At 40.8% G+C, this 70134-nt stretch overlaps 2 protein-coding genes across 3 annotated transcripts in view; one reads left to right on the top strand and one right to left on the bottom strand.

The window, feature by feature from the left end:
- Window positions 1–27156: 27156 nt before the first annotated feature.
- quob (quattro b) lies at window positions 27157–55621 on the top strand. 2 transcript variants are annotated; one of them, XM_076883881.1, is made up of 25 exons: window positions 27157–27555; window positions 36662–36859; window positions 37300–38848; window positions 39750–39920; window positions 40356–40479; window positions 41358–41451; window positions 41703–41789; window positions 41872–41988; window positions 42906–43004; window positions 43094–43242; window positions 44846–44984; window positions 45129–45251; window positions 45391–45588; window positions 45698–46396; window positions 46484–46635; window positions 46820–47069; window positions 50921–51010; window positions 51773–51997; window positions 52631–52801; window positions 53363–53540; window positions 53707–53823; window positions 53891–54145; window positions 54625–54863; window positions 55069–55126; window positions 55277–55621. In XM_076883881.1, the coding sequence occupies exons 1-24, from the start codon at window positions 27553–27555 to the stop codon at window positions 55105–55107; spliced, it is 5466 nt and encodes a 1821-aa protein (XP_076739996.1). In that variant the 5' UTR covers window positions 27157–27552; the 3' UTR covers window positions 55108–55126; window positions 55277–55621. The 2 variants fall into 2 exon arrangements, with proteins under 2 accessions (XP_076739996.1, XP_004545218.1); XM_004545161.3 differs by having other exon boundaries at window positions 27158–27555; window positions 45698–46635.
- An 8652-nt stretch (window positions 55622–64273) lies between these two features.
- LOC143418712 (uncharacterized) overlaps window positions 64274–70134 on the bottom strand; it is a 9289-nt gene continuing 3428 nt past the window's right edge. The window contains exons 3-6 of the mRNA XM_076884431.1: window positions 67306–68343; window positions 67057–67212; window positions 65605–65694; window positions 64274–64988 (exon numbers count right to left, since the gene is read on the bottom strand). Of these exons, the coding sequence (XP_076740546.1) occupies window positions 64668–64988; window positions 65605–65694; window positions 67057–67212; window positions 67306–68328 (1590 nt within the window). The 5' untranslated portion in view covers window positions 68329–68343 and the 3' untranslated portion in view covers window positions 64274–64667. The remainder of the gene's footprint in view (window positions 64989–65604; window positions 65695–67056; window positions 67213–67305; window positions 68344–70134) is intronic.

Raw genomic sequence — 70134 nt, forward strand, 5'->3', positions numbered from 1 at the left:
AAATAGCGGAGCGTGCTCATTTAATTGTGGGGACCCAAAACCATGATTGAGTTTAAACTTTGATTAATCGCGCAGCCTTGTCCTTCATATGCACTACTCAACTATGAGGTAGAGGCTGCCTGATGAATGTATTGCTTCTATTGCTGACACTGGTAAATGCTGCATTTATGCCAGATTGTCATGTAGTAAAAAATATGCAGAGAATCTGAGAGCAATTTTAGGGCATGCTGCTTTGGTCCTCTGCACACGTACTCACTCAGTTCATGTTGATTAAATGGTTTTTAGGAAAAATAGTTATGTATGAGAATTTCTTAGCGCATCTAATGAGGACTCACTGCCTGCAATGAACACATTATACAGTTTTACAGAATGTGTAAAGTACAACTCTATACTACATGTGAGATTTCTGCAGACTCAGAATTATGTGCTACATATTGATGCCATGTCAACATGATACAAACGCGATCTAACTGACTACCACCTTGGGTGCTTACAGATGAGGATAAATGTGTATATTCTGGGTGTAGCTTCTCCAGTCAGTAATGTATGCGCATGTGTAGAATTTAGTTCATTTCACTATGTTTAAGACCGAGCTAAACATTTTAAGTCTAAATGTTGATAAAAATGCATGTTGTTATGAAGGGTCATCAAATCTTAAATAATAGTAGGTTATCTTTGTTGTTGGTTTTGTGTCTGTTATTCAGTTCAATTCAGTTTTATTTATATAGCGCCAAATCACAACAACAGTTGCCTCAAGGCGCTTTATATTGTAAGGTAGACTCTACAATAATACATCCAGAGAAAAACCCAACAACCATATGACGCCCTATGAGGAAGGACTTTGGCGACAGTGGGAAGGAAAAACTCCCTTTTAACAGGAAGTAACCAGTAACCTCCGGCAGAACCAGGCTCAGGGAGGGCGGGGCCATCTGATGTGTGTCGTAGTTTAAGTTCCTCCAAATTGACAAGACTAAGAACACAATAGAGATTTTATGTGGCTATATACATGCACAGCAATGTTTCTACTAATACTAACATGAAGGCAGAAGGAAATCTATTCCTCCTCTCTATCATGTGTGAGCATGGGTGTGGTTAACTCTGCTCCAGAATTAGACATGGCTGCCAGCTACAGTTGGTGCACATTTTTCTCACTGACACCCACTTCTTGTGCTTGTCTTGTTATTTGATTCTTCTGCTCTTAGGCTTAGTTACTGCGTCTTTCTGGAAGTTCTAAAAGTTCCCATTTGCATCTCTACTCTCGGTTTTTGTCCTTCGGTGTCTCCTGTGTCAAGTTGATCTTGTTACATTTAGTTGTGTCTGTGTACTTGTTTTATTTTTGTACCAATTGTTTTCTATGTCTTGCATTAATTTCACCTTTCCCATTTCTGGTATGTTGTCTTCAGCCGTGTTCTCCACTTATTTCCGCTTTCCATGTCTCTCATGTGGGTCTACAAGATAATTCCACATAGCTAACAGTAACATTTACACTGAAATCTATACCATATCTGATTAAAAATCATCATCAGAGTGGCCATAATTCATCCTTATAAAGCATCCATATTCAATTCATCCTAATTCAACCTATTTGAGAGGTATCTGGACTTCAGTCGTGGGCTTACTACTGACACACGGACCATCAGACTGGGATTGCAAGTCAGGAACACACACTGCTGCTCTTCTCAAGAGCACAAGTCCCTCCTTTAAATACTAGAAATCTTTTTGTGCCATTCATATGATGAGAGCTGTTCCTTTGTACATTTCCCTTTTTTAACCTGTGCCAACAATTGGAGTTGTTCACATCTCCCCCGTCACATCAACAGCAATTTTGACAGCAAACACCTGAAATATAGCAGAATAAATGCAATCAGCATTAATTATACAGATGATTAAGATTCAACATTTTCCAAAGCTCAATGGATAAGCCTTTCAGGGCTCACAGTTTTAACAGTAGGTCACAGGGGGACCGTGCAGAGCTTGTTTTTGGTTTTAGGCAGGTTTCCTTCCATAACTCTGATCCTTGAAGTGAATGCTGAAAAATGAGACTTAAATTCGGAGGCAGGAACAAAGGCGCATTTATGGGGCACTGGGAGAAGCTGTTGGTTGATTATGCCAGCAGAGGTTGCTGCCTTGGCTTTTAGCAATCAGGACTGCATTGTAGCTCGGGATTTTTTTTTTTTACTTTGTCAGTGGAAGGAGAACTTTTATCTTTGTGCAATCAGAAGAAAGTGCTCTGAGAATTATTATCGCATCCCATTAAAAGTAACCTGTTTAGGGTAAGGATAATGGTAACGATGCCCTACATCATTATAATGGACCGTGAGCTGTATTCTTTATCCCACACTGAGTGAAAATGAAATGTATTTATCTCTGTCTCTCCGAAGTAGTCAGAGTAAGCTATTTTCTTTTTGATTAAAAATAAATGGAAACAAACAGCAGATGATATATTGTTTGATATATTTATATATACAGTATTTTTTATTGCACTCTTCTCTAGACCAGTTTCCCCCCCAATGATTATACAAATAAAGTTTCACACCCTCTTTAATATAACTCATTTTGTTTGTTCTCAAATGTCACTTCTAGCTCTTTTTCTATTTTCTTACAGAATTTTATTACACAATTCATCTTCCAGCAGTATCTGTGCATCTGTAGAACATGCATTCATTCTTTCTGAAACAAAACCAAAGATCTGTTGTGTTTACAGAGACATTGTTCTATTCAAAATATATTGGTGTAAAAATTGTAATTCCTTTGTCAATTTCACCTAGTGCCCAGACGCCCTGCCTCGCCGTCTTCCACCGAATGAGTACCTGCTCAATTAGCTGCCTCTCTGACCTTTTCCCCTGTCAGGCTGCAGCAGGACCGCTCTGACACAAAAAACACACATAATCGATCTATGCTGGATTCCCACAGGTCACACCAATTATTTCCCGTGTGAAAGCGGAGCAAAGCAAGACCAGCTACCTAAGCCCATTGTGAGACGAGCAGCCAAATTGCTACATTGTGTTGTTTTTACATTTCTTTGTCTCTTTATTCCCTTTCCTCGCGGTCGGACTGGAAATGTCATCACAAGAAATGTCAGAAAAAATGTGCCGTCTCTCACTCACCAGAAGAAGTGGGCTTATTTCTCTGAACTCTTTCACACATGCACACAAACCGTTCAGTTCATGGCGTATAAAGAGGTTTTTACATTTGCTAAATGACTCCTGTGTGCTAAAGTCCTTTTCACCAAACGACGATCAGGTAATACAGAATAAATTTAAGAGCAGCTGGGAGAAGAAATAAAGTAGTGCGACCCTGCAGTCTTCTGGACACAGTTTGCATGTTCTCTCTGTGGTTTTATGGGCTCTGAAATGTCTTCCCCAGGGTGCAAAGACAAACTGCAATTAAAAAGGCAGTAAGTAATGTTAGGAGGTCTCAAGGTCCCAGTCCACCTTTTCTGTATATGAAAATACTGTACTTGTGTTTGGTTTAAGCCTGACATGACCTGACCTGCTGTAAAAGAAGCTCTCCCAATTCACAGCTCATCCTCTTTTCTCTTTGCTGATGCTTAGTGTGTATTCATTTAAAATATGTTTATCCTGTAATGCATGCAAACATTCATGCTTATATATCCACAAATATTACCAAAGCCTAACGATGCTCCATTTAGGGCTAAGTCTTCCTTTGCTTCTATTTAAAAATCAGAGCCTTGAGCCAGTGTCCAATGAAACACAGCCACAGATGGTTCCTTAATGCTAGCATGGACATTTAGAGATGTGTGTGGGGGGTGGGGGGGCATGAAATCAGCCAAATGGGAGCAGAAGCTGTTTTCCAACAAAGGCGGAAAAGAGACTGGAGGATTAGGATGAGTGCTTGAGTGCAAAGCGATCAAAGCTCAAATGTTTGTGCCTTTTAAATAATAGTAACATGGAATTCCTCTTCTTGAGTGCTCCTGTCGTCATTGTTTGTCAACTGCAGCTGGGCATGTGGAAGATTAGCTGTGGTTTAGGCAAAGATTATTGGAAGGATTTATGAGCAGATGAGAACGATTCTGTCCAGCATGGTGGCCATTATCTAACGCTGCCAATGGTATGTCTGAAAATGAAGATCATAAGTGAAGAGCTTAAGTATCCACACTAGGGTGGGGACTTCATAGGTGTAGGGTAATTTCCAATAAACCAAGTTCAAAAAGGGAGTCTATGGTTGACGCGTGTTCCTGGTTTCCAAAAGAAATGCTTCCAGTTGCATTATGATTTGAAGACTGTTTATTTATTACAAACTTAAGATGTAACAATGAAGTCCTTCCTAAATAAGCATGAAAGTTCCAAAAAATAGCAGTTATCCAGAACTACCTGTGCACACGGTCAGAAAACCGTGAGACTCCTAACCTGTCTGTCCATGCTCCACCCCTTCTCTCTCACACAGGGTTTCATGCTACTATTGCACTTACACACTTAAAGTGAGAGGTACCCCCTTTTAGGTTCCAATCCCAAAACAGTGACTTAAAATTACTTTATGTAAACACATATATTTTCACATTTATTAATCCTGAAAAGATGACTTATGTAATGAATCTATGAATTATAAAACAAACACGAACTCAATCGTAAATAAAAATATAAAGCAGACGTCTGGCGCTTACAATAGGCGTGCATTGATGTCATAAAAATTCTTATCCACAGAGTGACATGTTTTGGAAGATAATATATTCAGTGTATTTCAGATTCTTAGCAGCTCGGCTTAGAGAGCAAAAACTTTGTGTAAGCCTTTCAGCAAATTTGGAACTAGTCACAAAAGAACATATGGAATACATAATACTTCTTTGAGTACAAAGTGCAGAAAATCCTCATGAATGTAAAATGACAAGTCATGATTCTTCTGGGAAAAATAAGCAACAGCTGCTCGTTCATTCTCTGAACTGTCTGTCAGGCATTATAAATATGTAGGATACTTTGTATTTATTCTGCACCACTGCACTGATGTATTAGTCAGCCTACTAAACATTTGGTGCAATCATGGAAAGTGTTTCTTTTCCTTTGTGGAATACTGTATTAGACACTAACGGAGTAGCGACACTGCTGATTGTTAACTTTACAGCAAACGCACAGACGAGGAGGTGAACGGGACAGTTCTCAGACTGTAAACGCTGCCTCTTTCAACTGTGTCACCTTAAAAGTTATCTCTAAAACATTCTCCAGTGTTAAGTATGACATGACATGTTAACTGTTGTTTCATAGGCATAACACTGTGTGTTAAGAAGTTTACACATAACACGTTTTCACATACATGCATACTGCAGACAGACACAGTATTCACTACTTCCCAGAACACCAAGGACATTATTTATAAAAACTTAATGGCATTAATCAAACGGTGCACTCATGTCCATCCTGTTCCCTGCTCCCTCCTGACTTCTTTAGCTGTCCAGATCCATCTGTGGATTTTCCTTCCCTCCAAATTCTCAATCTTGTGGACTGCCTTTTACCTTAATTACAATACACTGTTTGATTGGGACTTTGGAGCTGTGTTGGTGACTAATAGCCTTACCCTCATGTCACTGCAGCTAATTCTATTGCTTGTCTTGCCTACAAGCAGGAAGTGGGCTTTATTATTTTTACCGTAGGATGGTGCTTGTGTCATAACTGTGCTTTGTAAGCTTCTCTGTTTATGTGTATGCTTTGACCTATAATAATATTAATAATAATGGTGATAATAATACAATTTATTTATAGGCACCTTTCAAAACACCCAAGGACATTGTACAATAAATGGACAAAAGGTTTTAATTTAACTGGAAGACAGTCAAGCTGTTGCAGAACAGGAGTGATGTGGTCAGTAGAACGGGTTCTCGTGATAATATGGCAGCTGAATTCTGGACTCGCTGAAGCTTAAGAAGGCATTTGTGAGGAAGGCCAAAGAAGAGGGAGTCACAGTAATCCAGGAGAGAAGTAAGAAGGCTATGAACAAAGATAGCAGCGGTATGGGGAGTGAGGATGTGGCGAATAAGGTTTGATGTTACATATGGAAAATACAATCACGGGGTAATATTATTAATAACGGAAAGGAAGGACAGAGAACTATAGACACGCAGACTCTGTGAGGATGGGGAGACAGATTAACTGTCAATGACAAAGGAAAAACTGTCACTTTTGTTGACTTTGTACCAATGACGACCTATATATCTACAGTGGGGCAAAAAAGTATTTAGTCAGCCACCGATTGTGCAAGTTCCCCCACCTAAAATGATGACAGAGGTCAGTAATTTGCACCAGAGGTACACTTCAACTGTGAGAGACAGAATGTGAAAAAAAAATCCATGAATCCACATGGTAGGATTTGTAAAGAATTTATTCGTAAATCAGGGTGGAAAATAAGTATTTGGTCAATAACAAAAATACAACTCAATACTTTGTAACATAACCTTTGTTGGCAATAACAGAGGTCAAACGTTTACTATAGGTCTTTACCAGGTTTGCACACACAGTAGCTGGTATTTTGGCCCATTCCTCCATGCAGATCTTCTCGAGAGCAGTGATGTTTTGGGGCTGTCGCCGAGCAACACGGACTTTCAACTCCCGCCACAGATTTTCTATGGGGTTGAGGTCTGGAGACTGGCTAGGCCACTCCAGGACTTTCAAATGCTTCTTACGGAGCCACTCCTTTGTTGCCCGGGCGGTGTGTTTTGGATCATTGTCATGTTGGAAGACCCAGCCTCGTTTCATCTTCAAAGTTCTCACTGATGGAAGGAGGTTTTGGCTCAAAATCTCACGATACATGGCCCCATTCATTCTGTCCTTAACACGGATCAGTCGTCCTGTCCCCTTGGCAGAAAAACAGCCCCATAGCATGATGTTTCCACCCCCATGCTTCACAGTAGGTATGGTGTTCTTGGGATGCAACTCAGTATTCTTCTTCCTCCAAACACGACGAGTTGAGTTTATACCAAAAAGTTCTACTTTGGTTTCATCTGACCACATGACATTCTCCCAATCCTCTGCTGTATCATCCATGTGCTCTCTGGCAAACTTCAGACGGGCCTGGACATGCACCGGCTTCAGCAGCGGAACACGTCTGGCACTGCGGGATTTGATTCCCTGCCGTTGTAGTGTGTTACTGATGGTGACCTTTGTTACTTTGGTCCCAGCTCTCTGCAGGTCATTCACCAGGTCCCCCCGTGTGGTTCTGGGATCTTTGCTCACCGTTCTCATGATCATTTTGACCCCACGGGATGAGATCTTGCGTGGAGCCCCAGATCGAGGGAGATTATCAGTGGTCTTGTATGTCTTCCATTTTCTGATGATTGCTCCCACAGTTGATTTTTTCACACCAAGCTGCTTGCCTATTGTAGATTCACTCTTCCCAGTCTGGTGCAGGTCTACAATACTTTTCCTGGTGTCCTTCGAAAGCTCTTTGGTCTTGGCCATGGCGGAGTTTGGAGTCTGACTGTTTGAGGCTGTGGACAGGTGTCTTTTATACAGATGATGAGTTCAAACAGGTGCCATTCATACAGGTAACGAGTGGGGGACAGAAAAGCTTCTTACAGAAGACGTTACAGGTCTGTGAGAGCCAGAGATTTTCCTTGTTTGAGGTGACCAAATACTTATTTTCCACCCTAATTTACGAATAAATTCTTTACAAATCCTACCATGTGGATTCATGGATTTTTTTTTCACATTCTGTCTCTCACAGTTGAAGTGTACCTCTGGTGCAAATTACTGACCTCTGTCATCATTTTAAGTGGGGGAACTTGCACAATCGGTAGCTGACTAAATACTTTTTTGCCCCACTGTATGGGCCCATGTTTAGCCTCATGGGCAATGATTGGCCTTGCTTTGCTTTTATCTTATCATTATGGGGGATTGCTTTTCTTATACTGCATTGTTTAAACAGTTCGAAAAAAAAAATTGTCCTTGGGATCAAATACACTGGGATCCACTAAGGGTTAAGTGGGTCCTGTTGGATCTGGCAATTACCTGTTGGGCCGCAGGTGTACAGCTTGCACTTATTAGTCTTTTCTCTTTATCCAAAATTGGGAATGCTTCACAGTGCCAGGCAGCTCACTTCATCTCCTCTGACTTTGAGTTAAAAGAATAGTTGTCTTATTAAATCAGCATCTATGCAGTCCACAGGATGTAAAAACCTTGATCCAGATATGCAAGAAGTTTTGTTGTTCTGGAAGCAGAAGTGTGATCTTACGATCCTAGAAACAAATGCTTGGCGATTGCGTCATGCTGGAAGCTTCTTGAAATGGACTGGAGAGTATTTTAATGATGAAATTTTTTTTCAGCAAGTACTCAATAGCTGTACCCACCTGTGATCAGTGTGCCTCTGCCTTGGCTCAGGTTTTGATGGTGGAATAGCTTTGAAAGTTTGATGTCTCACTCTATATCCATTCTGATCAGAGGTGCCCTGTTAAACCACCGGTTTGCAACCTCTATAACAATGAGGAGTCTCAAGAAGGATGCTAATAGGAAAAATAGCATACCATGTTGCACAGGAAGCTGCAGGGAGCCAGGTGTCACTGATTGTGAAGCTCATACCTGACAATTAGCTACCTATAATGTCTGGTTTTGTTCAATTATGAAGCCCAGGTGTTAATGACTTTAGTGTCTTTATTTAGCCTCATGTGAAGCAGGAATTCAATTATTCATACTTTTCTATCTGTTTTTTCTCCTCATTAGGTCATCCTCGGTTCTTCATTTTAAACTGACATATGGTCATTATATCCAACTGAAGTAAAATTACACGCTCCATCATGAATCTGTATCACCTTTAATCACATGTAAGTTAAGCCTGGCAGTGTGTGCGATGCTAAAAAATGATTAGAATCTTCTTACTTTATTCGAGTGTAACCAGTTGTTTAAGAATTTTGTAACTGTGCTGGAAACTAAGCTAGTAAACCAAACTGTATTTTCAGGTGTGAACCCTTAACAAAAAGTTATTTGTATCAATAGCACAATGTCACCATAAGACCTTAGGGTGAAGGAGTTCATTGAAATTCTTCATGTGCCCTAACACATAAATATGTTCAGTATTTTATCAGAAAGAAACTCAGACGTGTTCATTTGCATTTAAAAAGAAACCGTTCTTTTATCGGGCTTAAGATTAGATACTGTTTACTGCTTCTGTATGTGCCTGCAGGGTCGATGTAGACTTCTGCACTGTCTTAGGTGTGGGTGGGTGCTGTTTTTCTTGTTCACCCACCCTTTTTTTTGACGTATCATCTCATCTATAATGCTGTCTGCTTTGCATGTTCCTTTTTTGCTTCGTGCCTTTGAATATAAAGAATAGATTTACTTATAATAATATGCGCCATATACTTTAAAATTGCCTTGCCTGGCACCTATTTTTGTTTTTTATCTCCTTCTATAGATTCCCTGAGAAAGATTGGCTAAAAAGATGAAAAGGGGGAAGCAGCGGCATCTGATTGAAGTGAAATTTCCAGGCATCATTCATGCCTTCACATGGCATCACAGCTGGCAGTCTCTGTAGATGAGTGCATTCAGCTCTCATCAGTCTGTGCTGCAGAGGTGCGATGATCAAACACGCACACATATATGACAGTGCATTTGCATGGCAGAGGACTTTAACATGTTGAATCTGCCTGTTCCTAGAATCTCACACCTGCAGATGTCAATGGCAGCTCTGTTCTGATGTTGTGTGGGTATCAACAGGCTAGTTTTTCATTAACAGTGCGCAACTGCGGCTCAGTGCTGCATGTTGCCGTCATTAAACAACATCCTCTCGTTAATGAGAGCAACTGGAAATTAAATAGAAATTTCACACACACAGCAAGACAGCAATAACCGCACTTTGAGCCAACACACACACACACAGACACACACAGACAGACACACGGACACAGAGACTTAGCTTGCAGCTACATTTCTGTGTTAACAACTTCCTGAGCTCTGCAGGCGCACACCCACACTTTTACAGTATCTGCAGACGTTACACTGTTGATGTATGCTCACCCCGTCAACCCCCTTTACTTACTCATTTGTCTCACGCCCACAGACACACAGACGCAAACTCACCGCAGCCAAGGCAGTCTCTCAATCAGTGTTCCCACCAAGCGGACACCCTACACCAAGATGTCGTGATCCACTAGAGGTTGCTATTGCTCATGCACGCCTTTGTAGGACGGCAACGTTTTAGTGGGTCACCTGTGAATGATGGCAAACATTTAGCATTTTTTGAAAAGCAAAGTATTCAACTAGGCATCTGAAATTTCTGTTGTTGAAATGAAGGCATTGTAGTTACACTAACAGATGATTTATTTGCATAGTGGGGGGAGGGGGGTGTTACCGTGTGTTTAAAATTAGTTATCAGGTTGCAACGTTTAATTTAAAATGACGTTCATATTAAGGAAAGCATGCTATTGAGCTATTAGGCTTGTTTTCGCTCTGATAATTTCTATTCTAGTTTGGCATCATGAGAGCAGTGCTGATTGCTTAGCTGTTCATATGCAGTTTAAATTACTCTGCAAGCAGCTGCACAGCAGGACTGTCTCTTTTGATTGGGCCTATGGTGAGGCTTTTTAATGACATCCAAGTTGGAGGCAAGATCGCCCTCAATGAAAACACTAAAATCTATCATGAAATGCTGTCTTAAGACCAGATGAAGATTTGTAAGCAAGTTATAGCATCCTTTCAAGTTTTTTTTTAAAAACATAATCAACTGTGATCATGATCAAGAGAATATCGTCAACCAGAATTTTTCTTATATATTTTTTTAACCTCAGCAAGTTAAGGCCTACAGTTCATCTTTCACTGATACAGTGCATACAAATATCTGCGCTTCCAACAACATGTCTGTTTAAATGTATGCTCGGGTCTTGACAGGAGGAAATGAGTCATATTTGCCAAAAATACATATCTTTGAAGTCTGAGTTAACCTAAGGACGTGCAGTATTCCTGCAAGTGTAGTCATGTTTGGGTAAGCAATCACCACGTATATCATTGATAAGATCTGAAAGGCAGCACAAACAAATGCTGAATTTCAAATATTTTACTTTGGTCTCAGACCTGCAACTCCTACAACAGATCAAAACCCAACTCATTAGTGTTTCTGTTTGTGTTACAAGCTGTTTTTTGAAGCAGCACACGCACTTTCGGCATTGCATATCAAGTGCTTTCATTAGTAGTTTTGCTGCATAGATCTGGATTGCCTGGAGCGAGATCTTTTCTATCTGTGAGCAAGAGGTAGCGAGGGTAAATTTAGCTGTGAACACTGAAATGTAAGCTTAACAGAGAACCACCAGCTGATTGCAACTAAATTTTACGCAGTGAAACCTAGCATCAGTGAACTGGAAGCAAAGCTTGAAATATAGAGAAAAGGCAGCTTACTATTGGGTATTCAATCAAATGTGTGTGGCAAAAGAGAGCCATTAAAAACAGCCGTGCCGGAAAACAGGAAGAAAAAGTAACAAGATTTGCCTTGTTGTAATCAAACAACTCAGTTGGTTTTGTGTATCTTGACACCTATTGCATGCTTCTGTGTCCCATAAGAGCCCTCTGTTAAACTTCCTGAGGGCTTTGACCAAAGTCAGGATCTGTGGATTAACGATGCCATGCATGGTGAAGCCCTGTGGGACATGAGACGTAGCGCTGGACATGTACAGCATTTTTCTCTGTTTTATTAAACAGCTGTGCTGTATATGTTTTAATTCTGCAGCATGAAACATTTTCCTCCTTCTGAAGATATTTCCTAATATTAGTCTGTGTAATCCTCTAACAGATTTTTTATTTTGGTGCCAAATTTTAAATTCTCACCCTGAAAGCAGTTTGTAATGTTGGTTTTTGCTATGATGACTCACCTCTCATTTTGGAAATATATATTTTTTGTTCTGGTGTATCTGAGCTTCAGTGCATCATCAACATGAAGGCATAGCATGTAGAGTAAAACGACATCATGTCTGTGCCCTGTCTCTGAACCATTGTCAATAATTAAAGACCTGAAGAAGGAAGGATTAGTGCTCAGACTTACACTGGCCTACATCTCTGCATGAACATCACAGCAAGAAGCTGGAGATAACATAGTTTCTATAGGAGGAGGTATGCTCACACTAAGGCAGTCTTATGAGTGGGAAGGCTCTGTATTCGGTATACTGCACCGTGACTGCAGTGGCTGTGCAGTTGAGCACACGAGGCAGCAGTCAGTAAATCCAGTTCATTGTCTAAAAGCATGCCATCTGTCTCTGACATCACACTATTTTCTCTGGACAAAGATTATATATGTACAAAGGCCCATTTCTGTCAGAAATGTCAGAGTGGAATTGCTAAACCCTAACCGTCAGAATACAACTAGGTGATGACAATAATAAATGTATCTGACACATTCCTGAGGCTGGTGGAAAGTCATTTCTGTAGAGTATGTTGAAGGCCGCAGCTCAGTGGTTTTATACAGTAGAGAACAGTCAACACATTTCAGTAGAGTGTGAGCAGGGAGCAAAATAATTATTGTAGATAGTGAGACAAAAAATGTTTAAAGAAGGGCAAAAATGTGAAATAGTGATATTTTAAAATGAAAAAAAAAAGTATACAGGGACTAATTCAAGTTTTATTTGCATGAATTGAACTGTGTCAGAATAATAAAATATTACCTAATGATTCATAGTTCTTTATTAGTGAAATAAGATACCAGATAAATGGTAATGGTAAATATTGCCAAGGCATTGAAATACAGTTATATTTATACATATTTCATCAATTCTTTTCGTTCATATATCTAGATGAGAGGATAGGATTCATTTCTAGTGAGACACGGCTTGTCATGTATCACAAAGAGATAAAATAATCTTTTACAGATTTTTTGGACCTGAAAGCAAGCAGCTCAGCAGAAAAGCACAGCATCTTGTTGACAGTGTAAAAGAAGCAATTGTGTATTGTATGTCATTGTTGGAACTGACACAATTCTTCATAGTTCTTCAAGAAACCAAAACACTGCCTTAGAAATGCAAAACATTTTGGTGGTTGTGCTTTATTTAAATTTATTTAATGTAGATGTCTCAGTCTGGTCTGTTCCCTCACTGTTCTAAGCCACAAATCCACTTTTGCATTTACACGCAACAGTTTTTAATGGTTTCGATTTCAGGGATGTTGCATAAAGGAAAAAAAGAAGCTTGTGATTATGATAAATGATGCAGACACACTATTTTACATGCAACGATGCTTCAATCGGAATAAGATGGCCTCTTGACTCCTGGGGCTGCTTGACCCACATTTTAAGCTCCATTTTCTGTGACGGGGGAGGAAAGCAGGCACACTGGGTACAGTACAGTGAGAACAGGGTTGGGCTCTCCATGTACACAGCTATATTTATTCAAAAGAGGTTACCTCCAGCAACCACCAGCTGAACTCTTATGAAGGCCACTGTGTTCTGTGTCTACAACAAGGACAGAATTTCTCTGTTTCGAGTGTTGCACTCATTAAAAACAGTGTTAAAAGGCCGGAAATGAAGTGTTAAAATGGATTTCTCGCTCAGCCAAACCCCCCCCAAACATGACAGCAGTGTTTGTAGAACCAGATCTCTTTACAAATACAGATACAGACAATCAGAGAGAGTGAACTAAATGATATCTGGGCTTGTTGTAGCACAGGGGTGTCAAACTCAAATACACAGTGGGCCAAAATTCAAAACTGGAACAAAGTCGTGGGCTAACGTTAATATTTATTGAAATATATTTATTCCTCCAGATATAAGAATGAATCTTTTCTTATGGACTCAAACAAGTTTTGCTGAAAAACTGAATATGGAACAAGCAAAGCTTTATACTAAACAATATATATATTAGCTGTATAATACCAGTAAGCCAGCTCTAATAGTAATTTGGTAGGGCCAGAGTTTGACACCTGTGTTGTAGCATGACCGCAGCATTTCATTCACCTGATAAAAACTACCATCGCTTTCTTGTTTAGGCCCTCCTCCTTTCCTTTTCTCCACCCTTCCTTGCAGGGTACACCTGTTGCATGGGTCAAGGCTGTTGTTAAGGCTTGCTCACCAATGCTTCCAGCCTCCAGCGCTGTTACACAGCACAGAGCACAAATGATTTTCCCGTGGTAGTTGGGCAAGTCACATAAAGGAGTCAAGGTATGTTCAAATCCCCCCTTTTCTCTCTATTTTCTTTCTTCAACTGTATCTTTCTTTTTGTATGCTTTTTAAAAAAAACAAAACGTGTGGCTCAAATAGAACAATCAAGCTTTTTTGATGCTTAAATTAGGAAATAATGAATGAGTAGTGATTTAAGATGCACGGCACCAGTTTAGAGGTTGATTTTGGCCTCCAGGTATGTAAATGTGCAAATGTATGAAACACTTTGCCTCAGGGTCTGTCTGCACACATGAAACTCGTGCTTTCTCGTTCTTTTAGGTTTTGAGGGAAGGAAAAAGAGTGATGTTTTTGTGGAAGGATGGTGGATGGTAACATACAGATAGAAATAAATAAAATCTCGGTACCACAGTGACATTTTCTGTGTAGCTTAGCATTTGTTTTAGTATATTTTATTTCGGTCACATTATAAAAAACAAAAAATACCCAAGTTATTATTACACATTCATACAAGCACCCACAGGGATTCACAGGGGGCAACTTGTGGTTTAGCCCAAGGATAGTTCTGCATGCAAGCTGGAGTAGCTGATGACGGGTTAGATGACCCGCTTCACCTCCTGAGCCTCACCCACCCCGAAAACCTGTTAGAAAGGTGATACAAGTATTCATTTTATAAGAATAATAGTGGGATAGACCACAGACCTGATTCTGATTGAGTTTTAGACAAAGGTCAGGTGAGCAAAGTAGGTCAATGCATTTTCTAGGTTATAAAAATCCATTCTTATGACACAGGAAGTCAAATTTCCAACCTGTAGGTCTTTCAAATACAAAGCTACTTTAAGGTGCTTCTTATTTCACATAGGATCGCCACAGCCTTTCAAGGAATACAGGAACAAAAAAGTTTCACTGACTATTCTGTTCAGGAATCCATCTCCCATCAAGAAATCCCACCTGTCTGTTGCAGATACTGACATGTGCATGTGTATCTGTTATTTTCTTTCTGGAATTGTGGGATGTGTCGAGGTCTGAAGACAGAAGGTCATAACCTAGTAGCTTCCCGTGGCCTTCTCCGGGGTCAGCTGCCTGTTGTTTGTAAAGATGCCTGGATCTTTATTTTTGTTACTTACTGGATCAAGTTGTCAACCTTGAGGAATGAAACTTATCTATTTTCTGCCTTCAAATAACAATTTTCTGAAAAAAAAAAGTCTATGGGAAATATCTTGATAAGGACTTGAAACTGATCTGCTTTATTCAAACAATAAATTGTGTTGAAAAAGGAGAAAAGTATCAGGATATAAGTGTCACAATTTAAGTATAAGAAAGAAAGTCACAAAATAAAGTTAAAGAAAACGACCAGCTGCTGAGGTTGTGTAGTCCAGCTTGTCTTGTTATTAATTTATTTAGTGCTATTATTAGGCTTCTTTTTTGCTGCTGCAGCAGCAGATGCACAACAATGCTTGACCTGAAGAAAAGAAAAGAAAAAAGAGTGAAAAAAGCTCAGAAACTTTATCGATTTCCTAAGATGGAAAGCCTTTCAATCCTGGACAAACACAGGCACAGACTGACAGGTGTGTCTGTGAAAAACACACATGCACACACAGATGCTCAAGCAGCAGCAGTAAAAAAAACATGAATAAATAAATAAATAAAAGTTTGAATAAATCAAGTGAGAACAGCAGTGAATGAGAAATAAGTTGTCCTTTAATTTTCCCAGTTTTAATGTCACCACTCATCCTGTCATTTGGTTACCACAGCTTTTGATTATGTTATGCTATTCTTATTATTGGTTTCAAATTATGTTGCCATGCGTTTACATGCACTTTGCTGCTCTGCACGCATAACATGTATGTTGTTCTGCACACAGCCTTTGTGTGTGTGGTGTGTATGCTGTGTGTAGGTGGATGCATTTAATGACCCGGCTCTTTGCTAATGTGAATGTCCGGTCAGTTGCTTACACAGCTGCACACTTGTAGATCCACATTCACTTCTCTCTCTCCCTCTCTCTCTCTCTCTCTCTCACACACACACACACACACTCACGCACAAAGAGATGTACACACTTTTTGTGCACAATGCTTTAGCCACACCCAATTTTGCGAAACTTGTGTCTGAGAGATGCTTTGTCTGCAGAACTTCATCTGTTTTCTCTTTTTTTCTGTTGTGCTGAACCAATGTGGAGTTCGCACATCGTGTCGTTGTGCTTCACTAGCTAATACATTCAGCTTCGCTTCACAACGAGCCCATCTTCATGCTCAGATGATTAACACCATGACATTCGCAGTTGCACTTTAGCCATCCAAGAAGTTTGACTGAACCCATATTTAAAGCCAGACAGCATCTTATCAAAGTAGGGAGATCTTTCTGGAGACAGATGTGCAACAGTGACCTTTGCTTGCTCTTCCAAGCAGATGTTTTCTGGTCTGCTGGTAATAATACCTTTCGTGGAGGTAGTTGAGGACAGGGTCGCAGTGCTGCTGGAGTTGAGTCCTCGTGCCATCTGGATCCGTTTATCCTGTTAGTGGAAATAACTACCTTCACCTGGCTGCAGGGGGGAAAACACTTATCATTAGTCCCCGTTCGGTTCAAGCTTATTTTAGTGAATCTTGTCCTTTTCTAGGAGAGGCTGCCACAGCGCTTAAACTGTATGGTCAGGCGCTTTGAAGTCAACGGATGATATGTGGACGAAAGATGCCAGAGAGAGTGCTAAGAGCAAAAACAACTCTTTTTTCCCCTTCTGATCTTGTTGAGAAACAAGAGACTTTTCCTTTTTCCATCTCAAATTACAGTCATTACACAACTGCGACAGTTGATGAGATATGACACCTAGTGGTATAACACTTACACTGCAGGCTTAGATACAGAAGAAAACCCAAACAAGTCAGGGAGGCAGGCTCTGCAAGTTGTTTGATCCAAGCACGCAGGGCCTTCCCCAGGGATGTCCTTTGATGGTTCCTCTTTGGTATATTAATATTTACTATGGTGTACAACAACCACAACATAGTAAATATTAATACATTAGCATCTAAGATAAATAGTCTGTACACATGCATCTTACAGGGGAAAAAAGGAGTGGGAAATTGAGCTACCCAAATGCCAGCAGACAATACCGCTCCCTTTTTCGACTGCCTCCCTCTGATAATAATTTTCATACACTCCCTTAGCTCGTGTTTGTTGATTGCAATCACCAGCACAGTAAATCTTGCTCCCGTCTTTCACTGGACGGCTCCGTTCAGCTCTGAACCCACTGCTTTGAGGTTTGACTCTATGGTTAGCCAAAACATCTGCTGCACCCACAACCACAAACAACCCAAACACACAGACAACAAAAAAGCAAGCGCAAACGAACTTAAATTGGACTTAAAAACTGTAAACACAGTTTTTAAGTAAGGAGACACGCCTGAGTGAAATTAAATCGGAGGAATAAAAAAGAAAGGAAATGTTGAAAGAATGCGATTGGAAAATGAAGCAGTAATAAATGGCTGGAAGTAAATTCAAGAGCATAAGTGACAAGTAAGCGAGAGAAAAACATGGGTGAGGTCGTTTGCTCATGCTCAGTCCCCAGTAGTGAATTAGTAACTCTGTCCAGTCAGAGTTCCAATTACAAAGTGATAAATCAGACAGATTAGCTGCACTCAGAGGCAGCCCACTCCCACTAGCTGCTTCTGGACTGCTTACTGTATAAAAAAAATATCTGCAGAGGGGGAGAGAGCTAAAAGCAAGCTAAAAAAAAAAGCAAGTTACGCTAATAGGGAAAAGAGAGTGACTGGAGAGATTAAGAAAAGAAAAAACAAGATGTTTAGTGGAATAAAGCAAAGGGCTGGCAGAAGAACGCTAAGAAATAAGAGAAGGTGAAGCTGTTAGAGGTGATCAGAGAGAGATGATCCCAGGAGACAAGGAGGAGACAGATACTGTGGAAGCCGGGGGAAAAGAGGGGCGGAGATAGTCTGCAGATTAGATTTACACAGACTTGTGGTGACTCATGTTTTTTTTTTTTTTAATAAACCTCACATATTGTCTTATTAGCTCTGTCTTTCCCAACATTGCTGTTTGCTCACATGTCAAGCTGTGTGAATCACACCATAAATCCAGAGCTGCAACACGTCTCTGTGCTTCCCACTTCATCTGAACAAAAAAACTTTAGCCCTCCTCTTAATGCCAATTGTTTTGCCTCTCCTTTTTGGCCCGCAGACATCGCAGTCTCGATGTAGGGGAGACCGGGGATAGTTGTAACGTGGGTCAGTTGTAACACTTCCAATTTCTCCAATCAGGGCTAAGTTTCAAATGATGTGACTCATCCTGTGCATGCCCAATTCAGTTCTGCTATCACATGTGAAAAATCAGCACATTTTGTCAAACACAGACAATTTAACACGAAAAAATGTAATTTGTATGCCAAAAAGTAAGTTTTTCTACTGTATTTCAATGTTTAATAGCATTATCTGCTTTACAGTTAAACTCATCAAATTTAAATTATGTTATTTGTATGTCTATGGGGATATATTCTGTGTAGGTCTTTAGTGCTAGTGTTTTAGCCGTTGGCTGTAATGTTAGCTAGTTCATGGCTATAGGAGTCTGGGTCAGTTGTAACAATAATGCAGATGTTACAACTTACCACACTATTACTTTAACTTATATTAAACAAGTTGGGGCAACGACATCAGCAGAGAGAGGTTCACTGGTCGCTTTTGTATATGCGGTTAATGCCATTGGCAACACAATTACTTCACTGTTTGTGTTCCCCACACATATATTATGCAGACCACTGTGTCAGAGATGGACCAGTAGGAAGTACTGGTAGTGGAAATAAATCAGGATGGGTGCAAGAAACAGATTTCCTCATCTTTCTGAGGCACTTTGCAAACCACACCAAGGTAAGCCATGATAAAAAGTAATGGAATTGCGATGCTGGTGAACAACTACATTTTTTCAGCTTCATTGTTATGTTTAAAATTGGTGCAAGAGTTGTAGGTTATAATGCCCACTGAGCCAATGAGGCCAAACTCAAGGAAGACCAACCAAAATTAATGAAATATTCAGTTGCAGAAAATTCCATAATTTGTCTTTTTTGGGGGGGTTGGAATATGTTCAAAAGCTAGATTTCTGCATTCTGCCACACACACACACATAGCTACATAAATGGATGTAAGTGCATTCATGTGTTGAATAAACAAAGATTACATGTTAATGTTTTGTTAGTACCCTTATTTCATTGTGTTACATTTCACCCCAGGATATGTTACAACTAACCCAGACTATGGGGTTAATTGTAACATTTCACTCTTTGTGTTTGAGACCATACCATGCAATGGGTAATTGTGCTGCAGAGAAAATAGCTGCACTATTTAATAGTCGAGACATGTAAATACTTTGCATTACATTTTGAATCCACTACCTTAAACGAGCTCCAATTTACAGACAGAAATGTCAAAAATGTTACAACTATCCCCAGTCTCCCCTACTTGCGTATGTTCACTCTTAACTGGTAATGTGTTTAGAGCAAAGGAGGAGAAGCATGAAGATATCAGCTCTTTTCTCACACACACGCAGACTCACACCTGTTGCCATGGTCTTCACCTGAAACAACAATGTGTGTGTTCGCAGCAGTGTGACTCAGCTGCATGTTTGGGTCTCTCTGTTTCCCATGGCCTGGCAGCAGGCAGTGTTTTCATATGCCGCTCTCCCAAAACACCATTGTGTCAACAGCTTTGCTTAGACACGCAAGAAGAGCTGAAATTTAACCATTAAATGCTGTCGTCATGTAGTCTTTATGAGCGTGCTAATGACTGCTTGTGTCCGGTGGCTTCCTCAGAAAGCTTTACTACTTGCTGATGTGAAAGACTTATTAAAGGGACTATAAAGGTAGAGTAAGTTATGGCTTAGCTTTTACACATACGGTAATGTTCCTGTTATGTGCACCTGGTTACTTCCCGGTGGTTCCCAAGCTTTTTTTATCTGATTTACCCCACAGGCCTGTGAAATGAGCCCAAGTCCCTAATAAGCCTTTAATTGTATAAAAATGGATGCTGTTAAAATAATTCTTCATCCAATCAGAAGGTCAACATTTAGGCCTTGTAGATTACAGGGATAAAAGAAAAAGGACAAAAATAGATGCTCAACATTTTTTAAGCTTTTCCTTCAGTTTATGCGTTGCTTTAAACAATTTTACCTCATTGAGCTTTTTATTTAAGTTCTGCCAACTTAAAACAACGTAACGTAAATGTTCAATTGAAAGCGCTTAGATGTTGAAAAAGTGCTCATATGAATGAGAATGTTGTATTTAGCGCTGCAGTGCAAAAGCCCTATAAGAACCTGTTTATTTACCATTAGGTGGGTATTTCAATTATTTAATACTTCTCTCTGTTTTAATGATTTGTGCATCCTGGCTGTCTTTATTCTTTACATGAAGTTTTAACATTTAAGCACTGAAATATATTATATAGTATGAAATAATAATATTAATATATTACATTACAGTACATTGTTTGTTTGAACACAACCATATAATTGTCTATTGGCCCAACAAAGTACATGGCTGGTATCAAATAGAGTGCAAAACAGGTTACCTAGAATATTTTTGCTAGGATACAAAAAGTACATAGCTTCACTTACCATGATTCACATTTGTGTATAAAGATGTGGAATCAAAGTAAAATTAGCAGTCTGATTAAAATAATAATTACAAACTACCTTCAACCTTCTAACATGCAGTTTGTTTATAAATGGCTGTATTAATAGCCTAACAGTATCCTGGTACTGAATACCCATTAGTATGCAGACATGCAGTTAAATGCAGGTTTGCATAGTATAGTATGCTACCTCAAAATACAGGTAAATATACGTGAGTGCAACCTGAGTTTTTGTCTACTTTAACGATGGGCTGCTCAGTTTAAAAAAAAAAAAAAGGAAAAGAAAAGAAAGTTAGTTTTTTGTTTTTGTTTTTTACATCCAGGTAGTTTTGATTCATGTCGGAGGAATTCTGGAATTTTGTTCACTTTTTGCTGCGAATACAAATAGATTTTAAAAGAAGCACATTTTAGCTGTAAAGCCCTTCGAATGAGCATTTCGTCTGCAGTTAGAATGCCGACCTTCAGCGACTCCAGATTTGAGAATAATGACGCTGTCCACAGTTATTTTCTGTCTAGCCATTTTGTTTTCTGCTGCAGAAAACGCATTCTAATCTCGCAGGGTGACATGTCTGAATAGGGTGGCTGTTAATATTGTTCTAGTCTGAATGGAAAAAGGGGGAGAAGAGGGGACTCGAGCCAAACTCTCAACCTTGCCACATTTTTCTCGGCTTGCCCTATTTTCTTTTTCCTCTGAATATTCTCCCCGTACTGTTGTGAATTTAACACCTGCTTCCTACGCTGGACTAGCACCCAGCAGTGGCCAGCTGAGGTTAAAGTCACTCGGCACTGTGGATCTCAGGAAAACACCAGGACAGAGAGAGATCAGCTAAAACATGTGGAACTGCTCTGTGGGTCTTCCGTGAGAATTTCACATATGATAACAGTCTGGGAACCAAAACCTTGAACACACTCCACAGTGATGGAAACATTTTGATTTAATTTTTTTAAAAAACACATCTGGAAAAACAATCACTTTGAAGAAGATCATTATACTGTCCTCAATTACTGCACCCGTGACATGATGTGATCATTAAAACACATAATTATATTCACTTGAACATCTTTTTAAGGCATATAGACAGAGTATGGACCAAATTTGGGCTTTCATTTTGAAAATGTTTCCACTTAGAGAAGTCTTTAATGTATCATTCTTCTCCTGCAGCACATGCACAGCCCATTATTCCCAGCATTTGATCTACTGAGCTCTCACACAGACATATCCAGGCTACATTGTAGATTGCAGCTGAGGGACATTCACTGCCAAAGCACATTGTTTTCCAAAAGGGATTCTAGCTCATATTGCGGATTTGCTATAAAAAGGATTTTGTGAAACTGACATGCAGACAGCATCATTTAGAAGTGGAGAGAACAAGAGAGCATCTGAGCTGATGCACTTTAAGCATTGCCACTGGGTTATAGTGAATGTACCGTGTATATAAATCACTTTTTAAAAGAAATGTCCCACCATTTACATTTGTTTTGTGTGTTAAGGCTATTGTCACATTGGCATTGCCTTGTCTGTCTGTAGGAAGCAGGAGAATGGATGTTTGCTACAAAAACGATGTATTTGTGTCCCATTGAGACCTTCTCATAATATTAAAAATGTGATGTCTCATTATAAAATCTCGGTGGGAACAAATCTATTAAAGTCGGACAGATGGAGAGCAATTTAAAGTGTTAGAGGCGCCTCTGTCCTGTCCTTTATTAGCCATAAAAATGGAGCGTGATATGTGGAACTCCACAGGCTGATGGATTTGCAGTATCGCAGGAGATGAACATTTGGGGACATATAATGTCAAAATCTATCATTAATGGCACCTGAACGAACAGTGAAAAACAAGCATACAGGTGCACAGATTCCCACGACAACTGGAGTGTCCTTGAATGCACAGCTTTGCTTCACAAGATGCTTATTTTGCCCTTAGCGCCACACGCTACTCAAAACATGCAATAAAACCACTCTTAGGGGACCCACAAATACCTACACAAAAACACGTCTGTGGTGCAGACAGATAGTGAGGGAGAAGTTCCTTCTTGCTTGCTGAGAGAACACAAGTGTCCAAATCAACCAACCAACCAACTCCCCCAAATCCCGACAAGGTGGGGTCGAGCAGGAAATTATGTCACAGACACAGCAGCAGATCTCCAGACACTGATAAGGTTGCTCCTCCTGGGAAAGTGAAACAAGTGAGAGACAGATTGCTTCTTTGTCTTTCTCCTTCCTCTTTTCATCTTGTCCCATCAAGACAGGAGCAATTACAAGAGGAGACTATTGAGACACTGTTTACTGAGACAGAACACTTATATTAATGTCGCTAAGACATGCTTTGGGTATTTGGGTGTGCTCCAAAAAGCAGGATGCAGTCTGCTGAAAAGAAGCTTTTCCCTTGTGTTAAATCAAAACAACATGTGACATAAAGTTAACGAATTTGGAGAGCAAATGAAGTCAGGTAATTGATTCAAGGACCGAGGCTTGGGGTAGATTGCTGAGGGGAGAGTGGCTGCTTTTCTATTCTTTAATGATGATATTAGTGGGTATACTCAGTGTGAGTCATGCTTTATAGACTGAAGACTGTGCTGCAGTGTCTGAGTGTTCATGGGAGGTTATGTGGGCAACTGCTGGTTTGAAGTAAATCACTGCTGGGGTTCTGCTCACTTGCCTCAGGGATCTCCAGCTCACTAGCAAGGAATTACACACACTGGGAAGAAGTGGTGAGGGAGCACTGAGAGCCTCGTCCTGCTGTGTTTGTGTATATAAATGTGTGTATGTCTATATTTAAGAAATTGCAGCACATGTGTATGTTTATACGGTTGCTTAATGAACCTGTGTGGGTGTGTGCTCCAGACTTCCCGACAGCATTATCTCAGGAAGTCTGACAGTCTATCTTTGTGTATCTTTGTGTTATTTCTCTGTCTAGTTTTGTCTGGTCCACTGTGTGTGTGTATATATATGTGTGTGTGATATGGATACGCTATGATGGCCGTCGTATTTGCTGACTCATAAAAGCACTGAGCAAACCCACCCCCACTCCACCACTGGTGTTTGGACAGCCCATCTGGTTTTCATGAAGGAAGAGGAGTACGAAATCAGCATCAATCTGCTGCGGTCTGCTTTCATCCTGATGAAGAAATGACTGATTTTTCTGATTTTGTTTTAAACAGCATTTCACTACTAACAAATCAACAATGACTGCATCAAAGTATTGACTTTGGTGACAATACAGTTGCTCTTAGCAGCATGGAGCATTTTAGCTTTAGCTCAGTGTTGCTTGCTTTATAGTCTGCAACTTTTCCCAGGTAGTCAGCTGAATCTGGCTGACTGAGACTCAGTGTTTGCATGCTCAGTGGCTCACCAAAATTAGGCTGACTCAAGCCAAGCAATGGTTGCCAGATTTGGATAGTTGTTGTGTTTAGACAAGTTTGGACTGACGGTTGGCACATTTAGCTGAATTTGGAGCTATTGTTGTTCTACTGTGGCAACCTAAAAGCAAGAAACATACAGACAGACTTCACTTTAAGCACACAGACTCTAACCAGTTTACTGAGGGCAATTTTGGGTCACCATTCATTCCACGCAAGTTTGTTTTCTTGCTCCCTGCTAGGTTTGGGCCTTTATGAGCCCAGAAAAGCATAACATTATATTTTGAAAGATTGAATGGTGATACAAATCTCACAAATCTTACAAATATTGAGCAATCTTAAGCTACCAGCTTGGATCATAGGTAGTATTATTTGACATTATTTAAATAAAGTTAAATAGTAGCATTATTTATAGATTATTTAACTATGTTATCTAAAACACAAAGTTGTAGTCAGATGTTTACTTACACTCATCATGGGCATGAATACCATGATAATATGGAGCATTTAAACATTTCTTTGAGCTGTTAGCAAACATCTTTAATGACTTTAAAAAACAAGAATTGGGTGCAGATTTTTATTTATTTATATTGGATTCTGTCTGATCTACACAGGGTCATAATTATACATAAAGGCTCAAATACATATGCCTACAGCCACTTGTTGTACTAAAGGTTTTAACATTTTACGACTAAACCCTATTAAGTATTTGTCAGTGATCATCACTGACTACAACTGGTAGTCTGTCTTTGCTGGCATAAAAAGGCAGCACTTATCGGATTGGGAAAGTCAAGGACCACAGTGAATATTTAAGGAGGATTGTAGATTTACGCAAGTTAGGAAGCCATTTCTAAATGACTTCAGATTCCAAAATCATTAGTTCAAACAACTGTGCGCAAGTGCACGGTATTCAGATGTGGCAGTACCTCGCTGAGGTCGGGAAGAAAACTCAAACTCTTATCCTCAGATAAAAGGAAACTGGTTAGGATGTTTAGAAACAACTCAGGAACCACCAAGGCTCAAGCCAGCCATCAACTAGAAAGTGTTGTGACACCAGCGTCACTTTCTATAGTGAAACAAGTTCTACGTAGGTATGTACTGAGACGTGTCGGCCAAGAAAGAAGCCCTTGCTTCGAAATGGACACCTTTGGGCTTGACTGAACTTTCCTCACGTGGACAAGCCAAATACCTTCTGGAAAAACGTTTTATGGTCAGATGAGACAAACACTGAGCTATTTGACCACAGTGACAAGAGATATCTTTGGAGGATTATAGGTGAGACTTTCAGTCCTAAGAGCACTGTACCATGGTAAATGGACTGGTTCTCTACACAACATGCCTCATACACCCATTCACACACGCACACAGCATCTTTGGTTTAGTGTCTTGCTCAAGGATATTTGGCATGCAGACTGGAGTAGACAGGGATCAAACCACCAACCTTTCAATTAGTAGGTGATCTGCTCTACACACCATCTGCCAAGCATGGTGGTGGTAGCATCATGGTCTGGGGCTGTTTTGTTACCACTGGTACTGGCACACTGCACAAAGTGGATAGTGAAGAAGGATACTACCTTCAAACTCCTCAACTTCACCTCAAACGAACTAGATAGTTGAATCTTGGACACAAATGAGTGTTACAGCAGGATGATGATCCCGAGCACACATCAAACCTGGTTTTGGAAACGATAAAGCAGGCTAACAAAAAGCTTCTGGAAAGGTCTATCCAAAGACTGAACCTCAACCCCTCTGAAATATATGGATTAAGCTTAAAAGCCAGGTTCATTTCAGGAAACCAACCATCCATTAATTGAGCTCTACCAATTCTGCCAAGAAGAGTGAGCAATTAAGAAAGAAAATTTAAAAAAGCATTATTGCCTACCAGCAAATTAATGACATGCTGTTTATAGAAAAGTTAGGAACTGATACTCACATTTAGTTCTTACAGTTCCAGACACACTTATCCTCCAGGTACTCGGATAGATGTCCTTGTTTCTTCTGAAAGATTCTGTTACACCATTTGCATATTGTTCTTGATCATTCAACTCAAAATCTCTGGGAAGAAAACAGGGAAGTGGAAGAGAACGTAGCAATGAGGCTAGAATGGAATCGTAAATGTTGCCAAGATAGTTTTTTGTGGTTTAGAGTGAAAGACAAATTAGCACGGCTTTCTCTTTATGAAAGAAAAACATGTGAGGAATGTTTAGGAGACTGCAGTTTCTACAGAGTGGAAAACCACACCACAGAGACAGCTGGAGAGAGCCTTTGCTTTCATAATTGCAGCTACAACTTCACCTGAACACTTGATTAAAGGAAATATATTCTACCCCTTCTTCATATGAAGCAGATATTCATGTAATGTCTGGAATCTCCATGGATAAACAGACAGTGGTCAAGGCCAGCTGTGAGGTACTTGCACAAAGCGCCACACTCACATGCTCTCCCTGGCATTCAGCCGGCAGAAATAAACAGTTTCCTTTCATTTTTCCTCAAGACATTTCTCAGTCCAACAGAAGGTCCAGAGTTTCAGACAGAATACATCTTCTGATTCCAGATGTATAATGTAGTGCAGAGGGTGTAGTATTACATTCCTCAGACCTAAAGCAGAAGTATAGCCGAACCCTTCACATGCCTGCTGCTTCTTGGTTTGGACCTCTGCAGAGAATCCCTCCTGCTCTCCATTTTCCTTTGATATGGGTTAAACACTGGGCAGTCTGACAGAAGACAACTGAGGAAGAAAGGAAATGAGAAAGCCTGGAGGAGACAGTGTAAGTCAGGGAGGGACAGAAGAAAGGTGAAAGACAGACTTAGTCTCCTAAAAGCTCCCAGTGGTTAAAATAGAAAGGAAGGGGCCAAAGACGAGGGGGCTGGATTTCTGCAGCTCTCTGATTCTGGGTCATAAAAGTGTGCTAGTATCTGTGCGTATGTTTATGTGCATGACAGAGTAGGAAGTGGGATGGCTCGAACTTTAAAATTCATTAGCAGATACTGTACATTCAGTAAATGTTTTCCTGAACGCTTTGTGTCTCCGTTTGTGACACATTGTGTCTGTGGGTGTGCTTGGTTGTGTGAAAAAAGAGAAAAAAGCGTTTGAGAAAGAGCAAAGAAACTCTGAATAGCCTCGAGGGGGTTTTCCTCTGAAAGGGAATGCTTTTCTCCACCCCCTCACAGACACCCTCTACTTCGATCTCTCTCTCTTTCTCTGTCTCACTCCCAAACACTCAGAGTGGCCGTAGAAGCGAAACAAACTTAAAAGAAGAGAAAAAGAATCAACGGGCAGCTCGACAATTTGCGTCTCTCTCTGTGCCACACACTCAGACTTGGGGAAGGTCTGCGAAGAATGGAACTGACTTTACTTACTTTTGAAACAGGGCAACTCACTGTCATGTGGATGTACTTCAGCCAACTTCTACTGCTGATGAACTAAACATGGCAAGTTCTTCTGCACAAAGCCAAAGGAGGCTGTCTGGAGAGGATTACCGGGGCCAAAAAATGACAAAACCTTCTGCTTTGTAGAGGAGAAGCTCTTGCAAACATGGTAAAGTAACACCAAGTTTCCCTCCCGGGTATCCTCATTGTCCATTGTTACTTTCTGGTTTAAGATTTAAACTGCTCCACTGACCCAGTAACTCAGAGTCTGATTTCTGGTCTGGACAAGTGAACAAGTGAATTTCTTTCTGTGACTTTGCCAGCTATGTGTACATGTGTGTGTGTGTGGGCTACTGGAAGCCTGATACATTGGTTTACACGCAGGGCATCATTTTACCTTCTTTCAACTTTTGTTTTCTAGTTGGAGAGTTCTGAGCACGGTAATGATGCACACTTTTTGCTCTCGTCTTTTATGAAACTTTATCTTTGTAACACACAAAGGGAGTACAAAACCCAATGTGAGTGCTCTCTCCAAAGCTTTTTGTAATCCCGAGCACAGTTGGTGGGACCGTTTCACATCAACAGCCAGCAGCATCTCAAGCTTTTTAAGTGTGTGCACACCAACAAAGAGAGAGTGACAGAGAGAGGCGCATTGTCGTTTGTCTCGCATCCTTAAGTCCTTTGATTCGGACTTAATTGATGCGGACGGCACACATACTTGAGTGAGTGGAGAGTGTTTCGATGTATAAATTATTTTACTGCTTTGCATGCGCACAAAATGGAATTCTCCAGTTCAGCGGTCGGCTCTTTAAAAAGTTCAAACCGTAGAGCTTTTAAAGATAGGAGGGGACTAATCTAATCCCAGTCACAGCAGAATGTAATTAATTACGATGAGTAAGCCACAAGATGGGGAACACTGATGGTGGATTTGTGGGAGGATGTGGTTTCTTTAAACTTTTATTTACATATTGCTGCTGCTATTAAATTTGTTTTTAAAAAAGGAAAGAAAAATCCCTAAATGCTTGCTTGGAGCATGGCTTTTATTTTTGGTAAACTGGAATATATTTAGTCAGTCTCACATTTATCCTTTATATTTATGGAATATACTGTTATTTCTTACATGGGAATCAGTCTGACCCATAACATCTGTCCAAGCTTAAGTGATAGCTTTACAGCAGGAAGGAAGGATGTTTAAAGAAGTACAAACTTGACTGCGAATGGCGGCCATCACTGTACTTTGCTCCCACTTCACTGCAGCGCTAGTTTGACCAGCTTTCAAAGACGTAACTGTTTGTTTTACTTAATGCCTGACTGATGCCATGAGCCTGCAGAGTCTCACTTATTAAACTGCTGCACTGTGCAAGACCTACTGTGTTTAAACTCTCTACAATATTACAAAAGCCCAACTCGTGGCATGCTGGTGTGCAATGTATTTGCATTTAGTTACTCATGAAAAGCACAACCAAGAGTCACTTATTAACTATCAAGGTCAAGAACTTTCCTCTTGAGGCCTCACAGAATCATGTGTTATGTGTTCCTTTAGTGTACAGTAAACACAGTTACCTACTGCCGGACAGACAATATTTTCAATTGTCAGTTGAAGTGATAAAATTATATTTAAAATATATGCAAATTATGAAAGTGCAGATGAGAGTTCCACTTGGGCTTTGGACTTGCTCTCGTCTTATAAAAACATATTTAGAGGCAGCAGGCGAGCAGACTTTCTACAAAACAGTAACAGTTGCAGAAGAGTAGCTAACAAGAATAAGCAAACAATGACAGGTTTAGCTTTCACAAGAGAAAAAAAATTATGCCTCTTTTCACTAAATATTTTATTAATATAGTTGCTTTAGTTGTCTGCCGTTGCTGTTGTGCTGTGCTGGTAGAGACAATTGATTTATCTGAGTTCTTATGGGTTTTTTTCATTTTGGGGGCGTTAAAACGATCAAATACTCACGAGGGCATTTATACTGGAAGGAAATAGTTCCGTTGTGGACTATTAAAATGTAACAGTGCAATGAATGATGCTCATTGCAATGTTCCATAAACCTACAGGAAACTGCAGAATTTGGTGTTTATTCACTGTTGGTTTGGCAAAATAAACAACCACAAGTTACTGGCTCTGCTCCAGGTGTTTAAGTCTATATAATATATCCACAACTTTCAGATTTTCAGGATACTCAAAAGTGCTGATTTATCAGAGTGCCACAAGCATGTACATCATCTCAAACCCTGTGGAAATGCGATGCGAGTGTCCAGATTTTGATTGATTGGCAGAAAACTGGACTTGGATTTCCTGGGTCACTCCCCCCTTTAAATTAGCTAATACTGCACACTGCTCAACTTGATTTTAATTTTTGCCAAGTCTCTGCTGAGGCTGACTGGGAAAATGAACTCATTTGATTTATGAAGAAATTATGGATAATCACAGACATCTGCCATTTGGAACTGTATGATCCAAACAGATTTCATTTTGCTTCACGTCAAGGCTCTGAGAGTTGTCGTGAAGCTGTGGACTGAATTTTCAGTGTGTCTATCATCTCTGTATCACAAAAGTGGGTCAGATGCAACAGAGGCTTTGCACTTGTATTTCCAAAACAGAGCCCCAGCCAAGTGTTCAAGGAAAAATGTCAGTGCCTCGGCTGTTTGCAGGCCAGCTTTCATCAGGCATTGTCTCTAGAAAAGTTTGTTTTTGCAACATTGCCATTTCCTCCCCAATCTGTGGCTTTCCAGTTGCATGAATTAATTTTAAATGCAGTTTGTTAACGGTACAGAAAAAAAATACAGATTGCACTTCCTCTGTTTGACTTACATTTCTTTGAACTCGCAGAAGACCCTCATACTACCTTGCAAGAATGAAGGGCAGCAGATGTTACTGCACTGCACTCCTAATACGCAAGCTCACAGACATAGAAATCCAAGTTGTCACATGGCTTAATACATTTTACAACACTTCTTCTAACAGTACAAGTACCTTTTCCACACTGGGAGCCAGTATGTTGTGTTGCACTGTCTAAATACTAGATAAATTGAATTTTATGTTCGATATTTTGAAGCCAGGATCGGCTTCAGGAAGAAGGCTCAGATCCAGAAGGTTTTGCTTAGTCGTGTTAAATGGGAGCGGTTCATGAATGAATCAGCTATGGTGACATTGTGCCAGAAAAAAAGTCCCTGTGTGAACCTTTCAATCATAGATGTATTTTTTGGTTCGCTTGTTTTTACACAGGGCCGTCACTGCTGTATGTCTTTACTGGTCATGGGAAGTCTGTGCTGTCTGATCTTGTGGTGGCATGAAAGAAAAAGAGAAACTATGTCATATGGCGCACTTTAAAGCATCTAGGTTTATCCTTAGATCAGATAAGGATTTTGAAACACGGATTTATGATTTCAGCAGAGATGACAGCATAGATTTACGTAGGATTCAAACACACTCGGTTCATTGTCCTACGATATAAGCAAATATTTTCAGCATGACGGCCTGCAGCAGTGCTGTTTTGACACTTCAAGTTATAAGCTGTTGGACTTGTTCAGTCTTATATTATTTGCAGATTAAGGTTCAATTAATGGATTATCTGTGAAAGCTCTCCCACGTTCTGTGGAAACTTGCCAGTGTTCAATACTACAGCACCATGAGTAAGGACTGGAAATCTGATACACTCTTTATTGAACTACAAAATGAACAAATGTTTTTATGGGACTCTACATTACTCTTAGCGGAAGAAACAAAGCGATGTAGTAATTTTGTCTCATGTGGGATTTTTCATCTTAAAAGGCTTTAAGATGGCTTATCCGTGGGAGCCCTCTGCTGAGTTATAAAGGCTTAGAGCACACACAGAGGCAGTTCTGTCTCATCACCAAACAGACAGAAGGAAATAGTAGAAAAGGAGGGGGAGTAGCTCAGAGACACTGGGAACATGGTTTTCATTAAGACATGACTAACACTCATTTTGATGATGATGGCTCGAAGTCAAAAGATCGTTTTTATTTTGGGTTCCGTGTGAAAGTAGTCAGAGTAAAGCGTACGCTGCAAAACGCAATTGTTTTTGAACTGTGAAATAAAGAGAAAGGAAGATGACACCTGCATATGAAGCTGACTCACTTTAGCTCTACTATGTGCTGTGTTTTTTCTTTCCATGACAACATTTCTTCAGTTGACATGTCACAGGCGCTCAGCCTACTCCACGCTGTTTTTGTCTTTTCTCATGGCTGAGTTGGTGGTGTGTCATCTCTCAGGTACAAGACTAAACGTGCAGAATTCAGGCAGTTGTCAGGAAATACTGGACAGTCTTAACTGTCACTTTTGGTTATGTTTTGGGTTTACCCTGGAGGTGCAGTGACGGCCGATCTCTTATGAGGAGTTCAAGAAAATGTGATGAACAGTCAGAAACGAAAACATAAACCAAACTCTTTCAACATGTCGCATCAAAAGCTGCGCCAGTTTAGTAAAGGTTAATCTCCATCACAATTACATCTTTTGACCCATATAGCTGATGACAATGCAGTACTCACCTTGACAGGTTGTTTATGCAGTAGCTCAGTTCTCGACCAAGACTTTTGTAAGCCCCAGCCTGAGGCAATATGGTGAAACCTGCCATAATGCTTGCTATTCTCTATACAAAACACTGAAAAAAAAAAAAAAACTCCTAAGGGGCAGTAGACAAGACAAAGAAAGAGCTAACCTTTATAACAAATGCCTCTTGTCCATGTGGTTAGGTCAGCTCAGGTCAAACAATGACCTTTGTTGTAGACTGAAGCTCTTTCTAGAGTTAAATCGCAGGCTGCAATGGACAATTATCACAAGATAGGAAATCCCCTTGTCTAGAAAATGCAGGAGAGGCAGTGTTGGAATGTTTTCAGCTGGCCACGGACCAAAAACAACAATCTCAAAATGAAAGTTCAGGATTTAAGCTTGACTGAATACCCTTCACTGGCTGATTCTGGAAATAAAATATATCTTGGTGGAAAAGCAAAGACGCTTTATGGTCATATGAGCTGGTTACTGTACACTGATAGATGGTGGAGAGAAAGAAAAATGCCATAATGATGCATGAAAGAGACTCTGCCTGGATATTTAAAACAGACTGAAGGAACAGATATGAGTCTATTGTGATGCCAGGAAGGTGACACAAAGAGCGTACTAAACAGGAAAGAGACAGTAGAAAATAAACTCGAAACATGAGGATGTTGATTAAAAGCAGTGTAGCTGAAAACTGGCTTCTATGTAAACTAAAGCAACAGATACACAAGCATGTTCAATAATGCAATTTAGTGAGTTGGTGCAACATAGAAAATGCATGGCTGTCCCTCTATTGAGCTTTGACCCACCACACCTTTGGATGCATGGATCGATGGTTGTTTAACTATCATTATATTGAAAAAGATTATACTAGCATATGCTGCTGTGACTGCAACTTACGATTATGACTTCATTATTGTAATAATAATGTTTTCCAATACCACACACAGACACATTTTGCTTTGTTTGACAGATATTAATGATGAGTCTTTCACAGTTCAGACCTGTTTAGAACATTTTCTGGCACTGGTAGGCACACATACCAGTACGAGCAACACAGCACTAGAAGTGAGTTGACTCGCTAGCCAGTCTGAACTGGTTCCAGCTGAGCTATGCTTAGTAAATCTTAAAATTGTCTCTCTCATGCAAATATTGCTAGCCAAACCACCCATAGAGATGACTTCCAGTCAGGGAAGTTTTCCTTTTTAGCTGGTGTTAACAAAAACAGAGGTTTATTTCTCAATTCAACAGAAGGGACTTGGAAGGATTCAGTTGCAGTGAGGAAATGATTTAAAGCCGCATTACACAACAGTGGATGAACTCTATTAAATTTGTGGAATATAACCTGAAATCTATCATCTACATAAGAAAGAGCACACGTGCAAAACTGCACCAATTCAAATAAAGCCCTCCCTGAGAACCTGAAGTCCTCAACTCTGCAAAGTAAGTTCAGGGAGCCGTGCTTTATTAGACAGGACCACAGGTTTACTGTTAACTAACAGAAATACAGTAGTGGCTGCAGTCAGTCTAAAACAGCTGTGATGCATTACCATTTAAGAGCCTTCCTAAGAGGTATTCTGCTCTCCATTTCGTGATCTGTTGTGACAGATGTGCACAATCAGAAAAGCATTCTTTTCTACTTAGGGAATGCAAAGGCTCCATAGACTCAGAGCACTGTGAATGGTCAAATATTGGTATTGATTTACATCCAGAAATCTTGTCATGAGTCCAGTAGATCAACATTAGCTCATTTCACAGACATTTCAGTCACTTTGTATTCACTATGTATGTGCAATCCTGTTTTGTGAATGCAAAGACTAAACAGAGTTGAAAGATTTACTGAAATACCAAATGGATTATAAACAGCTGGAATTTTATGACATTTGCATGTTTTATGTCCAAGTTGCTCGCAAGTATCTGCATCTGCCAAATGGTCCCAGTGTAAACCAGTGTGAGGTCTTTGAAGCTCCTGCACTTGTGTTTACACTGAGCCGCTCTGGTCTTGGTCAGGCCATCAACCTAAATGAGGAAGGGGCTAAAAAACAGAGTCCTTTGTAGGCTTGGAGATTAACACAGCAGGCTACTGACAAGTGATTGTGTGAATAACATACCTGCTGTGATTAGCGACTGATATCTATGCAGATTCAAAAGAAGTCCTTATATTCAAATATCAACTCGGTATGAATATTATGGCTTTCCTTTTCATTACCAAACATTGATTTGGTTCTAGGATAGGATAGAAGAATAATTGTACATTTCACCTCTATCTGGCATGAGATAAGACTGTGAAGAGCACTATATTTAATAATCTTGAGACACTATAAAAATATTACATTGTATTTCATGGGGTTTCCAGCCAAGTTAGCAATGTGGAAATCAATGCCGGTCAGCCTCCCCAAGTGGTTTTCACTTTTGAAGTTCTCATTTTTCAGTCAGATGCATATGTCAGTGTATCCAAAGTGTTCCCTCGATGATTCCCAAGAATTTGGCAATCACGTGACTTTTCTTCTTTCATCTCCTAGAGGTTCACATTGCTGCACCTTTTATCACATGCTAGAGGAACTTCACTTTTGTCCAGCACTCTGGTTAATGACCAGGTGATACAGCTGCTCTGTATATAATAATATAATAATAGCATAATATATTAATATTTAATATACAATAATAGTCTTTTCTTTTACAAACTTATTTTACTTTATTTATATATTGTGCTACATGTAAATGTTACATCTGTGCACAAAACTCTGGATTCATTTTCATGCAGCTGGTGTACTTATACATCAAACCAACAGTAGAATATCTGCAGTACCAAACACTGTTGTACTAAGCCAGGGGTCAGCAACCTTTCACATCCAAAGAGCCATTTGGACCCGGTTTCCACGCAAACGGAAACACTGGGAGCCGCAAATACTTTTTGACATCTAAAATGAAGATAACACTGTATATATTGTTTTTTACCTTTATGCTTTGTGTGAACAACTAAGGTGTGTTGCTTATGAAATCCATGAAGTGCTACAGAGAAAATTATATTTTATTTATGTAATTAACACATTTTGAACTCTTAAAGAAATATAACAAAAGGAAAGACGCTGAACTAAAATGATCCATGTAGCAAACAAAAACTGTTGTGAGCCGCCATCCTTATATTGCCTATGTATTTTACCTGGTTAATGTGTGTGGCGGGGTGTGTTCTGCAGTGGCACCTGCAATCACGCCTCGCCGCCTTTACGTCTGTGCCGTCTATGCTGTTGTGTTGGTATGTGTCAGGCTGTGAGCTTTAACACCGACTGTATACGTACAGCAACCGTGTGTGAAAAGTGGTCAATAAAGAGATGCTGAAAAGCGTGTTCATGGAAACATCGTCGGGTCTGCCGTGATATCTTTACAATGGGACTTCTGCTCCTGAACCTCTGCGCACAGCGTCTGCAAATCGGGGCTGTACGAAGTCACTTTCATCTTCACGCAGGACTGTAAGCTGTCGTCTGTGAAGCGTGAGCGGTGTTTGTTTTTAACACAGTTCACGGTGGAGAACAGCTGCTGACATAACATGAATCCGAAGGTCCATAATTGGCCTACCTCGGGTTGAAAGTCTTGGCGGGTACACCGGCTTCTGCGAGTGTGACGCTTATTTTGAGCGATGACAAAATAAAAGAATATAATTGTATTTTTATATTTCAATATCACAATAATCTTCCAATTTAGAACTACAAGTTAAAAAAGAACTAACAAAAATAAAATACACTTCAGCTAATTACTTCTAATTTATTTTCCCAAACCACGCGGAGCCGCACTACAAGGACTAAAGAGCCGCAGGTTGCCGACCCCTGTACTAAGCCATGTTGACAGGCTTCACGTCTCTAGTCATCACCACCTCAAAACTGGGCTTATAGTCTGGTTGGTGCACCAAAACTGCTTTGAAGACATTATCTTTTCATCTGAATAGTTTCCATGTGCTTAGATGGACTTCACTTGTGGCACAGCTGGTCCTAGTAGAATGCCCATGCAAGCATTCGCAAGATTACTAAAAGCAGACGTCTGCCCACAGGCTGCTACTTTACCTTCTGACATAAGATGGTGTCATATGCAGTGGCATCTTTATGAAACCATATGCTTCTTTGTCATTTTCAATTACATCAGATGCCGACCCAGGTCTGCTGCTAATATACCAGCTCAAATGAAGTGTATCCTGGCTAGACATGAAACAAGTTGCACATACTCATACAGGACAGACTTAATTATCTCCATAATAAAATTGAAATCCTTTTGAACAGGCTTGTTCATGCTTTCTTCTGTGCTGATCTTGCCTTTAATCATCCAAGTAGACTGAATAAGAATTCACTGACCCAACAGTGAACTCATAAAAAAAAATAATATATCTGTTTCTTTATGACAGCAAAAACTTTTTAAACTGATTTCAAACCCAGCACAGTGAAGGTGAGTAGGTCTGGAAAATCATCTGTCTCGTAATTTGGCATTTGCACAGCAATTGTTGTCGACCTGTTTTGGCTTTTGAGGCTTTTTTCTTTCAAATACCTTATTTGAAGAAAGTTGTGTCTAAACAGACATAGTTTGTAATTCATGGTCACGGTGTACTCGTTTTCCACATGTGGAACTGAAAATAGCAGCGTTTGTGAAAAGGCTGAAAATACCAGAAAATTTGATAAAAAATCAAATCCACAGTGACAGACTGAGCGACATCTGCATTACTGTAGACGTCCAAACTTCATCTGACTGCCCTTCATCTCTTTTTCTCCTACAGAACCCAGAATCTCTGGACTCGTCCATCCAGAGTGTGCTGTCGGCCCTCTTCCCACCGTTTGAGGCCACAGCGCCCATCGTCCTCTGCCAGCTGTTTCGCACTATTGAGGAACGTTATCACGGTGATGCTCTGCAGTGTTTACTTGACTTCCTGATTCCTTCCAAACATGTGCTGGAAAGTGTCCAACAGGCAGCATGTGTGAGTAGAAATCATATCTTTGTGTCTTTGTGAAGTCTTCCATATGTTAAAAGGTTGAGGGGTTCAAATAGTGTCAACTGTCCAAGTGATAAAGGCTACCCTGCAAACTTGTGCTGCTGCAAACGTATTTTTCACTGTATAGAAGTGATTAATAAAAATTGTGATTTATAAGCTACAGCATACTGTAGACATTGTTTTGTTTTGTATAGAAAACTTAGGCTCAGTCAGAGCATCAGATGCCCACATGAATCTAAATGCCTCAAATTACACCAGTGGTAAATTCAGTTTTACAGTATGATCAAAAGATTTACTGTAGATGTCCAAACTTATAAGCAGGAAACACAGAACCAAACAATCAATACAGCAATGCAGTGAATTAAGTAGACAGTAATTTAGAAACAAAACTGCATTGTAAGAAACCTTATTTGATTTTTTCCTAGGCTGGATACTCTGATGTGGTTTTCCGCTGTGAGGGCTGGCCTCTCTGTCTCCATGACAAAACGGTCATCCAGTTAGCGCCCGTTAACCCCTTGCTGTTGCGTCCTGGAGACTTCTATCTTCAAGTGGAGCCTTTTGGGGAACAAGCGGCACGCATCGTCCTCAAATGTCTTCTTGAGGAAGGATGTCGAGAAGTGGAGGAGACCCCCATCCCTGAAACGTCTTATCCCTGCATCTTCACCGAAGACTGGCTGCGGGACATCAACGAAGGACGTGATGGAACTCCTTTGTCACGGTGTTTGCTTTGCACAGACCAAGGTGTAATTAAGTTGCCGTGGGCCAAAATTGCAATTCCAGAGTTTTTAGACAAGCCTAAGATCATGCCCACCTGTCAGAAATCTCGCCCTGAGCCAAAGCAGATTTCAGTTCCCATCCACTTCAACTCCTCCACCCTACCAGTTGAAGCCACGATTCTTCCAGCAAATGACAGGATGTCAGCATCTTTAAGACCCGCAGCCTGTTCTTCCAAACTTGTCAAAATGGAAGATAAAAGAGGGGCCCCGAAATCCTGCTCCAAACCATTAATCAAGCCGGTGGGTTGGGTTTCTCCTAATACCTGGGACAGTCATAACTATCAAGAGATTGAGGGTGATTATGTAGACCTGGTGGATATCGACAAAGGGAAAGAGCTTGTGGATAAACAGAGAGACAGGCTTCCAAATCCAACCAATTCAGTTTTGTTCAAACCTGTTAGACCACCCCCACCTGTGCCACTTGGGAATAGCGTTCCCTGCGGACGCACGCTTCAGTATACAGAGGAGCGTTTTAAACCATGCAGCCAGGGGAAGCTGGAGCAGGACCTCACTGATGAAGACATGAAGTGCAGGTACAGAGATTCATACCTGGCGGCACTGACAAATCCAGTGCCTTTTGAGAAAGGGAGTGTAGACCTCCTGGCTGCCTTGGAGGAGGTCGGCCTGACTGAAGATGGGGAGTTAAAATCTAAGGCTAAAATTGGTGCTCAAAAAGACCAAGTAGGAAACTATTGTAACCACTGTAAGGAACCTGTGTTTGGTAATGAGCCCTTCCCTTGCAAACACTGCCATGAGCCAACACCAGCAAACTTAAAGCCCCACCTTCCTAGTAAATGTGAGCCGGAAAACCTCATGAAGGAGTCGCCCATAATTTTGAAATCAACCCCTGGTTTGAGCCAAAGTCAGAGAGTTCAGACAAAACTTATTTCTCACCCATCAGGACATTGTGCTTTTATGCATCCAGTATCAGATGTGTCCTCGGGGACCCCTGGTGGTGACCTGGAGTCGCACCAGAGGGGGAAGGATGTGAAACCATCAGGCAAGCACAAAGTTAAAGTGAGGTCTTTGTCCGCTGTCTCAGAAACTCCTACAGGGAGGCCACTTCTCTATAAGCTCAACAACAGGAGCCATAGTGATATTTGCCCTGCAACAGTCACGAACTTAATGCACTGTAGGCAAGAAGTTCAACTTGATGAGGAAACTCTGAAACTGGAAACAGAGAAGTGTCTAAAAAAAGGTAAGTGAGGGATAACATCCATGCGACTCAACAACATTGTTATTATTTTGTGCACACAGCCATTAAAATGATCGGTTGCTCCATGTTCAAAGGGGCTTTGAAAGAATGTGCTCCAGTGAAGGTCACAGTTCACGAAGGCTCTTTAAAAGAGGGTTCAAAGGTTAAAGATCAGGTTTGAGTATGATCTTCCTCTAGGGATTCTCCCAATGCTGTCTGGGTTCTCTGGCAGTACAGCCACATTTATGTCATTCCCATTATCAAGGGAGTGAAAGGAAATAGCATGCTGCACCCCAGTGAAAGAAAGGGCCTGAACCCACTGGGTAGAAAGAAAAAAGCAGAGCATTCTTCTAATGTAGAGAGACAGCATAACGTGCAAGAAGGCAGTTTCTCTATCCTCTGCACCCAGTGGCATGTGCCCGCAAGCCCTCAGAGGGGCAAGTTGAGATCTTGACTGGAGACATGCTTGTCACGGGCTGTTAAAGTGGCAAAGAGAGAGAGGACAGATGAGGCCTTGTTGGCTCCAAGAGGAGGCCAACTAGTAAAAGCAAGATTTAGTAGTCAGACCGCCGCTGTGTTTTGTTATAAAGACCATGTCCAGTATTTAGAAGTGGTTTGTGAATGTCTGTGCAGCTGTGTAACTTTAAACATGTTAAAGATATGGCTGTTAAAATTATTAATTGCTGTTGTTAAAAAAGGGCAAAGGTTACTGGACAGAAAATGAAGCTGACAGTTTACAGGAAGGCGTTGCACGATCTTAGAATAAAGTCCCTCAATAAAAAACAGTCTAATGGATAATTAAAAATATATGATCATTTTTCATGCTTGCTGCCAAAAATCATGTTTTGAGTTGTCACATTTATAAAACATTCAAAATATATAAATATATTTTTTGCTTTGTCAGATTCTCAGCCGAGCAGAAGTGAAGCTTTGTCCACTGCAGAGGGGCCGGGTACCAAACTCCACAACTTAAAGACAGAAAGTATATCCTCTTCTGACACTCAGCATCCCTCGCAAGAGTCAGCTTTCAGGAGGATCAGTGGCCTGCTTGAACTGGGGATTGTGTGTTTACCAGGTAATTTTGCACTTGTTAGTGTATGACATGAGAATATATTATTTTGCAATGTGATTTTTCACTGCAAAATAACCATTTCTGGCATACAGTACATGTTACTGTATGCTTCAAATTTCTTTTTTGTACCTAAGAAGTCAAATACTGCACACAACATGACGACTTAGCATTTTAACAGGTAAAAACAGTTTTTATTTGATCAGAGGATGACATCAGCGGCTTCTGTGTCATTGTAAGATGTGATGGATCAGATGTTATAATTATTATGTGCCTCAAAAAGCTCAGCAGAAGCGAGTGACGCCTCAGTTTTCAGTGTTAAACATAAAAGGTTAAATTTAATGTAGCCCTGACTTCCTGTGACTGAAAATTCATATAAAGAAAACTTTTACCACTTCATGGATTTATTAAAAGCATCTTCTCCATCATGTCCATCCGCAGGCAGCAGGGACAAGACTGGCAGGGCAGTTGTGGAGGTCCATGGTGACAGGATGGGGTGGACGTCCCCTCTTGTGTCAGCACAAAGCATCTGTGAATTACTGCTCTACTTACATTCTATACCAAGGTACAGTGCTGAAAGACTGAGATGTATCTCTAGAGAAAAAAAGATAACATTTCTGCAGTTAACAAACCTGTGAGAATGGAGTTTGTGCTTTGCAACATGTGGGAAGCTGATGTCTTCAGTGTGCCAGAAGAGGAAAATACTTGCTGGCTTTTCATTTAGCGCCTGTGATTATTATCTTATGAAAAGGTTCTACCACAAGAGGGCAGCAGCATATCATTTTCAATATTTCCAGTGGTCAGCAGGAAGCTGTGAATAATATTATGCATGACCTCATATCCACACCAACTGTTCTCCTATGGGTAATTAGTTTGTATAGCAACAGTTCTACAACTGTACAGATTTGACCTCTGCATATAGCACCTTAAGATCATTTGGCAGTAACATGGCTAATGTTTACTGACCGGTGGCCAGTAAACATTAGCCATGTTACTGGTCTAGTAAAGGGCAAATTAGCGGGCTTATTTGTTTACACTAACTAAAGGTTTTGATGCAAAGCTGTTCTACCAGAAAGCTGACCTTGTGCTGTCCCCAGCAAAGAGTCACACCACAACAGTCTGCAGCCAGGCTCGCTGCCAGCAGTCTGGTATGCAGCGCATTGACAGAAATAACAGCCTTGCTTGATGTAGGCTCACATAGGGATAAACAAAGAAGAAGTTTCTTTTTTCTTTGGTTTTTTTTTGTGAATTTGTGAAAAAGTTTAAGGTCTAAGTGTCAGATGTGGGTAAGTGGGAGTCAGATGAAGAGGTTAATGTAAATCTGAGATGTGGATTACTTAAAGCCCAAAAGCTCTTAAATCTGTTCTTTATTGCTAAATGAACACTGTGATGAAATATTACATTTGGGTTCCTAATGCGCTCTAACATGACTTGTTTTCGTAGGAAAGATGTTCGAGAGCTGGGAATGACTTTGGTCATCAATGCCAGGAAGAAGCCTCCCCCTCTTCACCTCTACAAGGCTCTATTGATGGCCCAGGTTAAAACAGTAATGCTGCATGCACATGCCAGAAAAAAGTTGATGCAAAGATTATGGGGAGTGTTTGGTTTACTGGAAAAAACAGGCCTGGGGGTATAGTGTACTGGCCTTGTGTACAGTACAAATTGCACTGTAGGTCTGTGGTCATTAAGGTTTTACCGTAAGTGAGAAAAAAAAGGCAGGATACTTAGACATGTACCACTTAATAACCCTCAGCAGCCTTCCCCTAACCTGTTCTCTTTCCGCTTCAGGAGCAAGCTCTCCATGCTGTCCACAGTATCGTCATGCTGATGGATAAAGACACTTGTCAGCGTCCTGAAAAACAGCCTGGTCTGCAGGTCAGACATCAAAACATTTCATTTCCCTATTCAGTATAAAAGTGTAACTCTTATTCACAAAGTGTTTGCCTTTGTCTCTTAGATGGATTTGGTGACCACTATGAAAGCCCTAAACAAGACGGTGGAAGCTTCCCAACTAACCTCTGATTTTGGAGGTACCTTCACTTACAGTCACACCGAGTGGCTGCAGTTCCATCAGGTACTAAAAATGCACGCTAAGTCTACACAACTGCTCTACTGGTGGTATTGAATCCTAACTACTTCACTCTGAAAACCCATGGAGTGGTGTCTGGTGACTAAAGTTGCTCAACCATAATTCAACACAGTTAAAATTAGGCTCCCACCCAGCCAACCACCCGGAGCATGCATGATATCCGATGTGCTATACTTTGAGTGCAGGAAGGGTGTGGTCACATGGGAAAGGGCAAAGTCTTATCTGAATGATGAATTTGATTATTTATTATAATGTTAATTGCTCACATTAAGTAGGGGCTGATATTTTATCCTGGTTACGGATAAAACTCAACACTGAGTCTCAAGGCCATTCTGCTTTAACACACAGATCAGTTACTTTGTGTAGCACATACGATACCATAAATTACATAATATTTAACTGTACTAGTGTGCAAATGAGGGGAAGGAGGAGTATGCCAGCCCAAGAAGAAGAAAATAAAGAATTGAACTGCCTGTAGACAGCTATAGATATTTTTTTAAATACAGTTATTTTTAAACCATTTATATTTCTTAATATATCTAATACTTAAAGCAAATTGAATGTTAAAGTAATACAGCATTTAACCACAATGTGGACTAGTAAATACAGTAAAACATATTCAATATTTGTTTTAGATCAGTAAGCTCCCGATAGCTTAAAGTTTCTTATATAAGTAGAAAAATTATTATAATGCGAGATATTAGACTTGATGCCCTAGTCATGTACCCTACAGTAATATTGTACGGATAGTTGAAAGCATCTAAAGTAACCAGCAGCACACTGATAATGGTGTCTGCAGATTTTTTAAAAATGAACTCAGTTTGTCTCCTTTTGCTTCCACACGGCGTTGCCTCTTCCACAAAGCTCCTCAGTTCAATACAATTGAACATGTTTTATTTCAGAGGCTGGTTTCATTTATGACTGACCTGCGAGGAGCTGACAGTTTGTTGCAAAAGGCCATTAAGAGGGTGGATAACAGAAACCCAATGGACACAGCTCAGGTAACATATATATATTTATACTGTATTGTTATTAAATTGGTGTATGCACCACACGCTTATATTTTGGCTTTGTATTTTGCATAAAACAGGAAGTGCAGCAATGCATTGAAGAACAGAGGATTTCAATGAAAGAAATGCTGGAAGATGCTAGACTGGTGACTTTGCAAAGGGAAGGAGGGGCTTTTCTGGCCAGGATGAAGAAAGAAGAGTTCAGATTTCCACAGTCTGAGGACTACAGGTGTCAGATATGATTTGTCACTGAATGATATTCTTCTTTTTTAACTTGTATTAATCTATATAACATGCTATAGAAAATCTAAGGGCTGTTTTATTTGCACTTGCCATACTTGGCAAATTTATGTGCACATTGCATTTGGAAGGGTAATGGGTGAAGCCATCCTGGGTATCACCAAACTTTACTAATCGGAATGATAACATGTAGGATTTCTCCTCCCTAATGGGAAAAAAACGACATGCATTTGAGGTAGAAGTCAATTAATGACCATTTTTAGATGCCTACACAGTCCTGGGAATATCTCTACTGTAATTATTCCAGCTAAGTGAAAACAAAAAACTGCTGGCTGCATGGCTGTGTGGGTGGCTGCAAAATGTTGTTTATATTAAATATTAACAACTAGTTTCATTTGTTTTACTTACCAGCAGGAAGCATAGTAAGTTATCCATGAAATGTTACCATAAATCATAGAATAACGACTATTAAACATATTTATTTTAATTGCTTTTTGCCTTGTTAAAAAAATAAAAAAAACACACCCCAGTAAAAACTGCATGAATCTTATTTGTGGTTTTAAACTAGAATTAAAGAGCAAACAGATTTTATTTGTCTTAACTTAAAGGCCCAAAAAGAGATGTGCAGCTACCACTAAACTCGTAAAAAATAGCTGTGGCAAAACAGGATTATTGTGTTTTAAAATACTTTTTAGTTTGGAAATTTTTTATAGCGTGCTTCTTTTATACGAACAAATTCCAAAAATCTGGTGATTTTGAAAATCTCATAAAGTCATATTTTATTCGCAAGAGAACACAGAAAACATGAAATGTTTGAACTGAGATGGATATTGAACATTTTGAATTGAATAGCAGTGACCCATCTAACACAAACAAAAAAGCAAACGTTGAGACAGCACATCTATAAAGGCACCATCCACGCTGAAAGATATGCACATGTATTAGAGCAACAAAGAATAAGTAAGTCTTTTTCAGGGAAGGCCTTTTGTATTTTAGCAAGACAATAAAAAAATGTATGCTGCATGTCTGTCATTGTAGAAGAGCCCTGCCTGCAGTTCAGCCTTTCTGCCAGCTGTAAATGAAAAATGAGATAAAGAAGATCGAGGACTGTTGTGCAACCAAGTATTTTATATCAGATAACAATGGGTCAACATTCCTCTCCCAAAGGTCCAGCAGCCAGTGTCCTCATTTTGATGTTCCCAGATGTTTACAGACTGTTGTTAAAAGAAGAGAGGGTGTTACCCAGTTTTAAACATGGCCTGTTCTTAAATTTTTTTGAACCATGTTGCTGCCATCAAATTCAAAACGACCTTGCCTTTTTTCCTAGACTGGGAGTAAACATTTTTCTGTGTTCTAGTCTGGGTCAAATATGAGGTTGGCAAATCATTGCACTCTGTTTTTATTTACATTTTATGCAGTGTTAACAACAGTTTCAGAATTGGGTTTGCAATTAAAACAATAAAACAAGGACAGTGTCACATGATGGCTGTCAAAAACTGCCTGGCGTGATGCTGATTAAAAAGCCATTTCCCTCCCTGCATGACAAACGCAACCTCACAGTCAGTCTTAAATGTTTTCTCCTCGTGTTGCAGAGACGCTTTGGAGTCGGTGACAAGTCTTTATAACCAAGTGGAGGAGAAGCTCCACACACTGGTGATGAGATCAAACGAGTCCCTCCAACAGCTGGAGTTCCTTTTCAGGCTTCGAGAGGTGGAAGCCAAAATCAGCACGGTATGTCTAGTAATCTTAGTCTGTTTACAATATTAGAATCTACAATATGTGTTTAAACATCTAAAAGTTATGTGATGATAAACTCACAGCTGGTAGCCACATGTACAAAGTGTAACCGCATAACCAGGGCTTTGTGTCTTGTAGGCTGGGATGTGGTTCAGCACAGAAGGTGAACAGAGACTGAAGGACTCTTACCCAATTGATGATACCCAGGCTTGCACTGAAAAGGATTTGGAGCACTTCCACATGTTCCTTACTCAGTCTAAGGTATCACCTAACGGCAAAGAAATTAGAGATAAGAAAACTTGCCCTCTTTTGGCTGATCAAAGTTGATATCAGTAATATCAGTAAACTGCAGAAGCGGAAGGAAATTGATTTCACTTAACATTTTCATCGTTTATCACAGGAAAAACAGCAGAATGCCTTGATCCTAGCTGCAGAGGCAGAGGGCATTTTTGAGTCCAGCGACAGCAGCCCTGCAAGAGATGTTTTTCAAACTCTCGTCAACACTTTCAGATCTAATGTAGAAGACTTCATGCTGCGTGCACAACAGAGATCCAAAGAACTGGACGCGCTTGTGCACGTTTACGCCTTTTGTGAAAAGGTTTGTGTTTTGTCATTGCTCCTGACAATTTTTATTAACGTCCCTTTCCCCCTTGTAAACATTTTTACTGATTACTTTCCATTTCCTTTCACTCACTCTCTCTGTCTAGGCATCTGCCCTGGCCAAAGAATGCAGTCATTCTTTGGAGCAGGTAGAGCAGGGGTGTTACCCAGCTCAGACTTTAAGTACACTCCAAATGTATGAGCAGAGATTAGGTGGTGAATTCTCCACCCCTCACTTCCAGGCTGTGAAAGCTAAAGCCTGCGCCTTGGGATCAGGGGCTTCGGCAGCAATGAGAGTGTGGAATGCAGCTTGGGCCCAGTGCCGAGAAGTCAGGCAGCATCTTAAGGAGATGCAGAAGAAGAAAAAATACATAGATAAGAACCAGATCCAGAAGACCACAGCTGCAAAGTCTCCAGGGGAACATGGAGAAATGGAGAAAGAGGAGAAAGGGAGTGTGATAGCAGAGGCAGAGCATTCCTTAACCCCACAGCTTAGCACCAGTGCTGTGTGCCTCAACTGCAACGACTTCAAAGAGAGCAAAAACAAAGAGTCTAAAGAGCTGCATTTACCAGAAATGCCTGATAAAAATGGAGAAAATACTTCTGATTTCTCTCTAAACACTGACTCCCACCAAGAGAGCAAGTTGAGGCCAAGAGAGCATCACAGTGAGACAGATCTAAGAGATGTAAACTCAATGAAAGGGAGCGAGGATTTTCCTTCACACCAACCTTTAAGTCGATCTCTAAGCGAAGGCTCACATGTCTGCTCTTATCTGACGAGCGTTCCTGGCTTTTCGCCTTTAAATGTGAGTCACAAGCACTGTCATAGTAAGACACAGTCACTGGAACAAAATCAGCAGCCCATCCAAAATCTCCCTTTTCCCCATAACAAGAGACTACTGCCAGGAAACCCAATCAGCAAATCACCAAGAGACAGCAATGAAGGGAAGGGTGAAGGATGTATAGACTCCAGACAGGAACCTGAAGATGTCAGGACTCCAGAGACATTACTCACACAAACAGAAATCAATGGCTGCACTGTTTTGTAAGTAACCCTCTCCCTCACCTGTAATCTAGAGCAAGATGCTGTCCAACATATGGCAAACTATATTAAATGTTTTACCCAAATGTTCCCCAGTAAGCAATACTATCGTATGAAGACATGCTACCCACGCACACACAATGTAAAACTGAGCTCACCTGGGTTTCATTTCCTGCATGTGGAACAGGAAAGTACGGAGGATCATGGAGGAGCTACTGTCCACAGAGAGGGAGTATGTGAAGGCTCTGGGTTATGTTCGAGAGCACTACTTCCCTGAGCTGGAGAGGGAAGATGTCCCTCAGGATCTCAGGGGCCAGAGGGGGAGCATCTTTGGTAACTTAGAAAAGCTCCACGACTTCCACCGACATTACTTCCTGAATGAGCTGGAGGGCTGTGTGAATGAACCCTTCAGAATAGGACGCTGCTTTCTACGTCACGTAGGTGCCATTTGTGAAAGTCTAGCTTTAAAAAAAAATAAATAAAATATATATATATATATATATATATATATACATACACACACACACACACACACACACACACACACACACACACACACACACACACACACACACACACACACACACACACACACACACACACACACACACACACACACACACACACACACACACACACACACACACACACAGCTCACTAGCTGTACCCACACAAAATGGCACTCTGGCCCAGAGCTCACCCTGCTCTGGGCTTAAATACCCTTAATTGCTGATGGGAGTCAGCTGTACAGGAGGGAAAGGTGGCACCTCAGGCAGGAGGTAGTGGGACACGCCCACACAGGCACCCTCAGGAGAGAGAGAGGCCCTGCTAGGGCCGTAACAATATATATATATATATATATATATATATATATATATATATATATATATATATATATATATATATATTAGGGGTGCAACGATACACAAAATTCACGGTTCGGTTCGATACTTTGGTGTCACGGTTCGATATTTTTTCGATACAAAAAATGTTCATGCCTTTTTAATTTGTCATTTATTAAAACTCGGCCTGTGTGTGGGGCTGGACGGCGTCAACACGTTAACGAGCTAACTGCGCTAACGCACCAGTTCCCACCAATGTAATTGAGCATTGCGTGGCACATCCGACATACTGTTTTACTTTTGTCCATGACGCGCTTCAGGGTCATACGTCACATGAAAACCAAAATAGTTCCAAATGCCAGATCTGAATGAGGGTGGGGAGGTTCAATTTGCCATGTTACAACGAGCTTAGCTTCTGTCTTGCTAGCTTGCGCTGCGCTCAGTGGATCTGCACTAGGGATCGTATCGTTTAGGTTTTATCCGATACCGGTGCCAAATCGGTACTTTTGAAACGGTGCCGGTGCTCAAATGGTGCTCAAACCGGTGCTTAAAGAATGGAGAAAACACAAAATTGGTCCAAAAACCTCTCATGTTCAGCTGGTTTTTGTAAAAAGATAACAATATTAGCCTTTTCTGCAGCTATGGGGCATATATGGTATCACTCTTGGCTGGAAGCAGTGCTTAAACAATGGAAAAAACACAAACTTTATCCAAAAACTTCTCATGTTTAGCCGTTTCCCTCTTTTTCTTTGGTCATTTTAGCCTTTTTTGGCCAGGGTGAAGGGAGTATCTGCCATCAAACAAGAAGACAGCCGCATGTAGCTATGATGATGTTTGCTAGCTCACCTTACCTGCATTAATGTAATAACGTGGTTAGCCTACTCAACGTAAATTACACACGAACAACATTAAGCTACTCACGCAGAGAAGAACGGCTGCTGCTGCCATCATCATCCGTCATCATTTCTGCTACACTGGCAGGGCTAGGGGCCAGGACTCTATTCTTCGTGTTTTTGGGGATGTTGCTAACTCCGGGTCTGATAACAGGCACCACACCCGCAGTAGATGCGCTTGGTGTGAGGTCTCGCAGCAAGCTATCAAATACGGCGCATTTCTTGGCTTTTAAAAAAACCCGCTATGCGTCGCCAGGTGTTTCATCGGATTCGAGGTGTTACCTCCTTTGACAGTATCACAGTATCAGCTTAAAGCACTTGTTGCAGGCTGCTGAGTTTGCATATTTTGCTGTGAAGTACAGCCAGACTTTTGACCGCTTCGCCTTGGGCATTTTTAATCTGTAGCTCTGCTCTAAAAGAACGTACGTACCTTGACCCGCCTACTATCCTCGGAAACGTAAAATGATTGGCTAGAAGTGTATCACAGCTCAGGAAAAAAAGCACCGAAATAAAGCACCGAAATGTGCGCTGCTTTTCGGTCTGGTTACTACCATTTATGTCAGAACCGGTGCCATCATGGCACCGGACACCGGTACCCATCCCTAATCTGCACTCGACAGTGCAGCCTAGGCAGAGTAGTTGAACGCATATTCACTGAGCGCTCAACACAGACAGCATCTTCAGAAGAAAAGTTGATAAAAATAAATTTAAAAATGTGTATTGTTCATACATATGCGTACCAGACCGAGAGCACTGTATCGAACGGTTCACTATCGATAGGATTATTGTTGCACCCCTAATATATATATACACTCAACAAAAATATAAACGCAACACCTTTGTTACTGCTCCCATTCCCCATGGGATGGACGTAGAGACCTAAAATTCATTCCAGATACACAATATAACCATCCCTCCCAAACAGTGGTCACAAATCAGTCCAAATGTGTGGTAGTGGGCACATCTGCTATATTGAGATAATCCATCCCACCTCACAGGTGTGCCACATCAGGATGCTGATCTGACATCATGAGTAGTGCACAGGTGTACCTCAGACTGCCCACAACAAAAGGCCACCCTGGAATGTGCAGTTTTTTGCGCTATTGGGGGTCTGGGGACCCAGAACCGGTCAGTATCTGGTGTGACCACCATTTGCCTCATGCAGTGCAACACATCGTCGCATGGAGTCTATCAGATTGTCAATTGTGGCCTGTGGAATGTTGGTCCACTCCACTTCAATGGCTGTGCGAGGTTGTTGGATATTCGTGGGAACTGGTACACGCTGTCGTATACGCCGGTCAAGCACATCCCGAACATGCTCAATGGGTGACATGTCCGGTGAGTATGCTGGCCATGCAAGAACTGGGACATTCTCAGCTGCCATCTGCCCTGAACAATGTGAACCATGATTCATCCGTGAAGCGCACACCTCTCCAACGTGCCAGACGCCATCGAATGTGAGCATTTGCCCACACAAGTCTGTTACGGCGACGAGCTGGAGTCAGGTCAAGACCCCGATGAGGACGACGGGCATGCAGTTGAGCGTCCCTGAGACGGTTTCTGACAGTTTGTGCAGAAATTGTTTGGTTGTGCAAACCAATTGTTCCAGCAGCTGTCTGGGTGGCTGGTCTCAGACGATCTTGGAGGTGAACCTGCTGGATGTGGAGGTCCTGGGCTGGTGTGGTTACACGAGGTCTGCGGTTGTGAGGCCAGTTGGATGTGCTGCCATATTCTCTGAAACGCCTGTGGAGACGGCTTATGGTTGAGAAATGAACATTCAATGCACGGGCGACAGATCTGGTTGACATTCCTGCTGTCAGCATGCCAATTGCACGCTCCCTCATTGCTTGTGGCATCTGTGGCATTTTGCTGTGAGACAAAACTGCACATTCCAGGGTGGCCTTTTGTTGTGGGCAGTCTGAGGTACACCTGTGCACTACTCATGATGTCAGATCAGCATCCTGATGTGGCACACCTGTGAGGTGGGATGGATTATCTCAATATAGCAGATGTGCCCACTACCACACATTTGGACTGATTTGTGACCACTGTTTGGGAGGGATGGTTATATTGTGTATCTGGAATGAATTTTAGGTCTCTACGTCCATCCCATGGGGAATGGGAGCAGTAACAAAGGTGTTGCGTTTATATTTTTGTTGAGTGTATATATATATATATATATATATATATATATATATATATATATATGTATATATATATATATATATATATATATATATATATATATGTATGTATATGTATGTATGTATGTATACACACTGTTTCTTGAATCATTAAATCATTAGTTTTTCCATGAAACAATCGGTTTAAGTTTTGGCAGCTGTTTAATGTTTAGTACTACCTCACGGTTTTCAAACACCAAGTAATTTCCCGATTGATGTGTAATAAAATTGCTTTCAAATGTGTCCTGACTTTATGCCAGTGTCTTTAGCTTCCAAGAATTTACTGGAATTATGGTACACTGCTTGGGATGTAGTGACATACTTCCACACAGAGTCCCGACTAATCATCTGCATTTATTTTCCATTTTAGAGAGAAAGCTTTGCTTTGTATGCCCTTTACAGCAAGAACAAGCCCCAGTCTGACAGTCTCCTGATCAATCACGGGCAGGCTTTTTTCAAGGTGAGATCACAAATGTGGACCTTCTCTCCAGGATGCCACAGATATGTAGTCGCTATATAGGATGCTATCAAAAAACGCTGTTGTTTCAGGAATAAAAACATCTCTTTGTATACCTCTGAACCTCTCTAGTGCTATTTTTTTTTTTGCATTTTATTTATTTTTTGTATTTATTTTTTGGTTTTTTTGTTAAATTGCCCAGTAGATGCCTCATTCTGACCACTTGCAGTCGTGCATGTGTGATTAGAGCAGAAGACGTGTCAAAACGTAGACCCTTCAAGTCTTGTTTTGGAGAAGAGATGACAAATCTGTCCTCTAAGGCAATGCTGAAATTCCAAATACATTGCAATATTGTATTGTATTGTATTGCTAGTGGACTGAATGGGACTTGCAAGAAGTGATGTAATCAGGAGCGCTGGATGCAATTCAGAGGTACACATGTAGTCATATTTAAATTAGTTAAGGTGTTGACTGCACCTCATTAAAAGTTTGTAGAGTGATATAGTTATTACAAATCCTGTAATAAGGATTTTATGAGAATTCCTTTAATAGCTATGTTGGTGGAGAAACTGACTGACTGAAGCTGACAGATTTTGCCATTATAAAAGGCATTTATTCAAAAAATGTTCTTCTAATCTCACTCATCCAATGTCCCATCACACACACGCATGATTTTAACCATGTCATACACCTTTTTTAGCCTGTACAGATATTCACCAGACCTTTTATAACAATACTGCTTTGTTTCCTCTTTTCTCATACCAGCAAAAGCAGCTGAAGCTGGGGGATAAAATGGACTTATGGTCATACCTGTTGAAGCCTGTGCAGCGCATTAGTAAGTACAGTTTGCTGCTGCAGGACATGATGAGGGAGTGCGATCCGGGACAAATCAGAGAGATAGCTGAGCTAAAGGCAGCCCTTGAGGTCATCCACTTCCAGCTTCGTCATGGCAACAACTTGCTGGCCATGGACGCCATCCACCACTGTGATGTAAGAAGGACTCTGGTAGCGTTAGCTTTAGTTCTGTGTAATTTGATTATCATGATTACAAGATGTGAAGTTTTTAAGTGTTATATGCATATTACAAAATATAGTATGAATGTACACTGGTTTGTCATGCTGTTGTGCAACATCTATGGAGTTTAAGCAGCAAAGTAGGGAAACAGGTACAGGCAGGTCAATATAAATACTCAGAAACATTCATCATTTCTTGGTTTTGTGCAATAGCACTGCTAAGACAGAACATGCATAGGAGAGGCTAGGATATGATTAACAAGGAGAATTCATTAGCCTCATTCATAGGAATCCAAAGTGAGGTGGTGTGTGTGTGGTGGTCTGGAGCTCCATTATCTGAGAGCCCAGACAGAGGGGGTGAAGATTCACAGGAATTTTGTGGGTTATTTTGTTAACTTGATGACCTCTCTCCTGTCAAAAGTAGTTAAAAGGTTCAGTATCTTGCTTTGCTGCTTAAATTTATTTGATTTTTTCTTTAGCTGAATTTAGAAGGTTGATAATTATTCAAAGGATCGTACATTTAAAATGTAGTTTTTTGCATTTTTGATGGGTACAGCACTGCAAATGACCCTACTGAGCCACACTTAATAACTCTTTTGTGTACTACAGGTTAATCTAAAGGAGCAAGGGCAGCTGATTCGTCAGGATGAGTTTTTGGTAACTTTTAGGAAGAAGAAATGTTTCCGTCACATTTTCCTTTTTCAAGAACTCATCCTCTTTAGCAAGACAAGGAAGACTGACATTGGAAATGACACATACATCTACAAACAGTCATTCAAGGTACACGTACTGCGCAAAACAGAATTTTTTTGTGATTCATCACAGCAAATGAAAGTTCATTCAAGAAACTTCCCCTTTATAACAAGTCACTATAAAATTACTTGTTGCAAAGTGCAAATGACTGTTATAGTGACAGATTTTCCATTTGGTGTCATAACTTAGGACAATTTCCTCTTTGCATACATGAAGGGGAAGACTCACAACGCACACAAACCAGCTTGGCCTTTACCGGAACCTTTATCCAATGTGACACATAATATAGAACTATACTCAGTAGTGTATATCAAAAACAATTACCAGTCACAATATTTTGACGAAGTTTTTCTGAATAATTCAATAATATGTGTTAATATACCCATAAACCTTGAGCTGCAACTTATTTTACTGCAACTCACTATTTTAACACAGCTCAGCTCTTTATTTTAAGTCCTGTCTGGCACACTGATACTCCTCAAGAGGACTTGGATATTTGCCTGTGGTTTTACAAATGTACCAAAGTGCTTGCTGTATTTACAAAAACCTATAATCTAACACAAACACATTATCTTTCTCTGTATTCAGACCTCTGACATAGGAATGACACAAAACACCGGTGACACCGGTTTGTGTTTTGAGATCTGGTTCAGAAAGAGGAAAAGTCAGGACACATACACTCTGCAAGCAGCCAGCCGTGAAGTGAAGGAGGCTTGGGCCAGGGACCTGGAACGGATACTCTGGGAACAGGCTATACACAACAGAGGTACGGCACCTACATATAAACACACACCAATTACTACATTTGGAGGATTCATTTCATAAAAGAAAAACAAAAAACAAAACCCAGCGCAGCATATCTAGCTGCACAATTAGTCAATGAATGTACCATTTGAAAATTACACAAATGGTTTCACATGTTATCTTTTTAGAGGTTCGTTTGCAGGAGAGAGTGTTTCTGGGTATTGGAAACAAGCCTTTTATGGACATTCAGCCCAGTGAGGCAGCCATCAATGATCGAGCCATTGACTATGTACTGATGGGGAGAGGTGAGTATTTGATGTTTTTAAATAAATTTGTGACTTCTCAGACCCTTACACGGTTTCTTGTTGTCAGAAAACAGAGGCCTGTTCTCTGTGGGATCATGTGCATCACGGGACGAGCTTCCAGGAGGGCGGCCAAAGTCTGCTGGTTCAAGGAGCAGCTCTTCTTCCTCCTCGTCCTCTGGACGGGGCTCCCTCTCCCCCGTGGGGTACTTGTGTGGACCAAAGCAGAAGGTGATTGCAGGGGTCCTTGGACGATATGCATCACCCCCAGGAGCCCTGGAGGAGGACGATCTTGACCAAGAGAGTGGAAGTCAGCATTTATTGTGTGAGTGAAACCTTGATCAGAGTAAAAAGTATGTGATACATTTTTATTACACAAAGTCAAATGACCAGTCAAATGAAGAGGGTATTTCTCAATGAACCAGAAGGAAAGTATATACTTTGATGTACCCCAAAACTTCCTATTGTTATGAGAGTGTTTCTGATGACCCCTGAACAGGTTTACAGTATCAGGGTATTGTGTTTCAAGCCTCAGAGAATTTCCTCTACAAGCTATGGGGCCAACGGTCAGAGATCAGGGCAGATTTCTTTTCAAGAGAGCCAAAGGTATTTCAATAGCAAAGCTAATTCCTAAAAAGCTGTTTGGCCCTCAGCTGTCGGCTATATTTAGGAACTTTCTCTCACCACTATGTAGTAGCGGGAGAAGTTTGTCCCGTGACATAATTGATGGCAGACTTTGATCATTCCTCAGTTCAACCAATCATGCACGTACAATTTTAACAAAGAAACTTTTCTTTGTTTCAGTGGACAGCTCAGAGTCGTCAGGCGAGAGCGTAAGCGGCTTCAGCAGTTCCAGTCACAGCTACCACTCTGCTATCGGAGGAGAGGTGGAGGACGTAATCACTGTTAAGGAGTCAGTGATTGCTCAGCCAACTGAGGCTTCCAGCATTCTTGCAGGAACCACAAAAAAAACCCAACCACCAGTTCCACCCAAACCCAAGCACAAACCAAAAGATCACAGCAAGAATCTGCCCTGCAGCAAGGTGCAGTACGGATCTGAGTAAAAGGTCATTTGGTTAAAACCAACCTGGTCATAAATCACTCACAGATGTATTCACCACTGAGTGAAGTCACTCTCATTTCTGCTTGTAAGCTGCTTTGTAGCTTACATGTGTGGTTTTGAATGTCAGTAATGAATCTTCTATTGTGACCAGTCTTAAATATTCCTTTTTAATTATTATCTCTCAGGTACAAAGCACCGCTTTTGGAAAGTCCACTGATGTTTGAGAGCTAAGATATATATAAGGTATAGTAAAAGTAATGCAGTTTTACATCACCTATATCTTTTAATGTTGCATAAAACACTAATGAAAGGGAGGCACGTGAATAATCCACTGTTCTATTGTGAGAAGCAGTTATTTTTACATTTCTTCTTCATTTCTTCATTTTTCTGCAGATGTCTAAGCAGCCTGCGAGTCTGTGCCCACAACCAAAGGAGACATCACTTTATTCCAGCTGTTACTGTAATGTTATACAACTCTGTAAATAAAGCTTCTTTTGATGTCACCACTAAAACCGTAGGTCAAGAAATCATCTGTGTGTTGTATTCTCACTATAAATGGTGATAAATGTCAGTTTGAAATACCTGACGTGGCTTTTTTTGCACTATATATTAGGTTAGTTTTATATCTTAAGCTGCAGTCTCTGTGTCTATGTGTATTTGCTATTCATAATACATTGTGAGATTACTGTGTACTCTGAAATGTGGATTTTATCATTGTTAAATAAAAACACAACATAATGCCGTCTTTTTCAAATCTATTGCCAAATGTTGTACGAATGATGGAAGCCTCAGCAGTACTCAAAGCACAACTAATTTCCTCTGGAAACAAATCCTTTGCTTTTTCTTTTAACAATTTTTTTTATAATTTCACATATTACCGGTCTGAAGATATTGTTACATGACTTTCATACTGAAATACACAATATAAACAGTGATGTTGCCTGTTTGCTTTCGCATGGCCTTTTTCACACCTCAATATGAAAACATTTGGTGACCAAAGTGGCGACATTAGGAGCTTAACTGCCAGGTCAGACTTACACTAGCTGGACAAAGTAAATGAGCCATCAGGGCATCATCATCATCATCATCATCATCACCACCATGTTTTGAGTACCTCCCTCAAAAAACAGAAATTGAGTGGTTGTTAAATTTACAAAAGTCTAACTTGTAATTTGAACAAAATACTTTCATGTTTCTAGTAAGAGTGGTTAGTTACCTTGACTCTCGAAATGCAGAAGATCCCATGAGATTTCAAACCACAGGAAAACCACTGGGGTTTAACCTGTCAAGGACAAAAATGTAAAGAGAACTCTGTATCAAGCCTTGTAATCAAGCCTTGTAACCCGCACTGTATCAACCCTGATAAAGTTGAGAGATAGATGGAGTAGAATTTCTTATAAATCCTTTAAAATGTTATGTTAACCTGATTCTAGACTTTGTTAAACACTCGAGTATTTTGTCAGACTAACGTAATTTGCATGGGTTCGATCCACTATGTCAAATTTAGTTGGGCTCAACTACAGCAAATAAATTGACTCTTTATTAATTAAGTTAGTACAACTCAAGTATATTAAGTTAGAATAACAGATTTGCATAATATGAAAATAAAGCAATTTAATCGCGTGGAAAAATTTTCCATAATTTTTTTTAATGTTCATTCAACGATTTTTTTTTCAGTGCTCAATAAAAATTACATTTACCTTTCTCCCGTGTTTCTACCACCCTGTTGCTCGTGTGTATTGACACATAAAAATTCTTTTGAAATTTACTGTTGAACTAATCGGTCTCTCTGTACCTGTGACTCATAGAAAAATTTACCCAAGCTGATGCTCATGTCAACACCACTTATGAAAAGCTCCCAGCTGTGTGAAAAACCTAAAGTGTTTCTAACATCTGTCTACTTTAGCTGGTGTTTAAGTCTATGGCAACTCCAACAATCAAAAGATAAAACACTGTAAACTAGTGTGATGATTTCTCCCACTCTCTGGTTTGTGTCCTGGGAGAAATCACAGCTGTTGTCATTCAGCTAATTGTTTAAGGATGGCCTGATGAATAACATTTGCTCTCTTCTCCCCGTCAGATAAGCTCATTTTTTGTTTTGTTTTTTAGGTTTGATTTGGGTTTATTTCAAGGCTTTAACCACTGTATCTTTCTTTTCAGATAAAATCCATGATTTATTTATTTATTACTGTTGCACTTCATTATCTGTGTGGTCTCCCTGTTTTTTTTGTCTAAACTTGGACCTGGTTTGTGACACTGAGGGCTTGTCCATTTTAAAATGGGCAAAAACTGGGTTTCCAGCCTGTTTTGGGTGACTATTAGAAAGGCTTATTTGTTGTCACTAGAGCAAGTCTGGGAGATCCATATCAATTTGTGGGTTGGTGAAGAACGCACTAGTTTGGTCAGTGTTTTTGCTCATCTGGTTTATTTTCTTGTACAGCAGTTGGTTCTTTGTGAATGGTTTGGTGTTAGAATAAGATTCGTTTGCTAGGTGTTTATATAATGGGTTTCATAGGTAACCTGTAGGAATCCACTGTGTTAGTGTAGTGTAGTGGGGAACGTGTGAACAACTCATTGTTTCCAGTTGCTTTTTTAAGCCACCGATTTAGAGTGTGTAAGAATGCCATACAAGTAACTATCTGAATGCTAGGCTTGAGTTGGTTATTTCTTTTGTGAAAGAGCTTGTTTTGCTTTTTCAATTTAATTCAGTTTTGTTTATACTGTGTCAAATTACAACAACAGTTGTTTCAAGGCGCTATACATTGTTTGGTAAAAACCCTACAATGATACGAATAAAACAGAAAGGCAGCAATCATATGATCCCCTACGAGCAAACGCTTTGGCAAAAGTGGGAAGGGAAAAAACTCCCTTTTAACAGGAAGAAACCTGCAGCAGAACCAGGGTCAGGGACGGGCGGCCATCTGCCAAGGTCAGTTGGAGTGAGAGAAGAAAGACAGGACAAAAGACATGCTGTGGAAGAGCGCTGAGATTAATAATAAGTAATGCTTCAGAGAGGTGTAAACACAATCAGTTATTAATTCATGTACAAACAGGGACTTGGAAGAGAGAGACCTAATGTTTAGTTATCCACATTCAACTGTTTTACTCTTTGGTGCAATTGTGGAAACTGTATTATTCTTTCTTTGTGATTTTTTTTTTAATGTTTAAGTCATTTTGCTGATCTTCAGTTAGTTTTTTTGTTGTTTTGGAGCAGACGCAGTCTCTTAGGGGGTTTTGGGGGGATAACAGGTGGAGAGAAGCTGCAAAGAGGTGTGTAAGACTGCAACTCTGCTTCTTGGTCTCAACTCTGGATTGAGCAAATTGGTGGTAAAACAGATCACTTCCATAGAAAATGTTGGGGAACATGAGCCAACTGCTGCAACTAGTGAGTCACTAACAGTGCAATATGAGAAAATGGGAGGTCTAGGAGTCCAGAGGATGGTGCGATGATAAGTGCACTCTTTTTCTTCAGTGTGCTGACTGACAAAGTTCAGGAGGCTTATGCTTCATATATATATGACATGTTATCCTTGGGTGTTCTGAAAGGCACTATTTTCAAATAAAATCTGTGTGTGTGTGTGTATATATATATATATATACGGTGGTTAGCACTTTTGCCGCACAGCAAGAAGGTCCTGAGTTCAATTCCAACATCAGGCCGGGGTCTTTCTGTGTGGAGTTTGCATGTTCTCCCCGTGTTTGCGTGGGTTCCATCCGGGTACTCTGGCTCCCTCCCACCGTCCAAAGACATGCAGCTTGTGGGGACAGGTTAATTGGATAATCCAAATTGTCACTAGGTGTGAATGAATGTGAGTGTGAATGGTTGTCTGTCCCTGTGTGTTAGCCCTGCGACAGACTGGCGACCTGTCCAGGGTGTACCCCGCCTCTCGCCCTATGACAGCTGGGATAGGCTCCAGCGCCCCCCGCGACCCTGAAAAGGATAAGCGGAAGTGAATGGATGGATGGATATATATATATATATATATATATATATATATATATATATATAATGCAAATTACTTAAATAAATGTAAAGCTGAAACTCATAAGAATAATTTCAGTGAAGCCTGTGCTAGGTTTTGTTTTTCTCAAATCAAAAGAAATTCTAGTACATGCAATAGTTGCCAATGTAAAGGAATGAATGTACTGCTCTTAAAGGAAAAAAATAAGGTTTCTAGTAAATTGCAAGTAAAACTTACTACCCTATTATAAGGTCATATTGTGTTCAAAAAAACATGTCCTCCAGTTTTTCCTGTTTCTCTGAGTCCTACTGTGGTTGAATCTGGACACAAAGGTGACTATATTTTCATTTCCAATGGCTGTGTCCCTTCCTGGTAAAAAGAAAGTGGTGGTAAAGGTCTTGAGAGGCACTGGAGAACTGCTTACTTTTGTCTTTGAATCCGTTCTCCTGTTCTATTAAAATATAAATGATGACTTTGGGATGTGTCCAGCACTACCTGTGGAGGGAGTCGGCATAATTCTGGGAAACAACCATGCTGGAGAAGGTGTGTACTGTCTGAACATGAGATTGAGAGGTTTCCTCTTTGTACAGTAACTAGAGCGATGTGTTGAAAAAAACAAAGTGATAATAGGACATATAAACTGTAGTTATTACAGTGTAGTTATCTGTCTCTTATCTATCTTTTTTGTAGTGAGTTGGTTCAGAAGCAGAAGTCTGATCCCCCTCTTAAGGTTTGTTTTGGACTCCTGCCCCTGCAAAAGTTTTTTAAAAGTATAGCTCAAGGGTACTTTGTGCAGTCCAATGTCCTGGTGCGCAGATGATTTGTGCAAGGAGATATTAGATATTAGGAGAATATTGGTCATTTAAGTTGTGGTCCCTGTTAAATTCAGAGAAAGTTTCTTGAAAGTATCCTATGAGGGTGTAGCATTACATTTAAGTGTCTGACAGACATGCAGATGGATCTACCATTATTTCTTTTGGTCTCATTTTGAGAGATTTGTCTCTATAAGACCTTGGCTGCATGCAGCGGGGCTAGGGGAGGGTCTGTGCTGACGGACGTGGGTTACTGACCTGGTAGCCTGGCTGCCCCGGGGTGGGTCCGGGATGGGCGTGGGGTTGTGGGGGTGCTCCGTCTCCAGGCTGGGGCCCTGGCTGGGCCTCGGGGGCTTGGGTCCTGGTTGGTGTGTTGCCGGGGTTGTGGACGGGTGGGTGTATGGGGGCCCAGCCCTGGCACAGGGTGGCGCCAGTGCATTGAGCCAAAGGTAAAGGTGTGTCACCAGGGTGCAGGGGAGGCATCCCCCCCCCCGTCCCCCCCGTCCCCCCCGTCCCCTTCTGGCTGCCTGTGCCTCAATTTTATCTCACAACTTAGACATTCACATTACTCACACTCTCATAACACATACATATAGGATCTTGGGGGTGGGCACGCTACACGGACTCCAAATTACCATCAGGGTGTACACCTCACCCCTGGCGTCGTTGCCCACCTCTCAATTTTAAATACACGTAGACATTGAGGGCTATCAGGGGAGCGATGCGCTTACCTGCTGCTCTCTGGCAGGTAGCTCCATGCCCTCCTGGGTTTTAAATGCACCTTAGAACACACATGCATCAACACTATATATGAGCAGGCGGAGGGAGGTTTGGAGTCTTCTCTCACCCCCGTTCTCTGAGGAGTTGGCCGTCCGACTGGGGTCTGGAATGTGGGGCCTCCCTGCTGCTGCTGAGTCGGGGCAGTCTGCATCTCCCCACCGCAAGGAAAAGGGTAACACCACCTGGGTCTGGGTGCAGTTTCCCCCTCCAGGGGCAAGGGTACCTAGACCTGGGGAGTGTGATTGTGTGTACAGTGTCTCTTTATGTCTGTCTCCACTTTGGGTGAGTGTTGAGTATTTGCATATGAGAGCATGAGGGTGGGAATGGATGTTTGTATATGTGTGTGCCTGTTTGTGTCATGGTCCCTGTGCCTCACCAGCTGATTCTGTATTAGGCAACATGTTTTCTCTCTCTCTCTCTCTCTCTCTCTCTCTCTCCTGCCGGGGCGATGCTCATTATGGGCTCCCGCCCCTGGCCCACGCACCTGCTGCCGATCGGGATAATCACAAGGCCGATTTAAGACAGCAGCACTGTGTCACTCGTCGCTGGATCGTTGAGTTATCAGCGTCAGTCGCTCAGTAGATTGCAAATAAGGATCTGTGAGTTCGTTCCGTCTGTTCGCCTCTAACTATTATCTCTGTGTACAGATCTATCCCGGACCTTTCCCTGCCTGCCTGTCATCCCGTGGACGAGTGAGTGGATGGTGTTTCCCCAGTGTGGGGAGTGAAGAGAGAGAGCCTTTGGAGGACGTCAGATTCCCGTCTTTGCCCTCACATACCCCGGAACCCTGGACCCCCCTCCCCTCCCTCCAGCACTTTGTAAATAGCATCACCTGGTGTCGTTGTGTAAATAAAATCTGTAAATCCTGTAAGGAGTCCCGGTCTGCGCCTGAGTCCGTTAACTGAAACCTGACAGTTTGTCTGCGTCCATATCTCAGGTTGGGTATCAGACGCCACCTCTCTGCCACATCTCAGGCCCTCCAAGGTTTGGAGGCCTATCTCCCCCCACCACTTCCCCTGCCAGTGGTGGACTCCCTCAGACATCGGTGCGTTGGTGAGTCGTTGTGTCTGGGGATGGGCGTCCAGGTACACACCGGTTTACTCCTTGGTGGCTGCTTATCGGGGCCTGGAGCCTGGGGCTCGCTCGGGCCACTTCGGGGGTGGGGTGCCCTCGGCCTCTCGGCCTGGGGCTCGGTCACTCTGGCACAGCTGGCTGCCGGCGGAGCTCACGGGCGCGTCACTGCAACCCCCCCCCCCGGCTTCTGCTCCGCGGCTGCTGAGTGAGCCCTCATCTGGGACTCTCCTCAGCTCTTTCTGGGACAGTGGCGCGGCTGCCCCTCTGTTGGTCTTCCTTGGTCTCTTGTGTTCTGGGGGCCTCTGGATGTCTGGAGTTTTGATCTCCTCCATACCTGCTTCATGCCCTGGAGGACGGGGCTGTGGCTCCCCACACCCTCTAGCAGATCATTACATGTAGGAGCCTTTTAAAAACAAGCGTGTTCATGCTCACAGGCGTACACACGGGTGCTCACACACACAAACTACACCCTTTTTGGCTCCTACCTCAAAGCACACTGTGCACTGTCGATCTTACGTGCTGCACAACAATGTTTAATATTTAGTATTTACTGTTATATTCACATAGATCATCATGATGTTGTTTATTCTATTGCTCTAGTCTTCTTCTGTTTGTTTTCTTTTTTCTTTCTCAACAGGTGATCCAGGAAAAGAAAAAGAGAGAAAAAAAAGGACACAAAGACAAAGGTGATGAAGCAGATTTTCATTGTCTTTTCTTTCTATCTCTTTTCTCCTTTTTCCCCCTCTCCTTCTGTTAACTTTCTTCTGAACTTTTCTTCTTGTTTTTCTTTCCCGTTCCTGAGTCCAGTCTGGCCTGATTACAATAACTTAGAATAAAAATAACTAATAAAGATCAAATAAACTATGAAAAAATAAATATATATATACGACCTTGGGCAGTTGACAGGTAAGTGAAACCAGTCCATAAGATCTAATCCTGATGTGTCGCATTACATAATAGATCTGCCATTTGGGTATTTAGTTATGGACTACATTGGCTTGCTGTCTCCCTCAAAGTCTGGTAACTTGTGCCAGGCTATCACTGTCAAGCAACTTAATCTTTGCATTTCATTGCAACCAAATCAGTGGTAAAAACATTACCATCCACAAACCTAAGGTGCTCTAGAGCGCTTCCATCAAACAGTTGTTTCTTTGCCGCTCAGATGAGGGTAAGCGCCAACAACAGGTTTCATTGATCACAGTTTTTTTTCTAATACCTTATCACACCTCATTGAGCACTATATAGATGTTAGAGATGCTCAACACATCAAGCAACGCTTTTACTGTGTTTTCCCTGATAAGAGAGAACAGCTGGAGAAAGCGATACAACACATGCTAGACAACAGAACAGAAAACTCCAAATCCATCTGGATATCTCTCAGTTTACTAGTTTAAAAAAAAAATCCACATTTAGACAGATTTCAGAAAGCTAAACACTGTTACAAAAGCAGATGTGTTTCCGTTGCCATTCATGGACAATTGCATTGACCACGTTGGTTTAGCCAAATTTGTGAGTAAATTTAAGGATGCTGGCAGGTCCCTCTGTTTCCTAGAGCCGAGCCGCTCTAATAACATTAACCAGTCTCACTTCCTACAAGGTGATGCCTTTTGGTTTGCGCGTAATATCCCAGCAACATTCCAGTGGCTTATGAACCATGTGGTGACTATTCTCTCTGATTGTACTGCGTAACTTGATATGGTCATATGATTAACGGAAAAACATCTGCAGGCAGCACGTGTATTGACTGTGAATTTGGCCAAATGTGAGTTTTCTATTGCTACAGTTACCGGTCTGGGATAAGTTGTTTGTCTAGTGGTAGCAAACGTCCTCAAAGACAGAACTTAGCATGATGGGGTATTGCAGAAGCTTTTTAAAAGCTTCTCTGCAGCAGTTGCAAATCGCATTGACCCTCAATGACCTCTTGAGTTCAAAAGTTAAGGTTTTTGAAAATGTCAAAGCTCTCTTGCATTCCTCACCTATACTGGCAGCTGATATGACATGTTTTTGACTTTTTTTTCCCTTTTCAATATGTTTCAGTTGAAATATTTGATTCTGAGATGTGTATCTTGGATCTGTCAGAGTGTATACTGACTGTAATCCCCTTACTTTTTGTGTTCCCTCCAGCCCTGCTGTACTTGTGATTCTGTGATTAATTTTCCCAAATTGATACACATGTCAAGGCCACATGTGAATTTTTAAAGGCTGGAACACAGAACTCCCAGCTGTGTAAGAAAGTGTTTCCAACATCTCTTATTTTCTTCTGCTAATGAAGTTTAAGGCAGCCCCTACAATCAAAATGTAAAACACCTGGATGATGTAGGAAACACAGTAAACAAACAAGCAAATAAATAAATGAATGCTTTATTTACTGCACTGAAAAAAAATTGGAGTGACATTTACTTAAAAAAAGCTAGGCAACTTTTTCCACACAGAAAGTGCTTGTAATCTTTACTTGGGCTATTTCTAAGTAATATTTACTTACTAGAACCATCTATTTTTTATGTGAAATACACAAGTAAATTGCACTGGCAATACTCATCTACAGGTTGTAACTTTTACTCAGAATACCATTGCATCCAATTACAAAACCCAAGTGAACATTGCTGATATTTCTTTGTGTTTCTTACTCATCTTTTCTTTGTTATATTCTATGTAATTATTAAGTAATATTTATTATGAATGTACTAGTTAATATTAATCGAATTGAATAAATATTCTTATTATTCTATTAAATAATAAATCAATATTTTCTAAAACAAATATTTGCAGCTTAAGAGACACTTTTATTTCACAGTTGAAATGGCATAGATATATTTAAAATATCTACATAACATTATAACCACAAAAAACATGGCCATAGAACTTCTTGATCGCAAATTTCAAAACAGAGCATATACACATATACAAAAAAAACAACAACATGCTATTCAAAAACTCAGTGTGCACTGTCCCCTTTCTTCTAATCAACTTTCAGAACACATACATCAACTCTGTCCATTAACAGTTGCAATCACTACCTTTGCAGACATTCTCAGAACGTTCAGGACAGAAAGAACTTGTATAAAACTGAGCAACATTTGAAATTACTGTCAGAAAACAGACAAAATGCAAACAAATTAATTGTGCTGGACAAAAGCACAAATAACACTGGAACACTCACACTAAAAGTTTCTTGTGGAGAGACTGGACCTTTGGTGACATTTTAAGGATGTCAAGCTCAAGAAACAGCTTCTGAAATACCTCAAACGTATATTTCAGTTTCAGTGGGTAACTTAAGTTGACAGCATAGATGACACCCATGAGCAGGAGGCAAGCGTTTGTCACACTTCCGCAGTCCTCCAGAATTTCTGTCCCCTCAATGATGACCGACACGTTCACAGGATCTTGGTTTTCCTGTGCCACATTGGGATGGATTACGATGATCTTCATCATGTGATTACTGCAGTCCTCTTTCAATGCTTCTTGGCTGACGTCCTCCTGTGAAAACAAACAAACCACAATTAGAAATAACTAGAATAGATTCCAAGTAAAAGAAAAGGTTAAGAGAAAAAAAAATGTAAAAATAAAAAAGCGGTATACCCAATTTAGTATACTCAAATCAAACAATATTCATATGGCACTTTTCATACGTAAAGTTACAGAACGTGCTTCACAGAGGCTGACCCTGAGACAAAGAAAATCACTTTTGGGGGCCATCCAGCCTGGAGCTGTCCATGGGACGGCACGCGTGTTGGTAGACCAGAACCATTAAATCATTAAAATAGGTTATAAAGGTATAATCAAATTAAATACTCTTTTGCTCATAAAATAAAGTTAATAAGTGATCGCTAAATAGTCAGAAAAAAACCAGACAAAAGGCAAGTTAAAGTTTAAGGCAGATAAGATAAAGATTAAATATGATTTAAAAAATAAAGGGTAAGAGCATAAAGATTTAAGAAATTAGTTAAAAGCCTGATTGAAAATATTAATCTTGAGTCTTTTTTAAAAAACATCACGAGTGTAGAGAATCTTTGACCTTCAATATATCATCACAAGTGAAGACCAGATTATAAGGTTAGACAATTTTAATACAGTCATTATGATCATCAGATACCTGATGGTCTTTGATCAGCTCCTCTCCACTCTCTCCAAGATACTCAACTAAGCAACGAATGATAATGTCCCTTCTGCCATCGACATGATGCTATTAAACCCAAAAAGAAAATTTATTGCAGAAAATACACAACATAACATATGTAACATACATACATAACAGCACATACAGATGTAAACAGAAAGTTACCCATGGAGAATGTAAGCCTGCAGCTACATTCTAACGTTGTGAAGTGTACAACTTAACATGAATTTCTCAACGATGTGTGTTAAGACAAGAGTCCAGTGCATGTCATAATCTGTGGGTCCAGAAACTGTCTCTGCCCAGTGAGGAAAGTTTTCTGCCTCATCACTGGACATGCAAATGAATTTTTTGCAACATATCAGTACCTCCTATCACAATATTAACCAGTCAAGGACAGGAATTCCCACACACAAGAGTAATATTTTGGGAAATAATTGTATTGGAGTCTATGGGCAGCAGGAAGGGATCTCGCTGCACTCAGAGGGTCACTTTGAAAATTCTGTAAATTTCTCTGCTTTTGAGCGCATATTAAGGGAGAGATGACAGGTTTGTATACACTTGTAGAGACAATCATGTGCATAAATTGTTAATTGTGGCCACAGTGTCAGGATCAGGAGAACAGTTTCAGCCAACACAGACACTGATCAGAATAAAGGACAAGTTCAGTATTTTACACTTAAAGCCCTGTTTTCAGTTTATGATGAAATCGAACGATTTTGATTGAAATTTGGACACATGCTGCTGGCCCGAGCTTTTTTGGTTTCTGTGGTAGCACATCCCCACCTCCACAATGGCTTCATAGGTGCACTGGAACAATCCTTCCTAAAATGCATAAAACTGTCGTTTACAAAGACGTGAAACTCACCGAGTGGTCAGAAGTGTTCACTGATATGTTCACACAAAAATCGCTGCAAAAGATACTTTCCAACTGGTTTTTATTGTAGTTTTTGTCCAACTCCATTGACTTGTATTAGATGTGCTGTGATGTACAGTATTAGTCCGCCGCTATTCCATTCTATTATTCAAGCTCTCGGCGGAAGAATGTACAGGTGTAAGGCGTTTGAAAAAAATAGGTCCAGTTTTACAACAAATGGTAAAACACCTGTTGGAAAGCATTTTTGCAACGATTTGTGTGTGAACATATCAGTGAACACCCCTGACCACTCGGTGAGTTTCACGTCTTTGTATGAAGCCATTGTGGAGGTGGGGGTGTGCTACCACAGAAACCAAAAAAGCTCCGGCCAGCAGCATGTGTCCAAATTTCAATCAAAATCGTTCGATTTCATCATAAACAATCTGAAAACAAAGCTTTAAGTTTAAAATAACAAACTTGTCAACTTGTCCTTTAAATAAGAGTGATACATTCTCAGTGTGTATGACCTCATCTTTTCCATTAGATTATGTAATTAAAATAATTTAAAATTTTACCTTATTGAGTGAGTCCAACATTGGTTTTATTTTGGTCCCTGCAGTCCCGCCCTTCCTTCGAAATATCTCCAGGAGTTTGGTGGTGTACCTGTCCAATCTGGACAAAAACGTTCGCTCCAGATGAATTGTGGTTATTCGCTTAAACTCCTCTTTGATCTGAAATGAGAGATAAAACACAAAATCATGTCAAAGATGACTCATGAGATCTCACATACACTTAGTTGCTGCATGAACAAGAACTGGATTTACCTGATTTTCACAGAACAGAGAAGGCCACCTCTCTAAGAGGTCTTGGATTGCGGGGCAATCCTTGACAATCTCTTGTCTTCTCATAGCGAAAGACTTCTCCATTTTCTCATTAATTGCCCTCTCATTGTTCTTCTTCTTCATTTCCTTCAGCAAATCTAGTCTATCCATCTCTAAGGTTTCCTCAGTCTCACCGAATGGCAGTGGTGGCAGATAGTTGACTTCAGCTTTTTTGGCCCTTTTAAAGCCTTTAAGTGAACCCTCTTCACTGGAGCATCGTCTCTTCAGTGTGTTCACCTCGAGCTCTGGAATGGCTAATTGGCGACCTCTTAACTTTGCCCTGTAGTTGCCCATTTTATACTTTATCCTCTGTTGCCAACCATATAGGCCATTAAAAGAACCTGGCTCTTTGAGGCATGGGTATTTTGCTACCAAGGCTTCAGCAACAGCTAAAATCTGGACACCAGTTGGATATGCTGTGAAGCCAAATATAGTCTCTGCAAGCTTCTCAAGAATGCTACTAGTTACGCTTGGGTTGTTCAAAAGTGTGCCATCATTTTCATAAGCTTGCTTTCCTGCTTCCAGTGCAAGGTCTATATCATAAGAGAAGTCTGGTATTTCAAACTTAAATGGCCATGGCTTAGACCTGTAGGATGGTCCACTCTCATCTGGGGAGGACAACAGGATTGTGTCGCATGCAGATGAGGAGGAGCTTGCTTCTGTAGATAGTGGAACTGGAGATTCGACTTCTGACATGTCCACAGTAGTGAGACTTAAGATTACTGGTTCAGTTTTTACTACTTTGAGGTTAGCTTTATCTTGTACTTCCTCAATCGAGGTCAAAGTGAAGAACTGACCATCGAAATCCATGTCCTGGTACATAACAGTGAATGGTCCTGTAATATCAAATGTCTCTCGAAGAACATCATTGAGGTCCTGAAGTGTGCTTGGGATGCCTGCAGGTAAAAGTAGTTTGTGGACATCATCCTCCCCAAAAATTATCCGCAGTTTCGCTGAGGGTGCCATATCAACAGGAAGAAGCTGCAACAACAGAAGAGAAATACAGACATTTATTCACAAGCTTCTCTCCTCACATTTCAAAAAGATAGGCAAATGTGGTGCTTTAAAGTTGTCAGGCGTCTTCCTGCAAGGGTGTATGAAGCCAAAGGATAAAAATCTTTAAGCTCTCTTTGCTCAAGTAACTGCACACTCCCTGTGTTCTCCAGCTCATAACTCCTCAGGTGTTCATTGTACCATGTATTTTGTTGTCTCACGAAAAAAGTCAGTTTGTTACAAATCACCATTATCTGTAACACTTCAGAAAAGTCAGGCAGTCCTGCAGTGGAACCACAACACAACAACATTCCCACTGCATAGTTGGTGCCTAAACTGCACACATTATTGGCAACATGCACAGCTGTAACAGCAGGGAATCTGCATTTCACCAGGTCTTTTAGATCATCCTTAAGCACATCTAAAGAGACCTCTGTTGTTTTTGTGACCGCAAGTGATGGTTTGACAGAATGTGATTGATGATATGCAACCATGAGCTGGTGCTTATTTGCAAGAGACAGCAAAATATTCCTGAAACAACCAGTGTGTCTTACCACCTTCTTGAAAAAGCTGTGTTTGGCCTCGAATCTCATTGTCCAGAGGGCAGCTAGGGGGCCAAATTCCCGAATGAGCTGAGGATAGTGCTCAAGGAAATGGTGCTTGGGAATGAGCTTATGTTGGGGGAAAACATCAAGGAATCTGCTTCGGTGTTCTGAAATGATGCTGTCAAGATAGCAAATGCTTTCTTCAGTATGGGCTCGAGACATGACAAGGTCCACAATGTCTTTCAGTGTCATCAGCATCTGCCATACAGGCTCTTGTTGGGGTACTTTTAAACCTATAATCAGAGGCAAAAGACGCAATAAGCACCAATTTTCATGTGCGTTGCCCCCTACTGATTTTCGAGTCGAAAAGTTAGCAGGAATGAGATGAGGGCGATTTGTTTTATCACTCCACTTGTATGGGAAATTGGAAATGGCATCATTCAGTTCCATGAGAGAAAAATATTTTTTCTTGATCAAGTTATCAAATGCCAAAGCCAGTTCCACTGGAACAATACCCTCCAGCAGATCATGTAAAACATCTGGAGGGTAACCAGATGTAACATGAAAATGCTCAAGTTTTTCTGACAATGCACACTGTTTTTTTACACCATAACAATGAGGGTGATCTGGACTAGACACAGCTGTCTGTACATGCAGTGTATGTTGATCTTTGGTTCTTTGATGAAAAGACCCAGATCTCACTTCATTGGACTGAAACTTGGATCGCTCCCCAACACAAAACCGGCAGATGTATGACCCTGCAAAGCTTTCGACAAATCCTGCCACAGAGTGCGCCCCCAAATTATCTGCCACCACACTGACCACAGTCCCTTTAATGGCTTTCCCTAACGCTGGAACAAAAAGACCATCTTTCTCCAAGCTTTGGATATCTGTTAACAGTGGCTCTAAAACTCGCTGGAATCCAAACTGCTTGGTGTCTTCAGCCTTACACAGAATTGCAAGGTAGATTGATGTCAATGTGGAACGTAATTGCACCGGAATGTTTCCCAACACCCAATAGACAGCTGTGACTTTGTGCTTTTTTCGAGATGTCCCAAGAGGATTACATACCTCAAAGTCATCAATGTACAGGATGAGACTCACTCTGTTCTCCTCTACAGAGAAAAACTTGTTTTGATAGTGAGATCCATCACGAAATGTCTGGTACTTAAAGTCATTTTCAGTTTTTTTTTCACCTTCAAATGTGTTTTCTTGAAAAGACTTACTTAGGACC

The sequence above is a fragment of the Maylandia zebra genome, linkage group LG5 (genome assembly GCF_041146795.1).
Source record: "Maylandia zebra isolate NMK-2024a linkage group LG5, Mzebra_GT3a, whole genome shotgun sequence".
Taxonomy (NCBI): domain Eukaryota; kingdom Metazoa; phylum Chordata; class Actinopteri; order Cichliformes; family Cichlidae; genus Maylandia; species Maylandia zebra.

Excerpts from the sequence above, each read along its gene's own strand:
- quob (XM_004545161.3), top strand. Across the intron at positions 38,849-39,749 it reads AGAGAAGTGTCTAAAAAAAG|ATTCTCAGCCGAGCAGAAGT; the intron begins GTAAGTGAGGGA and ends TTGCTTTGTCAG. Across the intron at positions 47,070-50,920 it reads GACGCTGCTTTCTACGTCAC|AGAGAAAGCTTTGCTTTGTA; the intron begins GTAGGTGCCATT and ends TTTCCATTTTAG.